The following is a 72,089-nucleotide window of genomic DNA, read 5'->3' as shown; positions in this document are numbered from 1 at the left end:
AGTCACGTGCCATACACACCACACTTGTAACACATTCTTGAGTAATGCCAGACCCGCTTTGTACAAACCACAGTAAACCACAGTCTCAGTAACCCATGTCAGGATTGCCAGAGAAAATATGGGCTATCCAGTTCAATTTGAATTCCAGATAAACAACAAGTAATTTTTCAGTATCAGTATGTCCCAAATATTGTATGGGCCATACTTACACTAAAACTAAGTAAGAACAAATACTGCATGGGAATACTTACACTAAAAAATTATTCTGGGTTTATCTGAAACTGAAATTTAACTGGGTGCCTTGTATTCTTGTTCGCTAAGTCTGGCAACCCTTATATACTTACCACCAGCTGATGTATTATATATTTATTGTAGTTTTGTTTAGTGTGTGTCTTCCCCTATTAGAATGTGCAGCGTTACCAAAGACTACAACAATGGAAGAGTGCCGGATACACAGGAGTAGCTGCTTACTGAATCTTGGTGAATGAATGAATGAACACGCACCATAAATACAAGCCACACCATGTAATGAGGAAACGTTACATGTCCCAGAATTCCTGACTTGTGAACAGAAACCATGCACACAAAGGCCACAGACACAGATAGACACGTCTGCACTGTGCTCCCCATGCCAACCCCACACTTACCACAGACTTAACTGATACACATCACTCACTCTTCCCACACACTCACAGTCACCACCGAGGCCTACATTACCAACTAGACAGTGAGAGAATAAGTATTGATTGGAATTAAATCCTGGAGGATCCACTGGGAATCACACTCTCAACTGTGTGTATTCACTGCACCTGACACGTGTCACACACTCAGTAAATATTTGTGGACAGAGGACTGATGAACCCACCCTGAGCCTTTCATTCCTCCCTCAGGAATCTCGAAGTCACAAGAGGATCCCCCTCGGCTTGGATCCACTGTGGTGGCCCAAGGCTGCAGCCCAGGGGCAGTGGAGGTCTCCTCTGCCCCTAAATACTTCTTCTGTACTTCTAGTCCGCGCAAGCTCAGCTACGCTGGTAAGGGCGCGGGGCTCCTCAGGTGAGGGGGTGCTTGGCTGTGAGGCAGGAGGCACACAGATCCCAGGGAGGCTGAGAGGAAATCCAGGGTCATCAGAGGTGATGAGGGCTCTGTGGAGGAGCCTGGGCAGGATGGCTGAGCTGTTCCGAGGGCGTGGATGCCAGCTGAGTCTGGGGGGGCGGTGTGAATACTGGTAGTACCATGGTGGGGAAGTCAAGGAGCAGGGGCCGGAAAGGTCTGGGCTTGAGGTGGAGGGAAGAGGGACCAGATTAAGCATCTTCAGAGGAAAATGTAGGCTTTGTCTTTGCCTTTGCTTCCAGAGAAGGACAGAGTTCTGCATCATACACCTCCAGCCTGAGAGCAGGACCATCCAGCTCAGGTCCACACAGCTCACACATACAACTGCCCTCCAGGCACAGCCCTTCTCACAGCACACATAAACCCCAAGCACCACAGCCCCATTCCACAAGTAATGCACCACCAATATTACCAAAATCACACTCCTTGTCATACACGCATCCAGCCGCATCCCTCACATACCACAGCCCTCACCACCATACTCCACACCCCTGTATACAGACACCGCTCCAGTATCCCCCCCACGCACATGAAAAGCCCACAGATGACAGCAGATACACCGCTCCATCCTACGGCCAACAGACACCAAGCTCACGACATAGCTACGTCATGCAAATGTCCCTCTCTCGTCTACCACACCTGCTCCCTCAGCTTCCGGCACGGCCCATGCATGTTATTATGGTTTTAATTTCCTTTTTCAGCAATGCGGAGATTTCGAGACACTGCCTGGCCTACAGCACACCTAGCCCAGGTTCAGGAAGAAGGGGAGACCGCTCCCCCATCACACTGTGTCTCCTCCTCACTCTCTTCACCCTGTAAGGACTATCTGCACCCAGACAAAGAGGAAAGGGGCATGAAAATATACTACATGCAGGTACAAGTGAACAAGGGTGTCGCTGTCTCCTGGAAGACAAATAAACACTTGGAGTTGCCTGAAAAGCAGCTGACGATAGAAGAAGTGACCCTTCCTGAGGATGCGTGCACAGTAGGCACTTGCCCCTCTGATGTGTTCACCGAAAGCCTCCTGTCTGACAGTGAGCCCACTGGGGAGGAGAAAGAGTATGATGAAAGGGCAGAGCCAGGCAGCCCATCAGGGTCACCTGCCATCGAGGAGAGACCCAGGGCCAAGACACCGGACTGGATGGTGACCATGGAGACCGGCTTCAGGTGCATGGCCTGCTGCCGGGTCTTCCCCACCTTGGAGATCCTCCAGCAGCACGTGAAGGGCGGCGTCCTGCAGGGCTTCAGCTGCCGTGTCTTTCATCTCAACATGGCCCAGTGGATGGGCAATGTGGAATCCGAGAGCACACCTTAGGAGGAGGAGGAGGAGGAGGAAGAGAAGCAAGAAGAAAAGGAGAATGAGGGAGAGCAGCCCACGGGGGAAGGCCCCAGCCCAAAGAGACCCCGCAGGCAGGGTCTTTTCTCTCCTTTGAGTTCCAAACAGCAACTGAGATTCATGGGACAGAAGATCCTGGAAGACGGTGTGGCCATCCCTTGGAAGAGGTAAGGCTTGAGGCTGGCAGTCTTCTGAGCCTATGTCACGGGGGCCCAGAGGAGTCTAAGGGAAGGGGCCGCACACATGTGCTGGTTTACCTAATGGCTCTGCAGTTGCATCAAATGGGACACACCCGGCACTAACAAAGGCATTGACCTCTGTTGACGTAAACAAGAAGGTGGAGCCTTTTCCTAGGAGTTTTCTCAGGGTCTGCACGATGGACCTCAACTCTTAGAGGACGTACTGCCAGCAGCTCCTTCTCGGCAGAGAGAGCCAGGAGTGGTCTCAAGAGAGGACAGGGGCCCTTGCAGGACCAGAACTTTGAGGTCTGAGAGCCTTGGGCCTGAGCCGAGATCTCACCCTGACCACTGGACCGAGCCTTCTGTGACAAAGGGGAATATGAAAGAGAGTCACGTGGAAATGAGGTCCCCCGAGATATGGAAATGTTCCAGAACCTTCGTTGCGTGGTAGTTGATCTGGAGCCAAGCTCACTGTGGTGTGTGTGGCTCTGAGCATTAAGGCAATGCTGGAGGGTAACCCTGACCAGCAGAGCTTGGAGTGCTTCTTGTCTCTTCCTGTCCTACCTCATTTGTTTTATCCCTTCCAGGGAGAAGAAAGGACCCTCGGGAGAGTAGCAGACAGAATGCCGTGGTCTGAAGGAGGATGAAGGGACCGGCACTCAGTCTAACATCATATGACAATAGAAGCGTCCTATGCAATAAAGGGCATTTTCCAAACCTTTCCTGGAGCTTTTATTTAAGGACATTTTTCTATCTATGCATCTATCTGTCATCTACATCTGTATCTTTCAAGGTTTGTGAACAAGCTTTCACATAAGCACTAGAGACGTCCGCCAGCATTTTCCAGAAGAGGCCTGCAAATTGCTGGGGACTCCTCACAAATAGGGAACGGCCACAACCCCTGCCACACAGACTATGCGCGTGGCCCTCCTGACGTACTCCCACTCTCTCTCTGAATTTCCCAACGTCTGAGATGAGGGTGCTGGCTGGAGGCAATGATCACGTGCAGGCTGAATCTTCTCCAGATTCTGATTCTCTTCCTGGGCATATCGTCCTCAAGCACAGTCTCCATGTCCCTGGCCACACTGATCTCTCTCCTTCAGTCCTTCCCTCCCTCCCTCTCCTGCCTCCCAGTGCAGAGAATACTTTTTTGCATTTGAGACGACATTTATTTTTGGTTCACAGAATTCTCACCTGTTCTACTGTGGCCTCCGTTGTGAACATTCCAAAGCTGAGACTTTTCTGTTTTTCTCCCTCATTTCTGCTGAGTCTTTACCTTCCTAATGCAGTGAACTCAGAGTGCCTAGCTGACTGGATGGGGAAAAAGATCCAGGGGGCAAAGAGAAATAATAAAAGAATATATCAGTTAATTTTTCATAGTGTTATCCAACTACATATTTTTAAAATTTTGGAATAATATTAGGAATCTTCTCTTTATAAAAAACTGAATTATCGGGCTTCCCTGGTGGAGCAGTGGTTAAGAATATGCCTGCGAATGCAGGGGACATGGGTTCGAGCCCTGTTCTGGGAAGATCCCACGTGCCACGGAGTAACTAAGCCCGCACGCCACAACAACTGAGCCTGCGCTCTAGAGCCCGTGCCACATCTACCGAGCCCACGTGCCACAACTACGGAAGCCTGCGTGCCTAGAGCCCATGCTCTGCAACAAGAGAAGCCACTGCAATGAGAAGCCCGTGCACCACAACCAAGAGGAGCCCCCGCTCACTGCAACTAGAGAACGCCCGCTAGCAGCAACAAAGACCCAATGCAGCCCCAAATAAATTAATTAATTTTAAAAAATTGAATTAGTTTCAAGGGTACAATGTATAAAAGTACAATAAAAGCCCCCCTTCAAACCCCCCAACCCCACTCTCAAGATGGAATCGATATGCTGTGATACAATTTATAGTCGTAGTACTACTCCTCCTCCCACCACATCCGAAATCCTCTGAGCCAGGTGCAGCAGCTTCCTTTCACAATGCTAGGACCCGCCACAAGACACATGATAATCCCTTTGGACATTTCAAGGAGCGGCACCAAGGGAACAGTACCGGGGAAATGCCACTGACAGCTCAGAATATCCATGGCATTTCTAGAGCCTCGGCACTGCTCTCGCTCTGGGAATGAAGGTCCAAAAAGCACATCGGAGAATGTTCATAGTTGTAAACAAGCTCCACCTTTGAAACACGATCTACATAGAACCACATATACAAGCCTGCACGATGGATGAAGCCAAGGTCTCCTCCATGATTTCCCTTCTGACCACCTTATTGTCTCCTCAACCATAAAAGGTGAACTTGAAACTCAGGACCTTGCCTTGTCACCAGAAACATCCAAGCTTGGATCAGTCTTTCTAAGACCAGATACTTGCTCTCTGAACTATTAGAGACTTGTCACATACACACAGGTAGAACAGGATTATTTCTATCTACCTGGGGACATGGAGTCTTTCACATTGCTCCTGTTAAAACTCTCACAACAGCAAAACTTTACCTACAAAGGGTTCAAGCTATGACACTCCCAATTTCCACAAACCTCCTCAGCTCTTGTGAGTCACATGCAGCCAATTCCAGGAATTGGAAACATGGTTGTGAGGATGAAACTGACTTTGGGGCTCCCCTTGGATATGGTCTTCCAGACTTACCAAAAGGCCATTAAGAGGAAGGTTTACCCCACCTCAGGGAAACCCGAGGCAGTACTTGCAGTCAAGGGCTGGCCATGGCTTCTGAGCTACATCCAAAAAGAATTTCATACTGTACCTGGATCTGCTGAAGCCATTTCTGACTGTCCGAGAGCCAGCATGTACCGCTCCTCAACTGCCTCCATTGTGGCCGCTCCTCAACTGCCTCCATTGTGGATCATCAGTAGGGCTGTCAGATTTAGTAAATAAAAATACAGGATACCTAGTTAACCTTGAACTTCACATGAATAATAAGTCATTATTTTTAGTATAAGTAGATCCTATGAACTATTTGGGGCATACTTATCTTCAAAATGTACTCGTTGTTTTTCAAACATTCATATTTAACTAAACAGCCTATATTTCATCTGTCAACCCTACTCAGCAGAAATGATGGAGGCTCATAGAGATCCAGGAGACGCCTCAGCGCCTCCTCAGCTTTTATTTCTACGTCCTGGACAGCGAGCACGAACCTTCCACTCCGTCATTGGCTAGAATGGAGGATATTCTCTGTTTTAGAGCTTTTTCTACTTGTCATTGTTATTATCTTCCTTATTTTAAAGAGATGTTTATTTTTCCCCAAACTTAATAGCTCATCCAAAAGTATTTCAAAGTTCATTAGACAAGGGAAAAACAACATGGTTCTGAAAAGTGAAGGAAACCGCCTGGTGTTTAGTAAAGAAGTAGTAGGGAGATTGAAAAAGCCAAACTTAATAAGCAGATCTCTCCAAGGGTATTTTCAGAGCTTGATACCCTCCCACACCCTGAAAATATTATTACATCAAGAATGTAGAACTGCTAACCAAATGTAAGGCTCCCATATGATTCTATCAAACTGAGGATGCTTCTTTACTAAGCAGTGAGCACACTTGCTGCCCCAGGGACCTTGGCAGTTGCAACGTAGGGCTCTTCCCTTTGGGATGGAAACAGCAAGTTTTCCTGTGGTCTACACGCTGGCCCCAAAAATACTACACTCCCAATACTTGTCAACTTTAAGTATTTTCCTACATATCTCCATTTTTCTGTTACTATTTGGGCTACATCCTAGACTTGACACTACATAAATTGCATTCAAGAAGATATTTTTAAAAGTTGGTAGGAAACCTTAAATCTATGGCTTGCAGTCCCTGGCTTAATTTCATCCAGGTGCATAAGGGTTTTCAAAAGTAGTCAGGTTAGTTACCCCGTATCACAGCCCCACGCTTGTGTCACAGGTATAAAAATGGAACATGATATTTAAGGTTTTAGTTGCCAAATCATCAAGCCTCCCACACAGAGGCAATAGAGCAAAATGATTACAGAGGCATGGATTTTGATTTGCTCCAGCGTCTTGGGCAAGTCACTTGGCCTCTGTATTTATTTGTACTTATCTGCACTTATCTGTCACTTGGGGGTCATAATTGTACCTGGTCCATGGGTACGCTGTACAAATGATCTGTAAAGTAGTTACAAGAAACCGACACAGAGTAAGCACTCCACAGACATTGGCTATTAACTATTGGAAATAGTTCTCCGTGAAACAGATGACTTTATCTGTGGATGACTCGGTGGGAGACAGTGAATCACAGAATCACAGCATGTTGAAAGTGACCTAGTTCACACTCTTATGTGAAAAAAAGAAAAGTGTGCATGGTTAGAAAATGTCTGAAACTTTACCTAACAAATAGTTCATCATGTTAGCATTGAGGATTAGAATAAATCAGGAAAGGAGGAAAGAAAAACTTGAGTGTAATTCAATTTCTCTATCATTTGTGTTTCTACACTGAGACTCTGAATACACTGGAAGTGCAATTTTTTTTAATGTGGCGGGATAAAGGTTTTCAAGTTTTCCTGATCCATCCATATTATTATCTCAGAATTGCTGGCAGTTCTTGCCATCTTCGGATCTACACCCATGTGAGTCAGTGGGCCATTCTGGACGGAGGAGATAATAGAGCAGAAGTGAAGTGAGAGGAAAGGAGAGACAAGATTTTCTCTTTTCTCTTCAAAGAGGAAAGGTCTTTGGAATGGGAACAACTCACAGCCAAACTTTGGGGAAAGGATGTGATGGAAAATGAGACAAACATCCTACCCCTGTGATGAGAAGGATTCCCTGGGCTGGATGGAGGGAGGTCACAGGTGGCTGGACAAGGAAAGCAACTAGGGAGAAACACACACAAGTGCAGGGCAAACACCCTGAGGCCACTCAGCCTGACTCCATGCAAACATGTGTCCAGCAGCCAGCCCTTCACCTGTGGCTCCCCAGCAAGACAGGTACCTCGGGGGTGCCAACTCATTCTGAGTCCATTATGCCTGGGCATTCATAAACCGCTGTCTAACGTGTGAGGAATAAACTCTCAATGTTTATGAGGAAACTGGGGAAGGAGATTGAAAGGTTACTTAAACGGAAAAAAAAGAAGTTCAGCAAGGCAGGATGGTAGAGAGACAAGAAAAAGACCTTAAAAGATAGAAAGGATTTGCCAAAGAAGAGAAAGAAAAAGAAATGATTCCGAATGGGTTAACCTGCAGCTAGGAAGTTAAGGAAGAATATTGATGGGTGAAGACTATGGAATAAAGCGAATAAAATTTATCCAAAATTGCTGAGAATATGGTAAGCAGCATGATTATCAAATTATGAATTGGCTGCAATGGCATTCTAGGGGGACACTAGGAAGGGGAAGCAAATGTTCCTGAGATGACAGTAGCAGGGGGAAAGTTGTTTCAGGGGAAGATCAGTCTTGCAGAGGGTGTATCAGAGGAGGGCAAGTGTGAGCAAGCAAGGAAATACTAAGTGTATACGGTTCCTTCACTGAGTGCACCCAGCCCCGCGGTCAGCCTTGAGAACAAGCAGGACTTCAGGTACTGGAGCTACATTTCAGTCATCAAGACTTGAGAAGACACCCTTAACTCAGGTCTTCTCTTCAAACTCCATCTTTCCTTCTTAACCTTCATTTGGCCTCTTCCCTTACCCTCCAGCTGTGGACTGAGGCCACAGAGCAAGATGGGTCACTAGTGTCCTCCATCCCCTGGCGACTGTGGTTCACATCACTGGAGTACCAAAGGCAATAACCAAGTAACAGACACAAGAGTGTATGAAGAAGAAGAGATTCTGATAAGGCTTTCTGTGACAGTGTGGGCCAAGTCGGCTCTATATGGCTGGTATCACGTGAATTATGAGCAGCCTTAGGGGAGAAGTTCTCAGAAGGCAGAGCCTGGCTCTCGAGAGGCTCTGCGTGCTCACAGCCCACTCCAAGACCTCAGTTACAGCTTCGGCCCCCAATATCTCTCCCTCTGCCTGCTCACAGTTTTTGAAGTCTTCTTTCCTCCACATTTCTCTTGAGAGGTGGAGGAGGAAGATGAGCTTCAGGCCAGCTCAGACTCCCCTGGGATCCCAGCAGGATGCCTATCATTAACCTCCCACCTTCTAGGAAACTCCTAAGATCTTCACATTTGGGGCAGTTCTCATTTCAGCTGTGCTTCAAATTGCTGGCTGGAGACGGCCTGTTGGAAGGTGGCTAAAAGCAAGTAGCAATCCTTCGGGCAGCCTGGCCCTTCTCGACTGTCAGACATCTTCAGGGATATTCTAGGAAATGTTGTTTGTTCTAGAGAAGGGAGGGAAACAATCCAATTGTCCAATAATGCTTGAATGGAAAATAAATGATGCTATATGCATGTGATCAAATAATATCAAACAGTCAAAAATCAAAGACCTAGATCTATATGGATTCACGTGGATAAATCTTGAAAACATAATATTGATTGAAAGAAAATAAGATAAAGAACGTTAGATTGTGATAACAGGTATGTAAGTATTTAAATATTTAAATCAATTCAACATATTGCTTCTATATATAGAGATGCAAGAAAATAAACTTTATCCAAAGAACACATTATTTACATTTAATATGCTCATTTATCTAGGAGACCCAAAAGAACCCACAGATAAACTAGCAGGAACTAATAAGACGGTTCAACAAGGCACACACATACAAGATCAATAAATTTTAAAAATCAATCAGGCTCCTCTACACTGGCGATAACAAATTAGAAACTGTAAAAGAAAATAAGAAAAAAAGAAGATCTAAATATTGTCACAAGAGCCATATAAATTATTTAGAGCTAAGCATACGTAGAAGGCAATATAACTAACAAACTGAGTACGAACAGTTAAACTCCGCCCAACCCAAGGTTAGGAAAAGACTGTTGTTACTTTATGAGAACAGACCCTCTTCTTAAGGAGCAGATCAGTAAGTGAGAGTGAATCAAAGAAACACAGCATTTGAAAAGTCAGCTAGTCCAAGCCTCTTGATCGCACATACAGAAGCTGAAGCCCAGATAGGTTGAGTTACTTGCTAAAGGGCCCAATGTCCTGACTCAAGGACTAGCATTTTTCACTCAGTCGCAAGACACAATCAAATGCAGTACCTTGGAGAGAGATGGGGAAAAAATGAAGAAATCAATTATATAGTTCCTCATCTTTAAGTACAGAAATAGCTGTGACAAAATTACACGTATTGAGGGAAAATTGAAGTGCAGAGTTTAAAATGTCAATAATCCACAGGGAAACTGGAGACCATTTAAAATATTCATATTAAATCTCTCTAGAAAAGACATTAAAAGATGTCCAATCAAAATGTGAATTTTATAATAGACATGGTATGATACAATTTATAATAGATATGGTAGGAACCTTTCCCTTTCACGGGAAAGCATCGGCTGGGAAAAAGGAATTGTTCTTGAAAATGGGGCCTGTGCTACTGCAGACACTGTGCTCACCCTAGGTCCACCGAATGCACTGATGTCAGCACTGAGGTCACAGAATTCCGCTGTGCGCCTGGCAACCTTGCAAACATAACAGCCCTGGTGAGCACTAGGCAGTACTGCTGGTTCACTAAGTGGTACAAGTTTTTCAGCCATTTAGGAGACTTGACTATTTTTGTTTGTATTGAATCATTTCAACGGATTGCCCAAGAGCCAAGAAGGGCCAACCTGTAGGGAAGAGGAGGAGTTGGACATCTCTTGAGGCATCTTCTAAGGGAGACTTCTAGTTGGTACGATGGAACGGCGACAAAAGAGGAAACATCTGGAAAATGAAGAGTCCCAGCAAACTGCCGAGAACGGAGGAGGTATGTGGGGGGAAACTTGTCTGGGGAACATGGGTTTCTGCCAAACTGAAGCTTCTCTAGGAAGCGGGGGACTGAGAACGTGTCACCTGTGAAGCAGGGAGCGAGAGACCTTGTCTCACTGATGCTGCCGTATCTATCTGGAGGGCCCCTGTGGTGTGAGACGGCACAGAACGGCCAGATGCCCCCTGGGAGATGGGAGGTCAGCTCCGCTGGTCTGAGGACTCTCTCCTGGGGCAGCCGGGCCTGGAGCTTTGTCGGACTCACAGCAGGCTGCATCCTGCTTGCACAGACCTAGAGGTGCAGCTTTTCTCAGTCCCCGATTTCTCTCTTATTCTCTTGGATCTTTCCCTGGGGTCATGAGGTGGGGGATGTGAAGGATGCAAGGATGCTGAGAGAGACCCATGAGTTGCTTGGCCTCTTTTACCAAAGTGGAAAGAGAAGCCCCATGAGTTGAAGGCCCTGTTGAAAAATATCTTGACAAGTGGAATGCACTTTGAAAGAAGATTGTTTGTCTAGGGATGGTGTCATATTGAAAGCAAGGAGGATTTATTCCTTCAACAGGAAGAATTTCCCAAAGGAGATCAAGGGAAGGGAAGGGTTTTCCAGAGACTGAGACCACGTGAGCGGGGGTGAGAAATGGCCTCAGGGTCCTGCGGGGAGCTCTGAGAGCCACGGGCCACGTGGTGCCTGCGTGCATTAAATGTAGGCGAGTAGCTTGCCCTGGGAGAGGGGTGGTCACCCCAGAGCTCCAGCTAGAGGCCTCTGCCCCAGATTAGAGCCCAGTAGCTCCTACCAGGCCCAGGGCCCTGGAGACTGTAGGATGGGCCCTGGGAATGGAGCTCTAGACAGCAGGCAGATTTCCAGGCAGTGGCTGGGACAGGCTGGGGAAGGCAATGACTGCCCCTGACCATTCAGAATATTTTGCTCTATGTTCCTGTGTGTGTGTGGGTGTGTGAGTGTGTGTGTGTGTGTGTGTGTGTGTGGTAGTGCAGAGAAGAGCGAGATGAATGGGGTTAGAGTGCTTACCAGATATAAAGTCTGCGTGGTAAAGTTCTTGTCACCCTGCCTGGACCTGGCTGACACTCGGTGTACGTAAGAGTGTATACAGAATTCTTGTTAGGGGTGTTTTATGAGACAGTAACTCATACACCCATGTACACTCTGATGCAGCAAAAATATCACACACCCCACATATAACTTCCTTATTAAACCACACACAGCACATGGAGGTATATACACGGATCCCTCCTGTACTACGTTCTCATACAACCCACCTGTATCACAATCCTCTCCTCCAACACCAAACGCTGGAGATGAGATATGTATATAGACACTCACACTATATATATAGGACACACACACACACACACACACACACTATATATATATATATATATATATATATATATATATATATATATATATCCACAACTCTCGCACAAACACAGCTAACTTCAGCCATCGCTAAATACCTCTGTAAGAACCAGTCACGTGTCATACACACCACACTTGTAACACATTCTTGAGTAATGCCAGACCCGCTTTGTACAAACCACAGTAAACCACAGTCTCAGTAACCCATGTCAGGATTGCCAGAGAAAATATGGGCTATCCAGTTCAATTTGAATTCCAGATAAACAACAAGTAATTTTTCAGTATCAGTATGTCCCAAATATTGTATGGGCCATACTTACACTAAAACTAAGTAAGAACAAATACTGCATGGGAATACTTACACTAAAAAATTATTCTGGGTTTATCTGAAACTGAAATTTAACTGGGTGCCTTGTATTCTTGTTCGCTAAGTCTGGCAACCCTTATATACTTACCACCAGCTGATGTATTATATATTTATTGTAGTTTTGTTTAGTGTGTGTCTTCCCCTACTAGAATGTGCAGCGTTACCAAAGACTACAACAATGGAAGAGTGCCGGATACACAGGAGTAGCTGCTTACTGAATCTTGGTGAATGAATGAATGAACACGCACCATAAATACAAGCCACACCATGTAATGAGGAAACGTTACATGTCCCAGAATTCCTGACTTGTGAACAGAAAAAATGCACACAAAGGCCACAGACACAGATAGACACATCTGCACTGTGCTCCCCATGCCAACCCCACACTTACCACAGACTTAACTGATACACATCACTCACTCTTCCCACACACTCACAGTCACCACCGAGGCCTACATTACCAACTAGACAGTGAGAGAATAAGTATTGATTGGAATTATATCCTGGAGGATCCACTGGGAACCACACTCTCAACTGTGTGTATTCACTGCACCTGACACGTGTCACACACTCAGTAAATATTTGTGGACAGAGGACTGATGAACCCACCCTGAGCCTTTCATTCCTCCCTCAGGAATCTCGAAGTCACAAGAGGATCCCCCTCGGCTTGGATCCACTGTGGTGGCCCAAGGCTGCAGCCCAGGGGCAGTGGAGGTCTCCTCCACCCCTAAATACTTCTTCTGTACTTCTACTCCGCGCAAGCTCAGCTACGCTGGTAAGGGCGCGGGGCTCCTCAGGTGAGGGGGTGCTTGGCTGTGAGGCAGGAGGCACACAGATCCCAGGGAGGCTGAGAGGAAATCCAGGGTCATCAGAGGTGATGAGGGCTCTGTGGAGGAGCCTGGGCAGGATGGCTGAGCTGTTCCGAGGGCGTGGATGCCAGCTGAGTATGGGGGGGCGGTGTGAATACTGGTAGTACCATGGTGGGGAAGTCAAGGAGCAGGGGCCGGAAAGGTCTGGGCTTGAGGTGGAGGGAAGAGGGACCAGATTAAGCATCTTCAGAGGAAAATGTAGGCTTTGTCTTTGCCTTTGCTTCCAGAGAAGGACAGAGTTCTGCATCATACACCTCCAGCCTGAGAGCAGGACCATCCAGCTCAGGTCCACACAGCTCACACATACATCTGCCCTCCAGGCACAGCCCTTCTCACAGCACACATAAACCCCAAGCACCACAGCCCCATTCCACAAGTAACGCACCACCGATATTACCAAAATCACACTCCTTGTCATACACGCATCCAGCCGCATCCCTCACATACCACAGCCCTCACCACCATACTCCACACCCCTGTATACAAACACCGCTCCAGTATCCCCCCCACGCACATGAAAAGCCCACAGATGACACCAGATACACCGCTCCATCCTACGGCCAACAGACACCAAGCTCACGACATAGCTACGTCATGCAAATGTCCCTCTCTCGTCTACCACACCTGCTCCCTCAGCTTCCGGCACGGCCCATGCATGTTATTATGGTTTTAATTTCCTTTTTCAGCAATGCGGAGATTTCGAGACACTGCCTGGCCTACAGCACACCTAGCCCAGGTTCAGGAAGAAGGGGAGACCGCTCCCCCATCACACTGTGTCTCCTCCTCACTCTCTTCACCCTGTAAGGACTATCTGCACCCAGACAAAGAGGAAAGGGGCATGAAAATATACTACATGCAGGTACAAGTGAACAAGGGTGTCGCTGTCTCCTGGAAGACAAAGAAACCCTTGGAGTTGCCTGAAAAGCAGCTGACGATAGAAGAAGTGACCCTTCCTGAGGATGCGTGCACAGTAGGCACTTGCCCCTCTGATGTGTTCACCGAAAGCCTCCTGTCTGACAGTGAGCCCACTGGGGAGGAGAAAGAGTATGAGGAAAGGGCAGAGCCAGGCAGCCCATCAGGGTACCTGCCGTCGAGGAGAGACCCAGGGCCAAGACACTGGACTGGATGGTGACCATGGAGACCGGCTTCAGGTGCATGGCCTGCTGCCGGGTCTTCCCCACCTTGGAGATCCTCCAGCAGCACGTGTAGGGCGGTGTCCTGCAGGGCTTCAGCTGCCGTGTCTTTCATCTCAACATGGCCCAGTGGATGGGCAATGTGGAATCCGAGAGCACCCCTGAGGAGGAGGAGGAGGAGGAGGAAGAGAAGCAAGAAGAAAAGGAGAATGAGGGAGAGCAGCCCACGGGGGAAGGCCCCAGCCCAAAGAGACCCCGCAGGCAGGGTCTTTTCTCTCCTTTGAGTTCCAAACAGCAACTGAGATTCATGGGACAGAAGATCCTGGAAGACGGTGTGGCCGTCCCTTGGAAGAGGTAAGGCTTGAGGCTGGCAGTCTTCTGAGCCTATGTCACGAGGGCCCAGAGGAGTCTAAGGGAAGGGGCCGCACACATGTGCTGGTTTACCTAATGGCTCTGCAGTTGCATCAAATGGGACACACCCAGCACTAACAAAGGCATTGACCTCTGTTGACGTAAACAAGAAGGTGGAGCCTTTTCCTAGGAGTTTTCTCAGGGTCTGCACGATGGACCTCAACTCTTAGAGGACGTACTGCCAGCAGCTCCTTCTCGGCAGAGAGAGCCAGGAGTGGTCTCAAGAGAGGACAGGGGCCCTTGCAGGACCAGAACTTTGAGGTCTGAGAGCCTTGGGCCTGAGCCGAGATCTCACCCGGACCACTGGACCGAGCCTTCTGTGACAAAGGGGAATATGAAAGAGAGTCACGTGGAAATGAGGTCCCCCGAGATATGGAAATGTTCCAGAACCTTCGTTGCGTGGTAGTTGATCTGGAGCCAAGCTCACTGTGGTGTGTGTGGCTCTGAGCATTAAGGCAATGCTGGAGGGTAACCCTGACCAGCAGAGCTTGGAGTGCTTCTTGTCTCTTCCTGTCCTACCTCATTTGTTTTATCCCTTCCAGGGAGAAGAAAGGACCCTCGGGAGAGTAGCAGACAGAATGCCGTGGTCTGAAGGAGGATGAAGGGACCGGCACTCAGTCTAACATCATATGACAATAGAAGCGTCCTATGCAATAAAGGGCATTTTCCAAACCTTTCCTGGAGCTTTTATTTAAGGACATTTTTCTATCTATGCATCTATCTGTCATCTACATCTGTATCTTTCAAGGTTTGTGAACAAGCTTTCACATAAGCACTAGAGACGTCCGCCAGCATTTTCCAGAAGAGGCCTGCAAATTGCTGGGGACTCCTCACAAATAGGGAACGGCCACAACCCCTGCCACACAGACTATGCGCGTGGCCCTCCTGACGTACTCCCACTCTCTCTCTGAATTTCCCAACGTCTGAGATGAGGGTGCTGGCTGGAGGCAATGATCACGTGCAGGCTGAATCTTCTCCAGATTCTGATTCTCTTCCTGGGCATATCGTCCTCAAGCACAGTCTCCATGTCCCTGGCCACACTGATCTCTCTCCTTCAGTCCTTCCCTCCCTCCCTCCCCTGCCTCCCAGTGCAGAGAATACATTTTTGCATTTGAGACGACATTTATTTTTGGTTCACAGAATTCTCACCTGTTCTACTGTGGCCTCCGTTGTGAACATTCCAAAGCTGAGACTTTTCTGTTTTTCTCCCTCATTTCTGCTGAGTCTTTACCTTCCTAATGCAGTGAACTCAGAGTGCCTAGCTGACTGGATGGGGAAAAAGATCCAGGGGGCAAAGAGAAATAATAAAAGAATATATCAGTTAATTTTTCATAGTGTTATCCAACTACATATTTTTAAAATTTTGGAATAATATTAGGAATCTTCTCTTTATAAAAAAACTGAATTATCGGGCTTCCCTGGTGGAGCAGTGGTTAAGAATATGCCTGCGAATGCAGGGGACATGGGTTCGAGCCCTGTTCTGGGAAGATCCCACGTGCCACGGAGTAACTAAGCCCGCGCGCCACAACTACTGAGCCTGCGCTCTAGAGCCCGTGCCACATCTACCGAGCCCACGTGCCACAACTACGGAAGCCTGCGTGCCTAGAGCCCATGCTCCGCAACAAGAGAAGCCACTGCAATGAGAAGCCCATGCACCACAGCCAAGAGGAGCCCCCGCTCACTGCAACTAGAGAATGCCCGCTAGCAGCAACAAAGACCCAATGCAGCCCCAAATAAATTAATTAATTTTAAAAAATTGAATTAGTTTCAAGGGTACAATGTATAAAAGTACAATAAAAGCCCCCCTTCAAACCCCCCAACCCCACTCTCAAGATGGAATAGATATGCTGTGATACAATTTATAGTCGTAGTACTACTCCTCCTCCCACCACATCCGAAATCCTCTGAGCCCGGTGCAGCAGCTTCCTTTCACAATGCTAGGACCCGCCACAAGACACATGATAATCCCTTTGGACATTTCAAGGAGCGGCACCAAGGGAACAGTACCGGGGAAATGCCACTGACAGCTCAGAATATCCATGGCATTTCTAGAGACTCGGCACTGCTCTCGCTCTGGGAATGAAGGTCCAAAAAGCACATCGGAGAATGTTCATAGTTGTAAACAAGCTCCACCTTTGAAACACGATCTACATAGAACCACATATACAAGCCTGCACGATGGATGAAGCCAAGGTCTCCTCCATGATTTCCCTTCTGACCACCTTATTGTCTCCTCAACCATAAAAGGTGAACTTGAAACTCAGGACCTTGCCTTGTCACCAGAAACATCCAAGCTTGGATCAGTCTTTCTAAGACCAGATACCTGCTCTCTGAACTATTAGAGACTTGTCACAAACACACAGGTAGAACAGGATTATTTCTATCTACCTGGGGACATGGAGTCTTTCACATTGCTCCTGATAAAACTCTCACAACAGCAAAACTTTACCTACAAAGGGTTCAAGCTATGACACTCCCAATTTCCACAAACCTCCTCAGCTCTTGTGAGTCACATGCAGCCAATTCCAGGAATTGGAAACATGGTTGTGAGGATGAAACTGACTTTGGGGCTCCCCTTGGATATGGTCTTCCAGACTTACCAAAAGGCCATTAAGAGGAAGGTTTACCCCACCTCAGGGAAACCCGAGGCAGTACTTGCAGTCAAGGGCTGGCCATGGCTTCTGAGCTACATCCAAAAAGAATTTCATACTGTACCTGGATCTGCTGAAGCCATTTCTGACTGTCCGAGAGCCAGCATGTACCGCTCCTCAACTGCCTCCATTGTGGATCATCAGTAGGGCTGTCAGATTTAGTAAATAAAAATACAGGATACCCAGTTAACCTTGAACTTCACATGAATAATAAGTCATTATTTTTAGTATAAGTAGATCCTATGAACTATTTGGGGCATACTTATCTTCAAAATGTACTCGTTGTTTTTCAAACATTCATATTTAACTAAACAGCCTATATTTCATCTGTCAACCCTACTCAGCAGAAATGATGGAGGCTCATAGAGATCCAGGAGACGCCTCAGCGCCTCCTCAGCTTTTATTTCTACGTTCTGGACAGCGAGCACGAACCTTCCACTCCGTCATTGGCTAGAATGGAGGATATTCTCTGTTTTAGAGCTTTTTCTACTTGTCATTGTTATTATCTTCCTTATTTTAAAGAGATGTTTATTTTTCCCCAAACTTAATAGCTCATCCAAAAGTATTTCAAAGTTCATTAGACAAGGGAAAAACAACATGGTTCTGAAAAGTGAAGGAAACCGCCTGGTGTTTAGTAAAGAAGTAGTAGGGAGATTGAAAAAGCCAAACTTAATAAGCAGATCTCTCCAAGGGTATTTTCAGAGCTTGATACCCTCCCACACCCTGAAAATATTATTACATCAAGAATGTAGAACTGCTAACCAAATGTAAGGCTCCCATATGATTCTATCAAACTGAGGATGCTTCTTTACTAAGCAGTGAGCACACTTGCTGCCCCAGGGACCTTGGCAGTTGCAACGTAGGGCTCTTCACTTTGGGATGGAAACAGCAAGTTTTCCTGTGGTCTACACGCTGGCCCCAAAAATACTACACTCCCAATACTTGTCAACTTTAAGTATTTTCCTACATATCTCCATTTCTCTCTTACTATTTGAGCTACATCCTAGACTTGACACTACATAAATTGCATTCAAGAAGCTATTTTTAAAAGTTGGTAGGAAACCTTAAATCTATGGCTTGCAGTCCCTGGCTTAATTTCATCCAGGTGCATAAGGGTTTTCAAAAGTAGTCAGGTTAGTTACCCCGTATCACAGCCCCACGCTTGTGTCACAGATATAAAAATGGAACATGATATTTAAGGTTTTAGTTGCCAAATCATCAAGCCTCCCAGACAGAGGCAATAGAGCAAAATGCTTACAGAGGCATGGATTTTGATTTGCTCCAGTGTCTTGGGCAAGTCACTTGGCCTCTGTATTTATTTGTACTTATCTGCACTTATCTGTCACTTGGAGGTCATAATTGTACCTGGTCCATGGGTACGCTGTACAAATGATCTGTAAAGTAGTTACAAGAAACCGACACAGAGTAAGCACTCCACAGACATTGGCGTTTAGCTATTGGAAATAGTTCTCCGTGAAACAGATGACTTTATCCGTGGATGACTCGCTGGGAGACAGTGAATCACAGAATCACAGCATGTTGAAAGTGACCTAGTTCACACTCTAATGTGAAAAGAAGAAAAGTGTGCATGGGTAGAAAATGTCTGAAACTTTACACAACAAAGAGTTCATCATGTTAACTTGGAGGATTAGAATAAATCAGGAAAGGAGGAAAGAAAAACTTGAGTGTAATTCAATTTCTCTATCATTTGTGTTTCTACACTGAGACTCTGAATACACTGGAAGTGCAATTTTTTTTAATGTGGCGGGATAAAGGTTTTCAAGTTTTCCTGATCCATCCATATTATTATCTCAGAATTGCTGGCAGTTCTTGCCATCTTCGGATCTACAACCATGTGAGTCAGTGGGCCATTCTGGACGGAGGAGATAATAGAGCAGAAGTGAAGTGAGAGGAAAGGAGAGACAAGATTTTCTCTTTTCTCTTCAAAGCGGAAAGGTCTTTGGAATGGGAACAACTCACAGACAAACTTTGGGGAAAGGATGTGATGGAAAATGAGACAAACATCCTACCCCTGTGATGAGAAGGATTCCCTGGGCTGGATGGAGGGAGGTCACAGGTGGCTGGACAAGGAAAGCAACTAGGGAGAAACACACACAAGTGCAGGGCAAACACCCTGAGGCCACTCAGCCTGACTCCATGCAAACATGTTTCCAGCAGCCAGCCCTTCACCTGTGGCTCCCCAGCAACACAGGTACCTCGGGGGTGCCAACTCATTCTGAGTCCATTATGCCTGGCCATTCATAAACCGCTGTCTAACGTGTGAGGAATAAACTCTCAATGTTTATGAGCAAACTGGGGAAGGAGATTGAAAGGTTACTTAAACGGAAAAAAAAGAAGTTCAGCAAGGCAAGATGGTAGAGACACAAGAAAAAGACCTTAAAAGATAGAAAGGATTTGCCAAAGAAGAGAAAGAAAAAGAAATGATTCCGATTGGGTTAACCTGCAGCTAGGAAGTTAAGAAAGATTATTGATGGGTGAAGACTATGGAATAAAGTGAATAAAATTTATCCAAAATTGCTGAGAATATGGTAAGCAGCATGATTATCAAATTATGAATTGGCTGCAATGGCATTCTAGGGGGACACTAGGAAGGGGAAGCAAATGTTCCTGAGATGACAGTAGCAGGGGGAAAGTTGTTTCAGGGGAAGATCAGTCTTGCAGAGGGTGTATCAGAGGAGGGCAAGTGTGAGCAAGCAAGGAAATACTAAGTGTATACGGTTCCTTCACTGAGTGCACCCAGCCCCGCGGTCAGCCTTGAGAACAAGCAGGACTTCAGGTACTGGAGCTACATTTCAGTCATCAAGACTTGAGAAGACACCCTTAACTCAGGTCTTCTCTTCAAACTCCATCTTTCCTTCTTGACCTTCATTTGGCCTCTTCCCTTACCCTCCAGCTGTGGACTGAGGCCACAGAGCAAGATGGGTCACTAGTGTCCTCCATCCCCTGGCGACTGTGGTTCACATCAGTGGAGTACCAAAGGCAATAACCAAGTAAAAGACACAAGAGTGTATGAAGAAGAAGAGATTCTGATAAGGCTTTCTGTGACAGTGTGGGCCAAGTCGGCTCTATATGGCTGGTATCACGTGAATTATGAGCAGCCTTAGGGGAGAAGTTCTCAGAAGGCAGAGCCTGGCTCTCTAGAGGCTCTGTGTGCTCACAGCCCACTCCAAGACCTCAGTTACAGCTTCAGCCCCCAATATCTCTCCCTCTGCCTGCTCACAGTTTTTGAAGTCTTCTTTCCTCCACATTTCTCTTGAGAGGTGGAGGAGGAAGATGAGCTTCAGGCCAGCTCAGACTCCCCTGGGATCCCAGCAGGATGCCTATCATTAACCTCCCACCTTCTAGGAAACTCCTAAGATCTTCACATTTGGGGCAGTTCTCATTTCAGCTGTGCTTCAAATTGCTGGCGGGAGGCGGCCTGTTGGAAGGTGGCTAAAAGCAAGTAGCAATCCTTCGGGCAGCCTGGCCCTTCTCGACTGTCAGACATCTTCAGGGATATTCTAGGAAATGTTGTTTGTTCTAGAGAAGGGAGGGAAACAATCCAATTGTCCAATAATGCTTGAATGGAAAATAAATGATGCTATATGCATGTGATCAAATAATATCAAACAGTCAAAAATCAAAGACCTAGATCTCTATGGATTCACGTGGATAAATCTTGAAAACATAATATTGATTGAAAAAAAATAAGATAAAGAACGTTAGATTGTGATAACAGGTATGTAAGTATTTAAATATTTAAATCAATTCAACATATTGCTTCTATATATAGAGATGCAAGAAAATAAACTTTATCCAAAGAACACATTATTTACATTTAATATTCTCATTTATCTAGGAGACCCAAAAGAACCCACAGATAAACTAGCAGGAACTAATAAGACGGTTCAACAAGGCACACACATACAAGATCAATAAATTTTAAAAATCAATCAGGCTCCTCTACACTGGCGATAACAAATTAGAAACTGTAAAAGAAAATAAGAAAAAAAGAAGATCTAAATATTGTCACAAGAGCCATATAAATTATTTAGAGCTAAGCATACGTAGAAGGCAATATAACTAACAAACTGAGTACGAACAGTTAAACTCCGCCCAACCCAAGGTTAGGAAAAGACTGTTGTTACTTTATGAGAACAGACCCTCTTCTTAAGGAGCAGATCAGTAAGTGAGAGTGAATCAAAGAAACACAGCATTTGAAAAGTCAGCTAGTCCAAGCCTCTTGATCGCACATACAGAAGCTGAAGCCCAGATAGGTTGAGTTACTTGCTAAAGGGCCCAATGTCCTGACTCAAGGACTAGCATTTTTCACTCAGTCGCAAGACACAATCAAATGCAGTACCTTGGAGAGAGATGGGGAAAAAATGAAGAAATCAATTATATAGTTCCTCATCTTTAAGTACAGAAATAGCTGTGACAAAATTACACGTATTGAGGGAAAATTGAAGTGCAGAGTTTAAAATGTCAATAATCCACAGGGAAACTGGAGACCATTTAAAATATTCATATTAAATCTCTCTAGAAAAGACATTAAAAGATGTCCAATCAAAATGTGAATTTTATAATAGACATGGTATGATACAATTTATAATAGATATGGTATGAACCTTTCCCTTTCACGGGAAAGCATCGGCTGGGAAAAAGGAATTGTTCTTGAAAATGGGGCCTGTGCTACTGCAGACACTGTGCTCACCCTAGGTCCATCGAATGCACTGATGTCAGCACTGAGGTCACAGAATTCCGCTGTGCGCCTGGCAACCCTGCAAACATAACAGCCCTGGTGAGCACTAGGCAGTACTGCTGGTTCACTAAGTGGTACAAGTTTTTCAGCCATTTAGGAGACTTGACTATTTTTGTTTGTATTGAATCATTTCACGGATTGCCCAAGAGCCAAGAAGGGCCAACCTGTAGGGAAGAGGAGGAGTTGGACATCTCTTGAGGCATCTTCTAAGGGAGACTTCTAGTTGGTACGATGGAACGGCGACAAAAGAGGAAACATCTGGAAAATGAAGAGTCCCAGGAAACTGCCGAGAACGGAGGAGGTATGTGGGGGGCAACTTGTCTGGGGCACATGGGTTTCTGCCAAACTGAAGCTTCTCTAGGAAGCGGGGGACTGAGAACGTGTCACCTGTGAAGCAGGGAGCGAGAGACCTTGTCTCACTGATGCTGCCGTATCTATCTGGAGGGCCCCTGTGGTGTGAGACGGCACAGAACGGCCAGATGACCCCTGGGAGTTGGGAGGTCAGCTCCGCTGGTCTGAGGACTCTCTCCTGGGGCAGCCGGGCCTGGAGCTTTGTCGGACTCACAGCAGGCTGCATCCTGCTTGCACAGACCTAGAGGTGCAGCTTTCCTCAGTCCCCGATTTCTCTCTTATTCTCTTGGATCTTTCCCTGGGGTCATGAGGTGGGGGATGTGAAGGATGCAAGGATGCTGAGAGAGACCCATGAGTTGCTTGGCCTCTTTTACCAAAGTGGAAAGAGAAGCCCCATGAGTTGAAGGCCCTGTTGAAAAATATCTTGACAAGTGGAATGCACTTTGAAAGAAGATTGTTTGTCTAGGGATGGTGTCATATTGAAAGCAAGGAGGATTTATTCCTTCAACAGGAAGAATTTCCCAAAGGAGATCAAGGGAAGGGAAGGGTTTTCCAGAGACTGAGACCACGTGAGCGGGGGTGAGAAATGGCCTCAGGGTCCTGCGGGGAGCTCTGAGAGCCACGGGCCACGTGGTGCCTGCGTGCATTAAATGTAGGCGAGTAGCTTGCCCTGGGAGAGGGGTGGTCACCCCAGAGCTCCAGCTAGAGGCCTCTGCCCCAGATTAGAGCCCAGTAGCTCCTACAAGGCCCAGGGCCCTGGAGACTGTAGGATGGGCCCTGGGAATGGAGCTCTAGACAGCAGGCAGATTTCCAGGCATTGGCTGGGACAGTCTGGGGAAGGCAATGACTGCCCCTGACCATTCAGAATATTTTGCTCTATGTTCCTGTGTGTGTGTGGGTGTGTGAGTGTGTGTGTGTGTGTGTGTGTGTGTGTGTGGTAGTGCAGAGAAGAGCGAGATGAATGGGGTTAGAGTGCTTACCAGATATAAAGTCTGCGTGGTAAAGTTCTTGTCACCCTGCCTGGACCTGGCTGACACTCGGTGTACGTAAGAGTGTATACAGAATTCTTGTTAGGGGTGTTTTATGAGACAGTAACTCATAGACCCATGTACACTCTGATGCAGCAAAAATATCACACACCCCACATTTAACTTCCTTAGTAAACCACACACAGCACATAGAGGTATATACACGGATCCCTCCTGTACTACGTTCTCATACAACCCACCTGTATCACAATCCTCTCCTCCAACACCAAACGCTGGAGATGAGATATGTATATAGACACTCACACTATATATATAGGACACGCACACACACTCACACTATATATATATATATATATATATATATATATATATATATATATATATATATATATATATATATATATATATGTATCTCCACAACTCTCGCACAAACACAGCTAACTTCAGCCATCGCTAAATACCTCTGTAAGAACCAGTCACGTGCCATACACACCACACTTGTAACACATTCTTGAGTAATGCCAGACCCGCTTTGTACAAACCACAGTAAACCACAGTCTCAGTAACCCATGTCAGGATTGCCAGAGAAAATATGGGCTATCCAGTTCAATTTGAATTCCAGATAAAGAACAAGTAATTTTTCAGTATCAGTATGTCCCAAATATTGTATGGGCCATACTTACACTAAAACTAAGTAAGAACAAATACTGCATGGGAATACTTACACTAAAAAATTATTCTGGGTTTATCTGAAACTGAAATTTAACTGGGTGCCTTGTATTCTTGTTCGCTAAGTCTGGCAACCCTTATATACTTACCACCAGCTGATGTATTATATATTTATTGTAGTTTTGTTTAGTGTGTGTCTTCCCCTATTAGAATGTGCAGCGTTACCAAAGACTACAACAATGGAAGAGTGCCGGATACACAGGAGTAGCTGCTTACTGAATCTTGGTGAATGAATGAATGAACACGCACCATAAATACAAGCCACACCATGTAATGAGGAAACGTTACATGTCCCAGAATTCCTGACTTGTGAACAGAAACCATGCACACAAAGGCCACAGACACAGATAGACACGTCTGCACTGTGCTCCCCATGCCAACCCCACACTTACCACAGACTTAACTGATACACATCACTCACTCTTCCCACACACTCACAGTCACCACCGAGGCCTACATTACCAACTAGACAGTGAGAGAATAAGTATTGATTGGAATTAAATCCTGGAGGATCCACTGGGAATCACACTCTCAACTGTGTGTATTCACTGCACCTGACACGTGTCACACACTCAGTAAATATTTGTGGACAGAGGACTGATGAACCCACCCTGAGCCTTTCATTCCTCCCTCAGGAATCTCGAAGTCACAAGAGGATCCCCCTCGGCTTGGATCCACTGTGGTGGCCCAAGGCTGCAGCCCAGGGGCAGTGGAGGTCTCCTCTGCCCCTAAATACTTCTTCTGTACTTCTAGTCCGCGCAAGCTCAGCTACGCTGGTAAGGGCGCGGGGCTCCTCAGGTGAGGGGGTGCTTGGCTGTGAGGCAGGAGGCACACAGATCCCAGGGAGGCTGAGAGGAAATCCAGGGTCATCAGAGGTGATGAGGGCTCTGTGGAGGAGCCTGGGCAGGATGGCTGAGCTGTTCCGAGGGCGTGGATGCCAGCTGAGTCTGGGGGGGCGGTGTGAATACTGGTAGTACCATGGTGGGGAAGTCAAGGAGCAGGGGCCGGAAAGGTCTGGGCTTGAGGTGGAGGGAAGAGGGACCAGATTAAGCATCTTCAGAGGAAAATGTAGGCTTTGTCTTTGCCTTTGCTTCCAGAGAAGGACAGAGTTCTGCATCATACACCTCCAGCCTGAGAGCAGGACCATCCAGCTCAGGTCCACACAGCTCACACATACAACTGCCCTCCAGGCACAGCCCTTCTCACAGCACACATAAACCCCAAGCACCACAGCCCCATTCCACAAGTAATGCACCACCAATATTACCAAAATCACACTCCTTGTCATACACGCATCCAGCCGCATCCCTCACATACCACAGCCCTCACCACCATACTCCACACCCCTGTATACAGACACCGCTCCAGTATCCCCCCCACGCACATGAAAAGCCCACAGATGACAGCAGATACACCGCTCCATCCTACGGCCAACAGACACCAAGCTCACGACATAGCTACGTCATGCAAATGTCCCTCTCTCGTCTACCACACCTGCTCCCTCAGCTTCCGGCACGGCCCATGCATGTTATTATGGTTTTAATTTCCTTTTTCAGCAATGCGGAGATTTCGAGACACTGCCTGGCCTACAGCACCCCTAGCCCAGGTTCAGGAAGAAGGGGAGACCGCTCCCCCATCACACTGTGTCTCCTCCTCACTCTCTTCACCCTGTAAGGACTATCTGCACCCAGACAAAGAGGAAAGGGGCATGAAAATATACTACATGCAGGTACAAGTGAACAAGGGTGTCGCTGTCTCCTGGAAGACAAATAAACACTTGGAGTTGCCTGAAAAGCAGCTGACGATAGAAGAAGTGACCCTTCCTGAGGATGCGTGCACAGTAGGCACTTGCCCCTCTGATGTGTTCACCGAAAGCCTCCTGTCTGACAGTGAGCCCACTGGGGAGGAGAAAGAGTATGATGAAAGGGCAGAGCCAGGCAGCCCATCAGGGTCACCTGCCATCGAGGAGAGACCCAGGGCCAAGACACCGGACTGGATGGTGACCATGGAGACCGGCTTCAGGTGCATGGCCTGCTGCCGGGTCTTCCCCACCTTGGAGATCCTCCAGCAGCACGTGAAGGGCGGCGTCCTGCAGGGCTTCAGCTGCCGTGTCTTTCATCTCAACATGGCCCAGTGGATGGGCAATGTGGAATCCGAGAGCACACCTTAGGAGGAGGAGGAGGAGGAGGAAGAGAAGCAAGAAGAAAAGGAGAATGAGGGAGAGCAGCCCACGGGGGAAGGCCCCAGCCCAAAGAGACCCCGCAGGCAGGGTCTTTTCTCTCCTTTGAGTTCCAAACAGCAACTGAGATTCATGGGACAGAAGATCCTGGAAGACGGTGTGGCCATCCCTTGGAAGAGGTAAGGCTTGAGGCTGGCAGTCTTCTGAGCCTATGTCACGGGGGCCCAGAGGAGTCTAAGGGAAGGGGCCGCACACATGTGCTGGTTTACCTAATGGCTCTGCAGTTGCATCAAATGGGACACACCCGGCACTAACAAAGGCATTGACCTCTGTTGACGTAAACAAGAAGGTGGAGCCTTTTCCTAGGAGTTTTCTCAGGGTCTGCACGATGGACCTCAACTCTTAGAGGACGTACTGCCAGCAGCTCCTTCTCGGCAGAGAGAGCCAGGAGTGGTCTCAAGAGAGGACAGGGGCCCTTGCAGGACCAGAACTTTGAGGTCTGAGAGCCTTGGGCCTGAGCCGAGATCTCACCCTGACCACTGGACCGAGCCTTCTGTGACAAAGGGGAATATGAAAGAGAGTCACGTGGAAATGAGGTCCCCCGAGATATGGAAATGTTCCAGAACCTTCGTTGCGTGGTAGTTGATCTGGAGCCAAGCTCACTGTGGTGTGTGTGGCTCTGAGCATTAAGGCAATGCTGGAGGGTAACCCTGACCAGCAGAGCTTGGAGTGCTTCTTGTCTCTTCCTGTCCTACCTCATTTGTTTTATCCCTTCCAGGGAGAAGAAAGGACCCTCGGGAGAGTAGCAGACAGAATGCCGTGGTCTGAAGGAGGATGAAGGGACCGGCACTCAGTCTAACATCATATGACAATAGAAGCGTCCTATGCAATAAAGGGCATTTTCCAAACCTTTCCTGGAGCTTTTATTTAAGGACATTTTTCTATCTATGCATCTATCTGTCATCTACATCTGTATCTTTCAAGGTTTGTGAACAAGCTTTCACATAAGCACTAGAGACGTCCGCCAGCATTTTCCAGAAGAGGCCTGCAAATTGCTGGGGACTCCTCACAAATAGGGAACGGCCACAACCCCTGCCACACAGACTATGCGTGTGGCCCTCCTGACGTACTCCCACTCTCTCTCTGAATTTCCCAACGTCTGAGATGAGGGTGCTGGCTGGAGGCAATGATCACGTGCAGGCTGAATCTTCTCCAGATTCTGATTCTCTTCCTGGGCATATCGTCCTCAAGCACAGTCTCCATGTCCCTGGCCACACTGATCTCTCTCCTTCAGTCCTTCCCTCCCTCCCTCTCCTGCCTCCCAGTGCAGAGAATACTTTTTTGCATTTGAGACGACATTTATTTTTGGTTCACAGAATTCTCACCTGTTCTACTGTGGCCTCCGTTGTGAACATTCCAAAGCTGAGACTTTTCTGTTTTTCTCCCTCATTTCTGCTGAGTCTTTACCTTCCTAATGCAGTGAACTCAGAGTGCCTAGCTGACTGGATGGGGAAAAATATCCAGGGGGCAAAGAGAAATAATAAAAGAATATATCAGTTAATTTTTCATAGTGTTATCCAACTACATATTTTTAAAATTTTGGAATAATATTAGGAATCTTCTCTTTATAAAAAACTGAATTATCGGGCTTCCCTGGTGGAGCAGTGGTTAAGAATATGCCTGCGAATGCAGGGGACATGGGTTCGAGCCCTGTTCTGGGAAGATCCCACGTGCCACGGAGTAACTAAGCCCGCACGCCACAACAACTGAGCCTGCGCTCTAGAGCCCGTGCCACATCTACCGAGCCCACGTGCCACAACTACGGAAGCCTGCGTGCCTAGAGCCCATGCTCTGCAACAAGAGAAGCCACTGCAATGAGAAGCCCGTGCACCACAACCAAGAGGAGCCCCCGCTCACTGCAACTAGAGAACGCCCGCTAGCAGCAACAAAGACCCAATGCAGCCCCAAATAAATTAATTAATTTTAAAAAATTGAATTAGTTTCAAGGGTACAATGTATAAAAGTACAATAAAAGCCCCCCTTCAAACCCCCCAACCCCACTCTCAAGATGGAATCGATATGCTGTGATACAATTTATAGTCGTAGTACTACTCCTCCTCCCACCACATCCGAAATCCTCTGAGCCAGGTGCAGCAGCTTCCTTTCACAATGCTAGGACCCGCCACAAGACACATGATAATCCCTTTGGACATTTCAAGGAGCGGCACCAAGGGAACAGTACCGGGGAAATGCCACTGACAGCTCAGAATATCCATGGCATTTCTAGAGACTCGGCACTGCTCTCGCTCTGGGAATGAAGGTCCAAAAAGCACATCGGAGAATGTTCATAGTTGTAAACAAGCTCCACCTTTGAAACACGATCTACATAGAACCACATATACAAGCCTGCACGATGGATGAAGCCAAGGTCTCCTCCATGATTTCCCTTCTGACCACCTTATTGTCTCCTCAACCATAAAAGGTGAACTTGAAACTCAGGACCTTGCCTTGTCACCAGAAACATCCAAGCTTGGATCAGTCTTTCTAAGACCAGATACTTGCTCTCTGAACTATTAGAGACTTGTCACATACACACAGGTAGAACAGGATTATTTCTATCTACCTGGGGACATGGAGTCTTTCACATTGCTCCTGTTAAAACTCTCACAACAGCAAAACTTTACCTACAAAGGGTTCAAGCTATGACACTCCCAATTTCCACAAACCTCCTCAGCTCTTGTGAGTCACATGCAGCCAATTCCAGGAATTGGAAACATGGTTGTGAGGATGAAACTGACTTTGGGGCTCCCCTTGGATATGGTCTTCCAGACTTACCAAAAGGCCATTAAGAGGAAGGTTTACCCCACCTCAGGGAAACCCGAGGCAGTACTTGCAGTCAAGGGCTGGCCATGGCTTCTGAGCTACATCCAAAAAGAATTTCATACTGTACCTGGATCTGCTGAAGCCATTTCTGACTGTCCGAGAGCCAGCATGTACCGCTCCTCAACTGCCTCCATTGTGGCCGCTCCTCAACTGCCTCCATTGTGGATCATCAGTAGGGCTGTCAGATTTAGTAAATAAAAATACAGGATACCCAGTTAACCTTGAACTTCACATGAATAATAAGTCATTATTTTTAGTATAAGTAGATCCTATGAACTATTTGGGGCATACTTATCTTCAAAATGTACTCGTTGTTTTTCAAACATTCATATTTAACTAAACAGCCTATATTTCATCTGTCAACCCTACTCAGCAGAAATGATGGAGGCTCATAGAGATCCAGGAGACGCCTCAGCGCCTCCTCAGCTTTTATTTCTACGTCCTGGACAGCGAGCACGAACCTTCCACTCCGTCATTGGCTAGAATGGAGGATATTCTCTGTTTTAGAGCTTTTTCTACTTGTCATTGTTATTATCTTCCTTATTTTAAAGAGATGTTTATTTTTCCCCAAACTTAATAGCTCATCCAAAAGTATTTCAAAGTTCATTAGACAAGGGAAAAACAACATGGTTCTGAAAAGTGAAGGAAACCGCCTGGTGTTTAGTAAAGAAGTAGTAGGGAGATTGAAAAAGCCAAACTTAATAAGCAGATCTCTCCAAGGGTATTTTCAGAGCTTGATACCCTCCCACACCCTGAAAATATTATTACATCAAGAATGTAGAACTGCTAACCAAATGTAAGGCTCCCATATGATTCTATCAAACTGAGGATGCTTCTTTACTAAGCAGTGAGCACACTTGCTGCCCCAGGGACCTTGGCAGTTGCAACGTAGGGCTCTTCCCTTTGGGATGGAAACAGCAAGTTTTCCTGTGGTCTACACGCTGGCCCCAAAAATACTACACTCCCAATACTTGTCAACTTTAAGTATTTTCCTACATATCTCCATTTTTCTGTTACTATTTGGGCTACATCCTAGACTTGACACTACATAAATTGCATTCAAGAAGATATTTTTAAAAGTTGGTAGGAAACCTTAAATCTATGGCTTGCAGTCCCTGGCTTAATTTCATCCAGGTGCATAAGGGTTTTCAAAAGTAGTCAGGTTAGTTACCCCGTATCACAGCCCCACGCTTGTGTCACAGGTATAAAAATGGAACATGATATTTAAGGTTTTAGTTGCCAAATCATCAAGCCTCCCACACAGAGGCAATAGAGCAAAATGATTACAGAGGCATGGATTTTGATTTGCTCCAGCGTCTTGGGCAAGTCACTTGGCCTCTGTATTTATTTGTACTTATCTGCACTTATCTGTCACTTGGGGGTCATAATTGTACCTGGTCCATGGGTACGCTGTACAAATGATCTGTAAAGTAGTTACAAGAAACCGACACAGAGTAAGCACTCCACAGACATTGGCTATTAACTATTGGAAATAGTTCTCCGTGAAACAGATGACTTTATCTGTGGATGACTCGGTGGGAGACAGTGAATCACAGAATCACAGCATGTTGAAAGTGACCTAGTTCACACTCTTATGTGAAAAAAAGAAAAGTGTGCATGGTTAGAAAATGTCTGAAACTTTACCTAACAAATAGTTCATCATGTTAGCATTGAGGATTAGAATAAATCAGGAAAGGAGGAAAGAAAAACTTGAGTGTAATTCAATTTCTCTATCATTTGTGTTTCTACACTGAGACTCTGAATACACTGGAAGTGCAATTTTTTTTAATGTGGCGGGATAAAGGTTTTCAAGTTTTCCTGATCCATCCATATTATTATCTCAGAATTGCTGGCAGTTCTTGCCATCTTCGGATCTACACCCATGTGAGTCAGTGGGCCATTCTGGACGGAGGAGATAATAGAGCAGAAGTGAAGTGAGAGGAAAGGAGAGACAAGATTTTCTCTTTTCTCTTCAAAGAGGAAAGGTCTTTGGAATGGGAACAACTCACAGCCAAACTTTGGGGAAAGGATGTGATGGAAAATGAGACAAACATCCTACCCCTGTGATGAGAAGGATTCCCTGGGCTGGATGGAGGGAGGTCACAGGTGGCTGGACAAGGAAAGCAACTAGGGAGAAACACACACAAGTGCAGGGCAAACACCCTGAGGCCACTCAGCCTGACTCCATGCAAACATGTGTCCAGCAGCCAGCCCTTCACCTGTGGCTCCCCAGCAAGACAGGTACCTCGGGGGTGCCAACTCATTCTGAGTCCATTATGCCTGGGCATTCATAAACCGCTGTCTAACGTGTGAGGAATAAACTCTCAATGTTTATGAGGAAACTGGGGAAGGAGATTGAAAGGTTACTTAAACGGAAAAAAAAAGAAGTTCAGCAAGGCAGGATGGTAGAGAGACAAGAAAAAGACCTTAAAAGATAGAAAGGATTTGCCAAAGAAGAGAAAGAAAAAGAAATGATTCCGAATGGGTTAACCTGCAGCTAGGAAGTTAAGGAAGAATATTGATGGGTGAAGACTATGGAATAAAGCGAATAAAATTTATCCAAAATTGCTGAGAATATGGTAAGCAGCATGATTATCAAATTATGAATTGGCTGCAATGGCATTCTAGGGGGACACTAGGAAGGGGAAGCAAATGTTCCTGAGATGACAGTAGCAGGGGGAAAGTTGTTTCAGGGGAAGATCAGTCTTGCAGAGGGTGTATCAGAGGAGGGCAAGTGTGAGCAAGCAAGGAAATACTAAGTGTATACGGTTCCTTCACTGAGTGCACCCAGCCCCGCGGTCAGCCTTGAGAACAAGCAGGACTTCAGGTACTGGAGCTACATTTCAGTCATCAAGACTTGAGAAGACACCCTTAACTCAGGTCTTCTCTTCAAACTCCATCTTTCCTTCTTGACCTTCATTTGGCCTCTTCCCTTACCCTCCAGCTGTGGACTGAGGCCACAGAGCAAGATGGGTCACTAGTGTCCTCCATCCCCTGGCGACTGTGGTTCACATCACTGGAGTACCAAAGGCAATAACCAAGTAACAGACACAAGAGTGTATGAAGAAGAAGAGATTCTGATAAGGCTTTCTGTGACAGTGTGGGCCAAGTCGGCTCTATATGGCTGGTATCACGTGAATTATGAGCAGCCTTAGGGGAGAAGTTCTCAGAAGGCAGAGCCTGGCTCTCGAGAGGCTCTGCGTGCTCACAGCCCACTCCAAGACCTCAGTTACAGCTTCGGCCCCCAATATCTCTCCCTCTGCCTGCTCACAGTTTTTGAAGTCTTCTTTCCTCCACATTTCTCTTGAGAGGTGGAGGAGGAAGATGAGCTTCAGGCCAGCTCAGACTCCCCTGGGATCCCAGCAGGATGCCTATCATTAACCTCCCACCTTCTAGGAAACTCCTAAGATCTTCACATTTGGGGCAGTTCTCATTTCAGCTGTGCTTCAAATTGCTGGCTGGAGACGGCCTGTTGGAAGGTGGCTAAAAGCAAGTAGCAATCCTTCGGGCAGCCTGGCCCTTCTCGACTGTCAGACATCTTCAGGGATATTCTAGGAAATGTTGTTTGTTCTAGAGAAGGGAGGGAAACAATCCAATTGTCCAATAATGCTTGAATGGAAAATAAATGATGCTATATGCATGTGATCAAATAATATCAAACAGTCAAAAATCAAAGACCTAGATCTATATGGATTCACGTGGATAAATCTTGAAAACATAATATTGATTGAAAGAAAATAAGATAAAGAACGTTAGATTGTGATAACAGGTATGTAAGTATTTAAATATTTAAATCAATTCAACATATTGCTTCTATATATAGAGATGCAAGAAAATAAACTTTATCCAAAGAACACATTATTTACATTTAATATGCTCATTTATCTAGGAGACCCAAAAGAACCCACAGATAAACTAGCAGGAACTAATAAGACGGTTCAACAAGGCACACACATACAAGATCAATAAATTTTAAAAATCAATCAGGCTCCTCTACACTGGCGATAACAAATTAGAAACTGTAAAAGAAAATAAGAAAAAAAGAAGATCTAAATATTGTCACAAGAGCCATATAAATTATTTAGAGCTAAGCATACGTAGAAGGCAATATAACTAACAAACTGAGTACGAACAGTTAAACTCCGCCCAACCCAAGGTTAGGAAAAGACTGTTGTTACTTTATGAGAACAGACCCTCTTCTTAAGGAGCAGATCAGTAAGTGAGAGTGAATCAAAGAAACACAGCATTTGAAAAGTCAGCTAGTCCAAGCCTCTTGATCGCACATACAGAAGCTGAAGCCCAGATAGGTTGAGTTACTTGCTAAAGGGCCCAATGTCCTGACTCAAGGACTAGCATTTTTCACTCAGTCGCAAGACACAATCAAATGCAGTACCTTGGAGAGAGATGGGGAAAAAATGAAGAAATCAATTATATAGTTCCTCATCTTTAAGTACAGAAATAGCTGTGACAAAATTACACGTATTGAGGGAAAATTGAAGTGCAGAGTTTAAAATGTCAATAATCCACAGGGAAACTGGAGACCATTTAAAATATTCATATTAAATCTCTCTAGAAAAGACATTAAAAGATGTCCAATCAAAATGTGAATTTTATAATAGACATGGTATGATACAATTTATAATAGATATGGTAGGAACCTTTCCCTTTCACGGGAAAGCATCGGCTGGGAAAAAGGAATTGTTCTTGAAAATGGGGCCTGTGCTACTGCAGACACTGTGCTCACCCTAGGTCCACCGAATGCACTGATGTCAGCACTGAGGTCACAGAATTCCGCTGTGCGCCTGGCAACCTTGCAAACATAACAGCCCTGGTGAGCACTAGGCAGTACTGCTGGTTCACTAAGTGGTACAAGTTTTTCAGCCATTTAGGAGACTTGACTATTTTTGTTTGTATTGAATCATTTCAACGGATTGCCCAAGAGCCAAGAAAGGCCAACCTGTAGGGAAGAGGAGGAGTTGGACATCTCTTGAGGCATCTTCTAAGGGAGACTTCTAGTTGGTACGATGGAACGGCGACAAAAGAGGAAACATCTGGAAAATGAAGAGTCCCAGCAAACTGCCGAGAACGGAGGAGGTATGTGGGGGGAAACTTGTCTGGGGAACATGGGTTTCTGCCAAACTGAAGCTTCTCTAGGAAGCGGGGGACTGAGAACGTGTCACCTGTGAAGCAGGGAGCGAGAGACCTTGTCTCACTGATGCTGCCGTATCTATCTGGAGGGCCCCTGTGGTGTGAGACGGCACAGAACGGCCAGATGCCCCCTGGGAGATGGGAGGTCAGCTCCGCTGGTCTGAGGACTCTCTCCTGGGGCAGCCGGGCCTGGAGCTTTGTCGGACTCACAGCAGGCTGCATCCTGCTTGCACAGACCTAGAGGTGCAGCTTTTCTCAGTCCCCGATTTCTCTCTTATTCTCTTGGATCTTTCCCTGGGGTCATGAGGTGGGGGATGTGAAGGATGCAAGGATGCTGAGAGAGACCCATGAGTTGCTTGGCCTCTTTTACCAAAGTGGAAAGAGAAGCCCCATGAGTTGAAGGCCCTGTTGAAAAATATCTTGACAAGTGGAATGCACTTTGAAAGAAGATTGTTTGTCTAGGGATGGTGTCATATTGAAAGCAAGGAGGATTTATTCCTTCAACAGGAAGAATTTCCCAAAGGAGATCAAGGGAAGGGAAGGGTTTTCCAGAGACTGAGACCACGTGAGCGGGGGTGAGAAATGGCCTCAGGGTCCTGCGGGGAGCTCTGAGAGCCACGGGCCACGTGGTGCCTGCGTGCATTAAATGTAGGCGAGTAGCTTGCCCTGGGAGAGGGGTGGTCACCCCAGAGCTCCAGCTAGAGGCCTCTGCCCCAGATTAGAGCCCAGTAGCTCCTACCAGGCCCAGGGCCCTGGAGACTGTAGGATGGGCCCTGGGAATGGAGCTCTAGACAGCAGGCAGATTTCCAGGCAGTGGCTGGGACAGGCTGGGGAAGGCAATGACTGCCCCTGACCATTCAGAATATTTTGCTCTATGTTCCTGTGTGTGTGTGGGTGTGTGAGTGTGTGTGTGTGTGTGTGTGTGTGTGTGTGTGTGTGTGTGGTAGTGCAGAGAAGAGCGAGATGAATGGGGTTAGAGTGCTTACCAGATATAAAGTCTGCGTGGTAAAGTTCTTGTCACCCTGCCTGGACCTGGCTGACACTCGGTGTACGTAAGAGTGTATACAGAATTCTTGTTAGGGGTGTTTTATGAGACAGTAACTCATACACCCATGTACACTCTGATGCAGCAAAAATATCACACACCCCACATATAACTTCCTTATTAAACCACACACAGCACATGGAGGTATATACACGGATCCCTCCTGTACTACGTTCTCATACAACCCACCTGTATCACAATCCTCTCCTCCAACACCAAACGCTGGAGATGAGATATGTATATAGACACTCACACTATATATATAGGACACACACACACACACACACACACTATATATATATATATATATATATATATATATATATATATATATATATATATATATATCCACAACTCTCGCACAAACACAGCTAACTTCAGCCATCGCTAAATACCTCTGTAAGAACCAGTCACGTGTCATACACACCACACTTATAACACATTCTTGAGTAATGCCAGACCCGCTTTGTACAAACCACAGTAAGCCACAGTCTCAGTAACCCATGTCAGGATTGCCAGAGAAAATATGGGCTATCCAGTTCAATTTGAATTCCAGATAAACAACAAGTAATTTTTCAGTATCAGTATGTCCCAAATATTGTATGGGCCATACTTACACTAAAACTAAGTAAGAACAAATACTGCATGGGAATACTTACACTAAAAAATTATTCTGGGTTTATCTGAAACTGAAATTTAACTGGGTGCCTTGTATTCTTGTTCGCTAAGTCTGGCAACCCTTATATACTTACCACCAGCTGATGTATTATATATTTATTGTAGTTTTGTTTAGTGTGTGTCTTCCCCTACTAGAATGTGCAGCGTTACCAAAGACTACAACAATGGAAGAGTGCCGGATACACAGGAGTAGCTGCTTACTGAATCTTGGTGAATGAATGAATGAACACGCACCATAAATACAAGCCACACCATGTAATGAGGAAACGTTACATGTCCCAGAATTCCTGACTTGTGAACAGAAAAAATGCACACAAAGGCCACAGACACAGATAGACACATCTGCACTGTGCTCCCCATGCCAACCCCACACTTACCACAGACTTAACTGATACACATCACTCACTCTTCCCACACACTCACAGTCACCACCGAGGCCTACATTACCAACTAGACAGTGAGAGAATAAGTATTGATTGGAATTATATCCTGGAGGATCCACTGGGAACCACACTCTCAACTGTGTGTATTCACTGCACCTGACACGTGTCACACACTCAGTAAATATTTGTGGACAGAGGACTGATGAACCCACCCTGAGCCTTTCATTCCTCCCTCAGGAATCTCGAAGTCACAAGAGGATCCCCCTCGGCTTGGATCCACTGTGGTGGCCCAAGGCTGCAGCCCAGGGGCAGTGGAGGTCTCCTCCGCCCCTAAATACTTCTTCTGTACTTCTACTCCGCGCAAGCTCAGCTACGCTGGTAAGGGCGCGGGGCTCCTCAGGTGAGGGGGTGCTTGGCTGTGAGGCAGGAGGCACACAGATCCCAGGGAGGCTGAGAGGAAATCCAGGGTCATCAGAGGTGATGAGGGCTCTGTGGAGGAGCCTGGGCAGGATGGCTGAGCTGTTCCGAGGGCGTGGATGCCAGCTGAGTCTGGGGGGGCGGTGTGAATACTGGTAGTACCATGGTGGGGAAGTCAAGGAGCAGGGGCCGGAAAGGTCTGGGCTTGAGGTGGAGGGAAGAGGGACCAGATTAAGCATCTTCAGAGGAAAATGTAGGCTTTGTCTTTGCCTTTGCTTCCAGAGAAGGACAGAGTTCTGCATCATACACCTCCAGCCTGAGAGCAGGACCATCCAGCTCAGGTCCACACAGCTCACACATACATCTGCCCTCCAGGCACAGCCCTTCTCACAGCACACATAAACCCCAAGCACCACAGCCCCATTCCACAAGTAACGCACCACCGATATTACCAAAATCACACTCCTTGTCATACACGCATCCAGCCGCATCCCTCACATACCACAGCCCTCACCACCATACTCCACACCCCTGTATACAAACACCGCTCCAGTATCCCCCCCACGCACATGAAAAGCCCACAGATGACACCAGATACACCGCTCCATCCTACGGCCAACAGACACCAAGCTCACGACATAGCTACGTCATGCAAATGTCCCTCTCTCGTCTACCACACCTGCTCCCTCAGCTTCCGGCACGGCCCATGCATGTTATTATGGTTTTAATTTCCTTTTTCAGCAATGCGGAGATTTCGAGACACTGCCTGGCCTACAGCACACCTAGCCCAGGTTCAGGAAGAAGGGGAGACCGCTCCCCCATCACACTGTGTCTCCTCCTCACTCTCTTCACCCTGTAAGGACTATCTGCACCCAGACAAAGAGGAAAGGGGCATGAAAATATACTACATGCAGGTACAAGTGAACAAGGGTGTCGCTGTCTCCTGGAAGACAAAGAAACCCTTGGAGTTGCCTGAAAAGCAGCTGACGATAGAAGAAGTGACCCTTCCTGAGGATGCGTGCACAGTAGGCACTTGCCCCTCTGATGTGTTCACCGAAAGCCTCCTGTCTGACAGTGAGCCCACTGGGGAGGAGAAAGAGTATGAGGAAAGGGCAGAGCCAGGCAGCCCATCAGGGTACCTGCCGTCGAGGAGAGACCCAGGGCCAAGACACTGGACTGGATGGTGACCATGGAGACCGGCTTCAGGTGCATGGCCTGCTGCCGGGTCTTCCCCACCTTGGAGATCCTCCAGCAGCACGTGTAGGGCGGTGTCCTGCAGGGCTTCAGCTGCCGTGTCTTTCATCTCAACATGGCCCAGTGGATGGGCAATGTGGAATCCGAGAGCACCCCTGAGGAGGAGGAGGAGGAGGAGGAAGAGAAGCAAGAAGAAAAGGAGAATGAGGGAGAGCAGCCCACGGGGGAAGGCCCCAGCCCAAAGAGACCCCGCAGGCAGGGTCTTTTCTCTCCTTTGAGTTCCAAACAGCAACTGAGATTCATGGGACAGAAGATCCTGGAAGACGGTGTGGCCGTCCCTTGGAAGAGGTAAGGCTTGAGGCTGGCAGTCTTCTGAGCCTATGTCACGAGGGCCCAGAGGAGTCTAAGGGAAGGGGCCGCACACATGTGCTGGTTTACCTAATGGCTCTGCAGTTGCATCAAATGGGACACACCCAGCACTAACAAAGGCATTGACCTCTGTTGACGTAAACAAGAAGGTGGAGCCTTTTCCTAGGAGTTTTCTCAGGGTCTGCACGATGGACCTCAACTCTTAGAGGACGTACTGCCAGCAGCTCCTTCTCGGCAGAGAGAGCCAGGAGTGGTCTCAAGAGAGGACAGGGGCCCTTGCAGGACCAGAACTTTGAGGTCTGAGAGCCTTGGGCCTGAGCCGAGATCTCACCCGGACCACTGGACCGAGCCTTCTGTGACAAAGGGGAATATGAAAGAGAGTCACGTGGAAATGAGGTCCCCCGAGATATGGAAATGTTCCAGAACCTTCGTTGCGTGGTAGTTGATCTGGAGCCAAGCTCACTGTGGTGTGTGTGGCTCTGAGCATTAAGGCAATGCTGGAGGGTAACCCTGACCAGCAGAGCTTGGAGTGCTTCTTGTCTCTTCCTGTCCTACCTCATTTGTTTTATCCCTTCCAGGGAGAAGAAAGGACCCTCGGGAGAGTAGCAGACAGAATGCCGTGGTCTGAAGGAGGATGAAGGGACCGGCACTCAGTCTAACATCATATGACAATAGAAGCGTCCTATGCAATAAAGGGCATTTTCCAAACCTTTCCTGGAGCTTTTATTTAAGGACATTTTTCTATCTATGCATCTATCTGTCATCTACATCTGTATCTTTCAAGGTTTGTGAACAAGCTTTCACATAAGCACTAGAGACGTCCGCCAGCATTTTCCAGAAGAGGCCTGCAAATTGCTGGGGACTCCTCACAAATAGGGAACGGCCACAACCCCTGCCACACAGACTATGCGCGTGGCCCTCCTGACGTACTCCCACTCTCTCTCTGAATTTCCCAACGTCTGAGATGAGGGTGCTGGCTGGAGGCAATGATCACGTGCAGGCTGAATCTTCTCCAGATTCTGATTCTCTTCCTGGGCATATCGTCCTCAAGCACAGTCTCCATGTCCCTGGCCACACTGATCTCTCTCCTTCAGTCCTTCCCTCCCTCCCTCCCCTGCCTCCCAGTGCAGAGAATACATTTTTGCATTTGAGACGACATTTATTTTTGGTTCACAGAATTCTCACCTGTTCTACTGTGGCCTCCGTTGTGAACATTCCAAAGCTGAGACTTTTCTGTTTTTCTCCCTCATTTCTGCTGAGTCTTTACCTTCCTAATGCAGTGAACTCAGAGTGCCTAGCTGACTGGATGGGGAAAAAGATCCAGGGGGCAAAGAGAAATAATAAAAGAATATATCAGTTAATTTTTCATAGTGTTATCCAACTACATATTTTTAAAATTTTGGAATAATATTAGGAATCTTCTCTTTATAAAAAAACTGAATTATCGGGCTTCCCTGGTGGAGCAGTGGTTAAGAATATGCCTGCGAATGCAGGGGACATGGGTTCGAGCCCTGTTCTGGGAAGATCCCACGTGCCACGGAGTAACTAAGCCCGCGCGCCACAACTACTGAGCCTGCGCTCTAGAGCCCGTGCCACATCTACCGAGCCCACGTGCCACAACTACGGAAGCCTGCGTGCCTAGAGCCCATGCTCCGCAACAAGAGAAGCCACTGCAATGAGAAGCCCATGCACCACAGCCAAGAGGAGCCCCCGCTCACTGCAACTAGAGAATGCCCGCTAGCAGCAACAAAGACCCAATGCAGCCCCAAATAAATTAATTAATTTTAAAAAATTGAATTAGTTTCAAGGGTACAATGTATAAAAGTACAATAAAAGCCCCCCTTCAAACCCCCCAACCCCACTCTCAAGATGGAATAGATATGCTGTGATACAATTTATAGTCGTAGTACTACTCCTCCTCCCACCACATCCGAAATCCTCTGAGCCCGGTGCAGCAGCTTCCTTTCACAATGCTAGGACCCGCCACAAGACACATGATAATCCCTTTGGACATTTCAAGGAGCGGCACCAAGGGAACAGTACCGGGGAAATGCCACTGACAGCTCAGAATATCCATGGCATTTCTAGAGCCTCGGCACTGCTCTCGCTCTGGGAATGAAGGTCCAAAAAGCACATCGGAGAATGTTCATAGTTGTAAACAAGCTCCACCTTTGAAACACAATCTACATAGAACCACATATACAAGCCTGCACGATGGATGAAGCCAAGGTCTCCTCCATGATTTCCCTTCTGACCACCTTATTGTCTCCTCAACCATAAAAGGTGAACTTGAAACTCAGGACCTTGCCTTGTCACCAGAAACATCCAAGCTTGGATCAGTCTTTCTAAGACCAGATACTTGCTCTCTGAACTATTAGAGACTTGTCACATACACACAGGTAGAACAGGATTATTTCTATCTACCTGGGGACATGGAGTCTTTCACATTGCTCCTGTTAAAACTCTCACAACAGCAAAACTTTACCTACAAAGGGTTCAAGCTATGACACTCCCAATTTCCACAAACCTCCTCAGCTCTTGTGAGTCACATGCAGCCAATTCCAGGAATTGGAAACATGGTTGTGAGGATGAAACTGACTTTGGGGCTCCCCTTGGATATGGTCTTCCAGACTTACCAAAAGGCCATTAAGAGGAAGGTTTACCCCACCTCAGGGAAACCCGAGGCAGTACTTGCAGTCAAGGGCTGGCCATGGCTTCTGAGCTACATCCAAAAAGAATTTCATACTGTACCTGGATCTGCTGAAGCCATTTCTGACTGTCCGAGAGCCAGCATGTACCGCTCCTCAACTGCCTCCATTGTGGCCGCTCCTCAACTGCCTCCATTGTGGATCATCAGTAGGGCTGTCAGATTTAGTAAATAAAAATACAGGATACCCAGTTAACCTTGAACTTCACATGAATAATAAGTCATTATTTTTAGTATAAGTAGATCCTATGAACTATTTGGGGCATACTTATCTTCAAAATGTACTCGTTGTTTTTCAAACATTCATATTTAACTAAACAGCCTATATTTCATCTGTCAACCCTACTCAGCAGAAATGATGGAGGCTCATAGAGATCCAGGAGACGCCTCAGCGCCTCCTCAGCTTTTATTTCTACGTCCTGGACAGCGAGCACGAACCTTCCACTCCGTCATTGGCTAGAATGGAGGATACTCTCTGTTTTAGAGCTTTTTCTACTTGTCATTGTTATTATCTTCCTTATTTTAAAGAGATGTTTATTTTTCCCCAAACTTAATAGCTCATCCAAAAGTATTTCAAAGTTCATTAGACAAGGGAAAAACAACATGGTTCTGAAAAGTGAAGGAAACCGCCTGGTGTTTAGTAAAGAAGTAGTAGGGAGATTGAAAAAGCCAAACTTAATAAGCAGATCTCTCCAAGGGTATTTTCAGAGCTTGATACCCTCCCACACCCTGAAAATATTATTACATCAAGAATGTAGAACTGCTAACCAAATGTAAGGCTCCCATATGATTCTATCAAACTGAGGATGCTTCTTTACTAAGCAGTGAGCACACTTGCTGCCCCAGGGACCTTGGCAGTTGCAACGTAGGGCTCTTCCCTTTGGGATGGAAACAGCAAGTTTTCCTGTGGTCTACACGCTGGCCCCAAAAATACTACACTCCCAATACTTGTCTACTTTAAGTATTTTCCTACATATCTCCATTTTTCTGTTACTATTTGGACTACATCCTAGACTTGACACTACATAAATTGCATTCAAGAAGCTATTTTTAAAAGTTGGTAGGAAACCTTAAATCTATGGCTTGCAGTCCCTGGCTTAATTTCATCCAGGTGCATAAGGGTTTTCAAAAGTAGTCAGGTTAGTTACCCCGTATCACAGCCCCACGCTTGTGTCACAGGTATAAAAATGGAACATGATATTTAAGGTTTTAGTTGCCAAATCATCAAGCCTCCCAGACAGAGGCAATAGAGCAAAATGATTACAGAGGCATGGATTTTGATTTGCTCCAGTGTCTTGGGCAAGTCACTTGGCCTCTGTATTTATTTGTACTTATCTGCACTTATCTGTCACTTGGGGGTCATAATTGTACCTGGTCCGTGGGTACGCTGTACAAATGATCTGTAAAGTAGTTACAAGAAACCGACACAGAGTAAGCACTCCACAGACATTGGTTATTAGCTATTGGAAATATTTCTCCGTGAAACAGATGACTTTATCCGTGGATGACTCGGTGGGAGACAGTGAATCACAGAATCACAGCATGTTGAAAGTGACCTAGTTCACACTCTTATGTGAAAAAAAGAAAAGTGTGCATGGGTAGAAAATGTCTGAAACTTTACCTAACAAATAGTTCATCATGTTAGCATTGAGGATTAGAATAAATCAGGAAAGGAGGAAAGAAAAACTTGAGTGTAATTCAACTTCTCTATCATTTGTGTTTCTACACAGAGACTCTGAATACACTGGAAGTGCAATTTTTTTTAATGTGGCGGGATAAAGGTTTTCAAGTTTTCCTGATCCATCCATATTATTATCTCAGAATTGCTGGCAGTTCTTGCCATCTTCGGATCTACACCCATGTGAGTCAGTGGGCCATTCTGGACGGAGGAGATAATAGAGCAGAAGTGAAGTGAGAGGAAAGGAGAGAAAAGATTTTCTCTTTTCTCTTCAAAGAGGAAAGGTCTTTGGAATGGGAACAACTCGCAGCCAAACTTTGGGGAAAGGATGTGATGGAAAATGAGACAAACATCCTACCCCTGTGATGAGAAGGATTCCCTGGGCTGGATGGAGGGAGGTCACAGGTGGCTGGACAAGGAAACCAACTAGGGAGAAACACACACAAGTGCAGGGCAAACACCCTGAGGCCACTCAGCCTGACTCCATGCAAACATGTTTCCAGCAGCCAGCCCTTCACCTGTGGCTCCCCAGCAACACAGGTACCTCGGGGGTGCCAACTCATTCTGAGTCCATTATGCCTGGCCATTCATAAACCGCTGTCTAACGTGTGAGGAATAAACTCTCAATGTTTATGAGCAAACTGGGGAAGGAGATTGAAAGGTTACTTAAACGGAAAAAAAAGAAGTTCAGCAAGGCAAGATGGTAGAGACACAAGAAAAAGACCTTAAAAGATAGAAAGGATTTGCCAAAGAAGAGAAAGAAAAAGAAATGATTCCGATTGGGTTAACCTGCAGCTAGGAAGTTAAGAAAGATTATTGATGGGTGAAGACTATGGAATAAAGTGAATAAAATTTCTCAGAAGTTGCTGAGAATATGGTAAGCAGCATGATTATCAAATTATGAATTGGCTGCAATGGCATTCTAGGGGGACACTAGGAAGGGGAAGCAAATGTTCCTGAGATGACAGTAGCAGGTGGAAAGTTGTTTCAGGGGAAGATCAGTCTTGCAGAGGGTGTATCAGAGGAGGGCAAGTGTGAGCAAGCAAGGAAATACTAAGTGTATACGGTTCCTTCACTGAGTGCACCCAGCCCCGCGGTCAGCCTTGAGAACAAGCAGGACTTCAGGTACTGGAGCTACATTTCAGTCATCAAGACTTGAGAAGACACCCTTAACTCAGGTCTTCTCTTCAAACTCCATCTTTCCTTCTTGACCTTCATTTGGCCTCTTCCCTTACCCTCCAGCTGTGGACTGAGGCCACAGAGCAAGATGGGTCACTAGTGTCCTCCATCCCCTGGCGACTGTGGTTCACATCAGTGGAGTACCAAAGGCAATAACCAAGTAACAGACACAAGAGTGTATGAAGAAGAAGAGATTCTGATAAGGCTTTCTGTGACAGTGTGGGCCAAGTCGGCTCTATATGGCTGGTATCACGTGAATTATGAGCAGCCTTAGGGGAGAAGTTCTCAGAAGGCAGAGCCTGGCTCTCGAGAGGCTCTGCGTGCTCACAGCCCACTCCAAGACCTCAGTTACAGCTTCGGCCCCCAATATCTCTCCCTCTGCCTGCTCACAGTTTTTGAAGTCTTCTTTCCTCCACATTTCTCTTGAGAGGTGGAGGAGGAAGATGAGCTTCAGGCCAGCTCAGACTCCCCTGGGATCCCAGCAGGATGCCTATCATTAACCTCCCACCTTCTAGGAAGCTCCTAAGATCTTCACATTTGGGGCAGTTCTCATTTCAGCTGTGCTTCAAATTGCTGGCTGGAGACGGCCTGTTGGAAGGTGGCTAAAAGCAAGTAGCAATCCTTCGGGCAGCCTGGCCCTTCTCAACTGTCAGACATCTTCAGGGATATTCTAGGAAATATTGTTTGTTCTAGAGAAGGGAGGGAAACAATCCAATTGTCCAATAATGCTTGAATGGAAAATAAATGATGCTATATGCATGTGATCACATAATATCAAACAGTCAAAAATCAAAGACCTAGATCTATATGGATTCACGTGGATAAATCTTGAAAACATAATATTGATTGAAAGAAAATAAGATAAAGAACGTTAGATTGTGATAACAGGTGTGTAAGTATTTAAATATTTAAATCAATTCAACATATTGCTTCTATATATATAGATGTAAGAAAATAAACTTTATCCAAAGAACACATTATTTACATTTAATATGCTCATTTATCTAGGAGACCCAAAAGAACCCACAGATAAACTAGCAGGAACTAATAAGACGGTTCAACAAGGCACACACATACAAGATCAATAAATTTTAAAAATCAATCAGGCTCCTCTACACTGGCGATAACAAATTAGAAACTGTAAAAGAAAATAAGAAAAAAAGAAGATCTAAAAATTGTCACAAGAGCCATATAAATTATTTAGAGCTAAGCATACGTAGAAGGCAATATAACTAACAAACTGAGTACGAACAGTTAAACTCCGCCCAACCCAAGGTTAGGAAAAGACTGTTGTTACTTTATGAGAACAGACCCTCTTCTTAAGGAGCAGATCAGTAAGTGAGAGTGAATCAAAGAAACACAGCATTTGAAAAGTCAGCTAGTCCAAGCCTCTTGATCGCACATACAGAAGCTGAAGCCCAGATAGGTTGAGTTACTTGCTAAAGGGCCCAATGTCCTGACTCAAGGACTAGCATTTTTCACTCAGTCGCAAGACACAATCAAATGCAGTACCTTGGAGAGAGATGGGGAAAAAATGAAGAAATCAATTATATAGTTCCTCATCTTTAAGTACAGAAATAGCTGTGACAAAATTACACGTATTGAGGGAAAATTGAAGTGCAGAGATTAAAATGTCAATAATCCACAGGGAAACTGGAGACCATTTAAAATATTCATATTAAATCTCTCTAGAAAAGACATTAAAAGATGTCCAATCAAAATGTGAATTTTATAATAGACATGGTATGATACAATTTATAATAGATATGGTATGAACCTTTCCCTTTCACGGGAAAGCATCGGCTGGGAAAAAGGAATTGTTCTTGAAAATGGGGCCTGTGCTACTGCAGACACTGTGCTCACCCTAGGTCCATCGAATGCACTGATGTCAGCACTGAGGTCACATAATTCCGCTGTGCGCCTGGCAACCCTGCAAACATAACAGCCCTGGTGAGCACTAGGCAGTACTGCTGGTTCACTAAGTGGTACAAGTTTTTCAGCCATTTAGGAGACTTTACTATTTTTGTTTGTATTGAATCATTTCACGGATTGCCCAAGAGCCAAGAAGGGCCAACCTGTAGGGAAGAGGAGGAGTTGGACATCTCTTGAGGCATCTTCTAAGGGAGACTTCTAGTTGGTACGATGGAACGGCGACAAAAGAGGAAACATCTGGAAAATGAAGAGTCCCAGGAAACTGCCGAGAACGGAGGAGGTATGTGGGGGGCAACTTGTCTGGGGCACATGGGTTTCTGCCAAACTGAAGCTTCTCTAGGAAGCGGGGGACTGAGAACGTGTCACCTGTGAAGCAGGGAGCGAGAGACCTTGTCTCACTGATGCTGCCGTATCTATCTGGAGGGACCCTGTGGTGTGAGACAGCACAGAACGGCCAGATGACCCCTGGGAGTTGGGAGGTCAGCTCCGCTGGTCTGAGGACTCTCTCCTGGGGCAGCCGGGCCTGGAGCTTTGTCGGACTCACAGCAGGCTGCATCCTGCTTGCACAGACCTAGAGGTGCAGCTTTCCTCAGTCCCCGATTTCTCTCTTATTCTCTTGGATCTTTCCCTGGGGTCATGAGGTGGGGGATGTGAAGGATGCAAGGATGCTGAGAGAGACCCATGAGTTGCTTGGCCTCTTTTACCAAAGTGGAAAGAGAAGCCCCATGAGTTGAAGGCCCTGTTGAAAAATATCTTGACAAGTGGAATGCACTTTGAAAGAAGATTGTTTGTCTAGGGATGGTGTCATATTGAAAGCAAGGAGGATTTATTCCTTCAACAGGAAGAATTTCCCAAAGGAGATCAAGGGAAGGGAAGGGTTTTCCAGAGACTGAGACCACGTGAGCGGGGGTGAGAAATGGCCTCAGGGTCCTGCGGGGAGCTCTGAGAGCCACGGGCCACGTGGTGCCTGCGTGCATTAAATGTAGGCGAGTAGCTTGCCCTGGGAGAGGGGTGGTCACCCCAGAGCTCCAGCTAGAGGCCTCTGCCCCAGATTAGAGCCCAGTAGCTCCTACAAGGCCCAGGGCCCTGGAGACTGTAGGATGGGCCCTGGGAATGGAGCTCTAGACAGCAGGCAGATTTCCAGGCAGTGGCTGGGACAGGCTGGGGAAGGCAATGACTGCCCCTGACCATTCAGAATATTTTGCTCTATGTTCCTGTGTGTGTGTGTGTGTGTGAGTGTGTGTGTGTGTGTGTGTGTGTGTGTGTGTGTGGTAGTGCAGAGAAGAGCGAGATGAATGGGGTTAGAGTGCTTACCAGATATAAAGTCTGCGTGGTAAAGTTCTTGTCACCCTGCCTGGACCTGGCTGACACTCGGTGTACGTAAGAGTGTATACAGAATTCTTGTTAGGGGTGTTTTATGAGACAGTAACTCATAGACCCATGTACACTCTGATGCAGCAAAAATATTACACACCCCACATTTAACTTCCTTAGTAAACCACACACAGCACATGGAGGTATATACACGGATCCCTCCTGTACTACGTTCTCATACAACCCACCTGTATCACAATCCTCTCCTCCAACACCAAACGCTGGAGATGAGATATGTATATAGACACTCACACTATATATATAGGACACGCACACACACTCACACTATATATATATATATATATATATATATATATATATATATATATATATATATATATATATATATATATGTATCTCCACAACTCTCGCACAAACACAGCTAACTTCAGCCATCGCTAAATACCTCTGTAAGAACCAGTCACGTGTCATACACACCACACTTGTAACACATTATTGAGTAATGCCAGACCCGCTTTGTACAAACCACAGTAAACCACAGTCTCAGTAACCCATGTCAGGATTGCCGGAGAAAATATGGGCTATCCAGTTCAATTTGAATTCCAGATAAAGAACAAGTAATTTTTCAGTATCAGTATGTCCCAAATATTGTATGGGCCATACTTACACTAAAACTAAGTAAGAACAAATACTGCATGGGAATACTTACACTAAAAAATTATTCTGGGTTTATCTGAAACTGAAATTTAACTGGGTGCCTTGTATTCTTGTTCGCTAAGTCTGGCAACCCTTATATACTTACCACCAGCTGATGTATTATATATTTACTGTAGTTTTGTTTAGTGTGTGTCTTCCCCTACTAGAATGTTCAGCGTTACCAAAGACTACAACAATGGAAGAGTGCCGGATACACAGGAGTAGCTGCTTACTGAATCTTGGTGAATGAATGAATGAACACGCACCATAAATACAAGCCACACCATGTAATGAGGAAACGTTACATGTCCCAGAATTCCTGACTTGTGAACAGAAACCATGCACACAAAGGCCACAGACACAGATAGACACGTCTGCACTGTGCTCCCCATGCCAACCCCACACTTACCACAGACTTAACTGATACACATCACTCACTCTTCCCACACACTCACAGTCACCACCGAGGCCTACATTACCAACTAGACAGTGAGAGAATAAGTATTGATTGGAATTAAATCCTGGAGGATCCACTGGGAATCACACTCTCAACTGTGTGTATTCACTGCACCTGACACGTGTCACACACTCAGTAAATATTTGTGGACAGAGGACTGATGAACCCACCCTGAGCCTTTCATTCCTCCCTCAGGAATCTCGAAGTCACAAGAGGATCCCCCTCGGCTTGGATCCACTGTGGTGGCCCAAGGCTGCAGCCCAGGGGCAGTGGAGGTCTCCTCTGCCCCTAAATACTTCTTCTGTACTTCTAGTCCGCGCAAGCTCAGCTACGCTGGTAAGGGCGCGGGGCTCCTCAGGTGAGGGGGTGCTTGGCTGTGAGGCAGGAGGCACACAGATCCCAGGGAGGCTGAGAGGAAATCCAGGGTCATCAGAGGTGATGAGGGCTCTGTGGAGGAGCCTGGGCAGGATGGCTGAGCTGTTCCGAGGGCGTGGATGCCAGCTGAGTCTGGGGGGGCGGTGTGAATACTGGTAGTACCATGGTGGGGAAGTCAAGGAGCAGGGGCCGGAAAGGTCTGGGCTTGAGGTGGAGGGAAGAGGGACCAGATTAAGCATCTTCAGAGGAAAATGTAGGCTTTGTCTTTGCCTTTGCTTCCAGAGAAGGACAGAGTTCTGCATCATACACCTCCAGCCTGAGAGCAGGACCATCCAGCTCAGGTCCACACAGCTCACACATACAACTGCCCTCCAGGCACAGCCCTTCTCACAGCACACATAAACCCCAAGCACCACAGCCCCATTCCACAAGTAATGCACCACCAATATTACCAAAATCACACTCCTTGTCATACACGCATCCAGCCGCATCCCTCACATACCACAGCCCTCACCACCATACTCCACACCCCTGTATACAGACACCGCTCCAGTATCCCCCCCACGCACATGAAAAGCCCACAGATGACACCAGATACACCGCTCCATCCTACGGCCAACAGACACCAAGCTCACGACATAGCTACGTCATGCAAATGTCCCTCTCTCGTCTACCACACCTGCTCCCTCAGCTTCCGGCACGGCCCATGCATGTTATTATGGTTTTAATTTCCTTTTTCAGCAATGCGGAGATTTCGAGACACTGCCTGGCCTACAGCACACCTAGCCCAGGTTCAGGAAGAAGGGGAGACCGCTCCCCCATCACACTGTGTCTCCTCCTCACTCTCTTCACCCTGTAAGGACTATCTGCACCCAGACAAAGAGGAAAGGGGCATGAAAATATACTACATGCAGGTACAAGTGAACAAGGGTGTTGCTGTCTCCTGGAAGACAAAGAAACCCTTGGAGTTGCCTGAAAAGCAGCTGACGATAGAAGAAGTGACCCTTCCTGAGGATGCGTGCACAGTAGGCACTTGCCCCTCTGATGTGTTCACCGAAAGCCTCCTGTCTGACAGTGAGCCCACTGGGGAGGAGAAAGAGTATGAGGAAAGGGCAGAGCCAGGCAGCCCATCAGGGTCACCTGCCGTCGAGGAGAGACCCAGTGCCAAGACACCGGACTGGATGGTGACCATGGAGACCGGCTTCAGGTGCATGGCCTGCTGCCGGGTCTTCCCCACCTTGGAGATCCTCCAGCAGCACGTGAAGGGCGGCGTCCTGCAGGGCTTCAGCTGCCGTGTCTTTCATCTCAACATGGCCCAGTGGATGGGCAATGTGGAATCCGAGAGCACACCTGAGGAGGAGGAGGAGGAGGAGGAAGAGAAGCAAGAAGAAAAGGAGAATGAGGGAGAGCAGCCCACGGGGGAAGGCCCCAGCCCAAAGAGACCCCGCAGGCAGGGTCTTTTCTCTCCTTTGAGTTCCAAACAGCAACTGAGATTCATGGGACAGAAGATCCTGGAGGACGGTGTGGCCGTCCCTTGGAAGAGGTAAGGCTTGAGGCTGGCAGTCTTCTGAGCCTATGTCACGGGGGCCCAGAGGAGTCTAAGGGAAGGGGCCGCACACATGTGCTGGTTTACCTAATGGCTCTGCAGTTGCATCAAATGGGACACACCCGGCACTAACAAAGGCATTGACCTCTGTTGACGTAAACAAGAAGGTGGAGCCTTTTCCTAGGAGTTTTCTCAGGGTCTGCACGATGGACCTCAACTCTTAGAGGACGTACTGCCAGCAGCTCCTTCTCGGCAGAGAGAGCCAGGAGTGGTCTCAAGAGAGGACAGGGGCCCTTGCAGGACCAGAACTTTGAGGTCTGAGAGCCTTGGGCCTGAGCCGAGATCTCACCCTGACCACTGGACCGAGCCTTCTGTGACAAAGGGGAATATGAAAGAGAGTCACGTGGAAATGAGGTCCCCCGAGATATGGAAATGTTCCAGAACCTTCGTTGCGTGGTAGTTGATCTGGAGCCAAGCTCACTGTGGTGTGTGTGGCTCTGAGCATTAAGGCAATGCTGGAGGGTAACCCTGACCAGCAGAGCTTGGAGTGCTTCTTGTCTCTTCCTGTCCTACCTCATTTGTTTTATCCCTTCCAGGGAGAAGAAAGGACCCTCGGGAGAGTAGCAGACAGAATGCCGTGGTCTGAAGGAGGATGAAGGGACCGGCACTCAGTCTAACATCATATGACAATAGAAGCGTCCTATGCAATAAAGGGCATTTTCCAAACCTTTCCTGGAGCTTTTATTTAAGGACATTTTTCTATCTATGCATCTATCTGTCATCTACATCTGTATCTTTCAAGGTTTGTGAACAAGCTTTCACATAAGCACTAGAGACGTCCGCCAGCATTTTCCAGAAGAGGCCTGCAAATTGCTGGGGACTCCTCACAAATAGGGAACGGCCACAACCCCTGCCACACAGACTATGCGCGTGGCCCTCCTGACGTACTCCCACTCTCTCTCTGAATTTCCCAACGTCTGAGATGAGGGTGCTGGCTGGAGGCAATGATCACGTGCAGGCTGAATCTTCTCCAGATTCTGATTCTCTTCCTGGGCATATCGTCCTCAAGCACAGTCTCCATGTCCCTGGCCACACTGATCTCTCTCCTTCAGTCCTTCCCTCCCTCCCTCTCCTGCCTCCCAGTGCAGAGAATACTTTTTTGCATTTGAGACGACATTTATTTTTGGTTCACAGAATTCTCACCTGTTCTACTGTGGCCTCCGTTGTGAACATTCCAAAGCTGAGACTTTTCTGTTTTTCTCCCTCATTTCTGCTGAGTCTTTACCTTCCTAATGCAGTGAACTCAGAGTGCCTAGCTGACTGGATGGGGAAAAAGATCCAGGGGGCAAAGAGAAATAATAAAAGAATATATCAGTTAATTTTTCATAGTGTTATCCAACTACATATTTTTAAAATTTTGGAATAATATTAGGAATCTTCTCTTTATAAAAAACTGAATTATCGGGCTTCCCTGGTGGAGCAGTGGTTAAGAATATGCCTGCGAATGCAGGGGACATGGGTTCGAGCCCTGTTCTGGGAAGATCCCACGTGCCACGGAGTAACTAAGCCCGCGCGCCACAACAACTGAGCCTGCGCTCTAGAGCCCGTGCCACATCTACCGAGCCCACCTGCCACAACTACGGAAGCCTGCGTGCCTAGAGCCCATGCTCCGCAACAAGAGAAGCCACTGCAATGAGAAGCCCGTGCACCACAGCCAAGAGGAGCCCCCGCTCACTGCAACTAGAGAACGCCCGCTAGCAGCAACAAAGACCCAATGCAGCCCCAAATAAATTAATTAATTTTAAAAAATTGAATTAGTTTCAAGGGTACAATGTATAAAAGTACAATAAAAGCCCCCCTTCAAACCCCCCAACCCCACTCTCAAGATGGAATCGATATGCTGTGATACAATTTATAGTCGTAGTACTACTCCTCCTCCCACCACATCCGAAATCCTCTGAGCCAGGTGCAGCAGCTTCCTTTCACAATGCTAGGACCCGCCACAAGACACATGATAATCCCTTTGGACATTTCAAGGAGCGGCACCAAGGGAACAGTACCGGGGAAATGCCACTGACAGCTCAGAATATCCATGGCATTTCTAGAGACTCGGCACTGCTCTCGCTCTGGGAATGAAGGTCCAAAAAGCACATCGGAGAATGTTCATAGTTGTAAACAAGCTCCACCTTTGAAACACGATCTACATAGAACCACATATACAAGCCTGCACGATGGATGAAGCCAAGGTCTCCTCCATGATTTCCCTTCTGACCACCTTATTGTCTCCTCAACCATAAAAGGTGAACTTGAAACTCAGGACCTTGCCTTGTCACCAGAAACATCCAAGCTTGGATCAGTCTTTCTAAGACCAGATACTTGCTCTCTGAACTATTAGAGACTTGTCACATACACACAGGTAGAACAGGATTATTTCTATCTACCTGGGGACATGGAGTCTTTCACATTGCTCCTGTTAAAACTCTCACAACAGCAAAACTTTACCTACAAAGGGTTCAAGCTATGACACTCCCAATTTCCACAAACCTCCTCAGCTCTTGTGAGTCACATGCAGCCAATTCAAGGAATTGGAAACATGGTTGTGAGGATGAAACTGACTTTGGGGCTCCCCTTGGATATGGTCTTCCAGACTTACCAAAAGGCCATTAAGAGGAAGGTTTACCCCACCTCAGGGAAACCCGAGGCAGTACTTGCAGTCAAGGGCTGGCCATGGCTTCTGAGCTACATCCAAAAAGAATTTCATACTGTACCTGGATCTGCTGAAGCCATTTCTGACTGTCCGAGAGCCAGCATGTACCGCTCCTCAACTGCCTCCATTGTGGCCGCTCCTCAACTGCCTCCATTGTGGATCATCAGTAGGGCTGTCAGATTTAGTAAATAAAAATACAGGATACCCAGTTAACCTTGAACTTCACATGAATAATAAGTCATTATTTTTAGTATAAGTAGATCCTATGAACTATTTGGGGCATACTTATCTTCAAAATGTACTCGTTGTTTTTCAAACATTCATATTTAACTAAACAGCCTATATTTCATCTGTCAACCCTACTCAGCAGAAATGATGGAGGCTCATAGAGATCCAGGAGACGCCTCAGCGCCTCCTCAGCTTTTATTTCTACGTCCTGGACAGCGAGCACGAACCTTCCACTCCATCATTGGCTAGAATGGAGGATATTCTCTGTTTTAGAGCTTTTTCTACTTGTCATTGTTATTATCTTCCTTATTTTAAAGAGATGTTTATTTTTCCCCAAACTTAATAGCTCATCCAAAAGTATTTCAAAGTTCATTAGACAAGGGAAAAACAACATGGTTCTGAAAAGTGAAGGAAACCGCCTGGTGTTTAGTAAAGAAGTAGTAGGGAGATTGAAAAAGCCAAACTTAATAAGCAGATCTCTCCAAGGGTATTTTCAGAGCTTGATACCCTCCCACACCCTGAAAATATTATTACATCAAGAATGTAGAACTGCTAACCAAATGTAAGGCTCCCATATGATTCTATCAAACTGAGGATGCTTCTTTACTAAGCAGTGAGCACACTTGCTGCCCCAGGGACCTTGGCAGTTGCAACGTAGGGCTCTTCCCTTTGGGATGGAAACAGCAAGTTTTCCTGTGGTCTACACGCTGGCCCCAAAAATACTACACTCCCAATACTTGTCAACTTTAAGTATTTTCCTACATATCTCCATTTTTCTGTTACTATTTGGGCTACATCCTAGACTTGACACTACATAAATTGCATTCAAGAAGATATTTTTAAAAGTTGGTAGGAAACCTTAAATCTATGGCTTGCAGTCCCTGGCTTAATTTCATCCAGGTGCATAAGGGTTTTCAAAAGTAGTCAGGTTAGTTACCCCGTATCACAGCCCCACGCTTGTGTCACAGATATAAAAATGGAACATGATATTTAAGGTTTTAGTTGCCAAATCATCAAGCCTCCCACACAGAGGCAATAGAGCAAAATGATTACAGAGGCATGGATTTTGATTTGCTCCAGCGTCTTGGGCAAGTCACTTGGCCTCTGTATTTATTTGTACTTATCTGCACTTATCTGTCACTTGGGGGTCATAATTGTACCTGGTCCATGGGTACGCTGTACAAATGATCTGTAAAGTAGTTACAAGAAACCGACACAGAGTAAGCACTCCACAGACATTGGCGTTTAGCTATTGGAAATAGTTCTCCGTGAAACAGATGACTTTATCAGTGGATGACTCGGTGGGAGACAGTGAATCACAGAATCACAGCATGTTGAAAGTGACCTAGTTCACACTCTTATGTGAAAAAAAGAAAAGTGTGCATGGGTAGAAAATGTCTGAAACTTTACCTAACAAAGAGTTCATCATGTTAGCATTGAGGATTAGAATAAATCAGGAAAGGAGGAAAGAAAAACTTGAGTGTAATTCCATTTCTCTATCATTTGTGTTTCTACACTGAGACTCTGAATACACTGGAAGTGCAATTTTTTTTAATGTGGCGGGATAAAGGTTTTCAAGTTTTCCTGATCCATCCATATTATTATCTCAGAATTGCTGGCAGTTCTTGCCATCTTCGGATCTACAACCATGTGAGTCAGTGGGCCATTCTGGATGGAGGAGATAATAGAGCAGAAGTGAAGAGAGAGGAAAGGAGAGACAAGATTTTCTCTTTTCTCTTCAAAGAGGAAAGGTCTTTGGAATGGGAACAACTCACAGCCAAACTTTGGGGAAAGGATGTGATGGAAAATGAGACAAACATCCTACCCCTGTGATGAGAAGGATTCCCTGGGCTGGATGGAGGGAGGTCACAGGTGGCTGGACAAGGAAAGCAACTAGGGAGAAACACACACAAGTGCAGGGCAAACACCCTGAGGCCACTCAGCCTGACTCCATGCAAACATGTGTCCAGCAGCCAGCCCTTCACCTGTGGCTCCCCAGCAAGACAGGTACCTCGGGGGTGCCAACTCATTCTGAGTCCATTATGCCTGGCCATTCATAAACCGCTGTCTAACGTGTGAGGAATAAACTCTCAATGTTTATGAGGAAACTGGGGAAGGAGATTGAAAGGTTACTTAAACGGAAAAAAAAGAAGTTCAGCAAGGCAGGATGGTAGAGAGACAAGAAAAAGACCTTAAAAGATAGAAAGGATTTGCCAAAGAAGAGAAAGAAAAAGAAATGATTCCGAATGGGTTAACCTGCAGCTAGGAAGTTAAGGAAGAATATTGATGGGTGAAGACTATGGAATAAAGCGAATAAAATTTATCCAAAATTGCTGAGAATATGGTAAGCAGCATGATTATCAAATTATGAATTGGCTGCAATGGCATTCTAGGGGGACACTAGGAAGGGGAAGCAAATGTTCCTGAGATGACAGTAGCAGGGGGAAAGTTGTTTCAGGGGAAGATCAGTCTTGCAGAGGGTGTATCAGAGGAGGGCAAGTGTGAGCAAGCAAGGAAATACTAAGTGTATACGGTTCCTTCACTGAGTGCACCCAGCCCCGCGGTCAGCCTTGAGAACAAGCAGGACTTCAGGTACTGGAGCTACATTTCAGTCATCAAGACTTGAGAAGACACCCTTAACTCAGGTCTTCTCTTCAAACTCCATCTTTCCTTCTTGACCTTCATTTGGCCTCTTCCCTTACCCTCCAGCTGTGGACTGAGGCCACAGAGCAAGATGGGTCACTAGTGTCCTCCATCCCCTGGCGACTGTGGTTCACATCACTGGAGTACCAAAGGCAATAACCAAGTAACAGACACAAGAGTGTATGAAGAAGAAGAGATTCTGATAAGGCTTTCTGTGACAGTGTGGGCCAAGTCGGCTCTATATGGCTGGTATCACGTGAATTATGAGCAGCCTTAGGGGAGAAGTTCTCAGAAGGCAGAGCCTGGCTCTCGAGAGGCTCTGTGTGCTCACAGCCCACTCCAAGACCTCAGTTACAGCTTCGGCCCCCAATATCTCTCCCTCTGCCTGCTCACAGTTTTTGAAGTCTTCTTTCCTCCACATTTCTCTTGAGAGGTGGAGGAGGAAGATGAGCTTCAGGCCAGCTCAGACTCCCCTGGGATCCCAGCAGGATGCCTATCATTAACCTCCCACCTTCTAGGAAACTCCTAAGATCTTCACATTTGGGGCAGTTCTCATTTCAGCTGTGCTTCAAATTGCTGGCTGGAGACGGCCTGTTGGAAGGTGGCTAAAAGCAAGTAGCAATCCTTCGGGCAGCCTGGCCCTTCTCGACTGTCAGACATCTTCAGGGATATTCTAGGAAATGTTGTTTGTTCTAGAGAAGGGAGGGAAACAATCCAATTGTCCAATAATGCTTGAATGGAAAATAAATGATGCTATATGCATGTGATCAAATAATATCAAACAGTCAAAAATCAAAGACCTAGATCTATATGGATTCACGTGGATAAATCTTGAAAACATAATATTGATTGAAAGAAAATAAGATAAAGATCGTTAGATTGTGATAACAGGTATGTAAGTATTTAAATATTTAAATCAATTCAACATATTGCTTCTATATATAGAGATGCAAGAAAATAAACTTTATCCAAAGAACACATTATTTACATTTAATATGCTCATTTATCTAGGAGACCCAAAAGAACTCACAGATAAACTAGCAGGAACTAATAAGACGGTTCAACAAGGCACACACATACAAGATCAATAAATTTTAAAAATCAATCAGGCTCCTCTACACTGGCGATAACAAATTAGAAACTGTAAAAGAAAATAAGAAAAAAAGAAGATCTAAAAATTGTCACAAGAGCCATATAAATTATTTAGAGCTAAGCATACGTAGAAGGCAATATAACTAACAAACTGAGTACGAACAGTTAAACTCCGCCCAACCCAAGGTTAGGAAAAGACTGTTGTTACTTTATGAGAACAGACCCTCTTCTTAAGGAGCAGATCAGTAAGTGAGAGTGAATCAAAGAAACACAGCATTTGAAAAGTCAGCTAGTCCAAGCCTCTTGATCGCACATACAGAAGCTGAAGCCCAGATAGGTTGAGTTACTTGCTAAAGGGCCCAATGTCCTGACTCAAGGACTAGCATTTTTCACTCAGTCGCAAGACACAATCAAATGCAGTACCTTGGAGAGAGATGGGGAAAAAATGAAGAAATCAATTATATAGTTCCTCATCTTTAAGTACAGAAATAGCTGTGACAAAATTACACGTATTGAGGGAAAATTGAAGTGCAGAGTTTAAAATGTCAATAATCCACAGGGAAACTGGAGACCATTTAAAATATTCATATTAAATCTCTCTAGAAAAGACATTAAAAGATGTCCAATCAAAATGTGAATTTTATAATAGACATGGTATGATACAATTTATAATAGATATGGTAGGAACCTTTCCCTTTCACGGGAAAGCATCGGCTGGGAAAAAGGAATTGTTCTTGAAAATGGGGCCTGTGCTACTGCAGACACTGTGCTCACCCTAGGTCCACCGAATGCACTGATGTCAGCACTGAGGTCACAGAATTCCGCTGTGCGCCTGGCAACCTTGCAAACATAACAGCCCTGGTGAGCACTAGGCAGTACTGCTGGTTCACTAAGTGGTACAAGTTTTTCAGCCATTTAGGAGACTTGACTATTTTTGTTTGTATTGAATCATTTCAACGGATTGCCCAAGAGCCAAGAAGGGCCAACCTGTAGGGAAGAGGAGGAGTTGGACATCTCTTGAGGCATCTTCTAAGGGAGACTTCTAGTTGGTACGATGGAACGGCGACAAAAGAGGAAACATCTGGAAAATGAAGAGTCCCAGGAAACTGCCGAGAACGGAGGAGGTATGTGGGGGGAAACTTGTCTGGGGCACATGGGTTTCTGCCAAACTGAAGCTTCTCTAGGAAGCGGGGGACTGAGAACGTGTCACCTGTGAAGCAGGGAGCGAGAGACCTTGTCTCACTGATGCTGCCGTATCTATCTGGAGGGCCCCTGTGGTGTGAGACGGCACAGAACGGCCAGATGCCCCCTGGGAGATGGGAGGTCAGCTCCGCTGGTCTGAGGACTCTCTCCTGGGGCAGCCGGGCCTGGAGCTTTGTCGGACTCACAGCAGGCTGCATCCTGCTTGCACAGACCTAGAGGTGCAGCTTTTCTCAGTCCCCGATTTCTCTCTTATTCTCTTGGATCTTTCCCTGGGGTCATGAGGTGGGGGATGTGAAGGATGCAAGGATGCTGAGAGAGACCCATGAGTTGCTTGGCCTCTTTTACCAAAGTGGAAAGAGAAGCCCCATGAGTTGAAGGCCCTGTTGAAAAATATCTTGACAAGTGGAATGCACTTTGAAAGAAGATTGTTTGTCTAGGGATGGTGTCATATTGAAAGCAAGGAGGATTTATTCCTTCAACAGGAAGAATTTCCCAAAGGAGATCAAGGGAAGGGAAGGGTTTTCCAGAGACTGAGACCACGTGAGCGGGGGTGAGAAATGGCCTCAGGGTCCTGCGGGGAGCTCTGAGAGCCACGGGCCACGTGGTGCCTGCGTGCATTAAATGTAGGCGAGTAGCTTGCCCTGGGAGAGGTGTGGTCACCCCAGAGCTCAAGCTAGAGGCCTCTGCCCCAGATTAGAGCCCAGTAGCTCCTAACAGGCCCAGGGCCCTGGAGACTGTAGGATGGGCCCTGGGAATGGAGCTCTAGACAGCAGGCAGATTTCCAGGCAGTGGCTGGGACAGGCTGGGGAAGGCAATGACTGCCCCTGACCATTCAGAATATTTTGCTCTATGTTCCTGTGTGTGTGTGGGTGTGTGAGTGTGTGTGTGTGTGTGTGTGTGTGTGTGTGTGTGTGTGTGTGTGGTAGTGCAGAGAAGAGCGAGATGAATGGGGTTAGAGTGCTTACCAGATATAAAGTCTGCGTGGTAAAGTTCTTGTCACCCTGCCTGGACCTGGCTGACACTCGGTGTACGTAAGAGTGTATACAGAATTCTTGTTAGGGGTGTTTTATGAGACAGTAACTCATACACCCATGTACACTCTGATGCAGCAAAAATATCACACACCCCACATATAACTTCCTTATTAAACCACACACAGCACATGGAGGTATATACACGGATCCCTCCTGTACTACGTTCTCATACAACCCACCTGTATCACAATCCTCTCCTCCAACACCAAACGCTGGAGATGAGATATGTATATAGACACTCACACTATATATATAGGACACACACACACACACACACTATATATATATATATATATATATATATATATATATATATATATATATATATATATATATATATGTATCTCCACAACTCTCGCACAAACACAGCTAACTTCAGCCATCGCTAAATACCTCTGTAAGAACCAGTCACGTGTCATACACACCACACTTGTAACACATTCTTGAGTAATGCCAGACCCGCTTTGTACAAACCACAGTAAACCACAGTCTCAGTAACCCATGTCAGGATTGCCAGAGAAAATATGGGCTATCCAGTTCAATTTGAATTCCAGATAAACAACAAGTAATTTTTCAGTATCAGTATGTCCCAAATATTGTATGGGCCATACTTACACTAAAACTAAGTAAGAACAAATACTGCATGGGAATACTTACACTAAAAAATTATTCTGGGTTTATCTGAAACTGAAATTTAACTGGGTGCCTTGTATTCTTGTTCGCTAAGTCTGGCAACCCTTATATACTTACCACCAGCTGATGTATTATATATTTATTGTAGTTTTGTTTAGTGTGTGTCTTCCCATACTAGAATGTGCAGCGTTACCAAAGACTACAACAATGGAAGAGTGCCGGATACAAAGGAGTAGCTGCTTACTGAATCTTGGTGAATGAATGAATGAACACGCACCATAAATACAAGCCACACCATGTAATGAGGAAACGTTACATGTCCCAGAATTCCTGACTTCTGAACAGAAAAAATGCACACAAAGGCCACAGACACAGATAGACACATCTGCACTGTGCTCCCCATGCCAACCCCACACTTACCACAGACTTAACTGATACACATCACTCACTCTTCCCACACACTCACAGTCACCACCGAGGCCTACATTACCAACTAGACAGTGAGAGAATAAGTATTGATTGGAATTAAATCCTGGAGGATCCACTGGGAACCACACTCTCAACTGTGTGTATTCACTGCACCTGACACGTGTCACACACTCAGTAAATATTTGTGGACAGAGGACTGATGAACCCACCCTGAGCCTTTCATTCCTCCCTCAGGAATCTCGAAGTCACAAGAGGATCCCCCTCGGCTTGGATCCACTGTGGTGGCCCAAGGCTGCAGCCCAGGGGCAGTGGAGGTCTCCTCCGCCCCTAAATACTTCTTCTGTACTTCTACTCCGCGCAAGCTCAGCTACGCTGGTAAGGGCGCGGGGCTCCTCAGGTGAGGGGGTGCTTGGCTGTGAGGCAGGAGGCACACAGATCCCAGGGAGGCTGAGAGGAAATCCAGGGTCATCAGAGGTGATGAGGGCTCTGTGGAGGAGCCTGGGCAGGATGGCTGAGCTGTTCCGAGGGCGTGGATGCCAGCTGAGTCTGGGGGGGCGGTGTGAATACTGGTAGTACCATGGTGGGGAAGTCAAGGAGCAGGGGCCGGAAAGGTCTGGGCTTGAGGTGGAGGGAAGAGGGACCAGATTAAGCATCTTCAGAGGAAAATGTAGGCTTTGTCTTTGCCTTTGCTTCCAGAGAAGGACAGAGTTCTGCATCATACACCTCCAGCCTGAGAGCAGGACCATCCAGCTCAGGTCCACACAGCTCACACATACATCTGCCCTCCAGGCACAGCCCTTCTCACAGCACACATAAACCCCAAGCACCACAGCCCCTTTCCACAAGTAACGCACCACCGATATTACCAAAATCACACTCCTTGTCATACACGCATCCAGCCGCATCCCTCACATACCACAGCCCTCACCACCATACTCCACACCCCTGTATACAGACACCGCTCCAGTATCCCCCCCACGCACATGAAAAGCCCACAGATGACACCAGATACACCGCTCCATCCTACGGCCAACAGACACCAAGCTCACGACATAGCTACGTCATGCAAATGTCCCTCTCTCGTCTACCACACCTGCTCCCTCAGCTTCCGGCACGGCCCATGCATGTTATTATGGTTTTAATTTCCTTTTTCAGCAATGCGGAGATTTCGAGACACTGCCTGGCCTACAGCACACCTAGCCCAGGTTCAGGAAGAAGGGGAGACCGCTCCCCCATCACACTGTGTCTCCTCCTCACTCTCTTCACCCTGTAAGGACTATCTGCACCCAGACAAAGAGGAAAGGGGCATGAAAATATACTACATGCAGGTACAAGTGAACAAGGGTGTCGCTGTCTCCTGGAAGACAAAGAAACCCTTGGAGTTGCCTGAAAAGCAGCTGACGATAGAAGAAGTGACCCTTCCTGAGGATGCGTGCACAGTAGGCACTTGCCCCTCTGATGTGTTCACCGAAAGCCTCCTGTCTGACAGTGAGCCCACTGGGGAGGAGAAAGAGTATGAGGAAAGGGCAGAGCCAGGCAGCCCATCAGGGTCACCTGCCGTCGAGGAGAGACCCAGGGCCAAGACACTGGACTGGATGGTGACCATGGAGACCGGCTTCAGGTGCATGGCCTGCTGCCGGGTCTTCCCCACCTTGGAGATCCTCCAGCAGCACGTGTAGGGCGGTGTCCTGCAGGGCTTCAGCTGCCGTGTCTTTCATCTCAACATGGCCCAGTGGATGGGCAATGTGGAATCCGAGAGCACCCCTGAGGAGGAGGAGGAGGAGGAGGAGGAGGAGGAGGAAGAGAAGCAAGAAGAAAAGGAGAATGAGGGAGAGCAGCCCACGGGGGAAGGCCCCAGCCCAAAGAGACCCCGCAGGCAGGGTCTTTTCTCTCCTTTGAGTTCCAAACAGCAACTGAGATTCATGGGACAGAAGATCCTGGAAGACGGTGTGGCCGTCCCTTGGAAGAGGTAAGGCTTGAGGCTGGCAGTCTTCTGAGCCTATGTCACGAGGGCCCAGAGGAGTCTAAGGGAAGGGGCCGCACACATGTGCTGGTTTACCTAATGGCTCTGCAGTTGCATCAAATGGGACACACCCAGCACTAACAAAGGCATTGACCTCTGTTGACGTAAACAAGAAGGTGGAGCCTTTTCCTAGGAGTTTTCTCAGGGTCTGCACGATGGACCTCAACTCTTAGAGGACGTACTGCCAGCAGCTCCTTCTCGGCAGAGAGAGCCAGGAGTGGTCTCAAGAGAGGACAGGGGCCCTTGCAGGACCAGAACTTTGAGGTCTGAGAGCCTTGGGCCTGAGCCGAGATCTCACCCTGACCACTGGACCGAGCCTTCTGTGACAAAGGGGAATATGAAAGAGAGTCACGTGGAAATGAGGTCCCCCGAGATATGGAAATGTTCCAGAACCTTCGTTGCGTGGTAGTTGATCTGGAGCCAAGCTCACTGTGGTGTGTGTGGCTCTGAGCATTAAGGCAATGCTGGAGGGTAACCCTGACCAGCAGAGCTTGGAGTGCTTCTTGTCTCTTCCTGTCCTACCTCATTTGTTTTATCCCTTCCAGGGAGAAGAAAGGACCCTCGGGAGAGTAGCAGACAGAATGCCGTGGTCTGAAGGAGGATGAAGGGACCGGCACTCAGTCTAACATCATATGACAATAGAAGCGTCCTATGCAATAAAGGGCATTTTCCAAACCTTTCCTGGAGCTTTTATTTAAGGACATTTTTCTATCTATGCATCTATCTGTCATCTACATCTGTATCTTTCAAGGTTTGTGAACAAGCTTTCACATAAGCACTAGAGACGTCCGCCAGCATTTTCCAGAAGAGGCCTGCAAATTGCTGGGGACTCCTCACAAATAGGGAACGGCCACAACCCCTGCCACACAGACTATGCGCGTGGCCCTCCTGACGTACTCCCACTCTCTCTCTGAATTTCCCAACGTCTGAGATGAGGGTGCTGGCTGGAGGCAATGATCACGTGCAGGCTGAATCTTCTCCAGATTCTGATTCTCTTCCTGGGCATATCGTCCTCAAGCACAGTCTCCATGTCCCTGGCCACACTGATCTCTCTCCTTCAGTCCTTCCCTCCCTCCCTCCCCTGCCTCCCAGTGCAGAGAATACATTTTTGCATTTGAGACGACATTTATTTTTGGTTCACAGAATTCTCACCTGTTCTACTGTGGCCTCCGTTGTGAACATTCCAAAGCTGAGACTTTTCTGTTTTTCTCCCTCATTTCTGCTGAGTCTTTACCTTCCTAATGCAGTGAACTCAGAGTGCCTAGCTGACTGGATGGGGAAAAAGATCCAGGGGGCAAAGAGAAATAATAAAAGAATATATCAGTTAATTTTTCATAGTGTTATCCAACTACATATTTTTAAAATTTTGGAATAATATTAGGAATCTTCTCTTTATAAAAAAACTGAATTATCGGGCTTCCCTGGTGGAGCAGTGGTTAAGAATATGCCTGCGAATGCAGGGGACATGGGTTCGAGCCCTGTTCTGGGAAGATCCCACGTGCCACGGAGTAACTAAGCCCGCGCGCCACAACTACTGAGCCTGCGCTCTAGAGCCCGTGCCACATCTACCGAGCCCACGTGCCACAACTACGGAAGCCTGCGTGCCTAGAGCCCATGCTCCGCAACAAGAGAAGCCACTGCAATGAGAAGCCCATGCACCACAGCCAAGAGGAGCCCCCGCTCACTGCAACTAGAGAACGCCCGCTAGCAGCAACAAAGACCCAATGCAGCCCCAAATAAATTAATTAATTTTAAAAAATTGAATTAGTTTCAAGGGTACAATGTATAAAAGTACAATAAAAGCCCCCCTTCAAACCCCCCAACCCCACTCTCAAGATGGAATAGATAAGCTGTGATACAATTTATAGTCGTAGTACTCCTCCTCCTCCCACCACATCCGAAATCCTCTGAGCCAGGTGCAGCAGCTTCCTTTCACAATGCTAGGACCCGCCACAAGACACATGATAATCCCTTTGGACATTTCAAGGAGCGGCACCAAGGGAACAGTCCCGGGGAAATGCCACTGACAGCTCAGAATATCCACGGCATTTCTAGAGCCTCGGCACTGCTCTCGCTCTGGGAATGAAGGTCCAAAAAGCACATCGGAGAATGTTCATAGTTGTAAACAAGCTCCACCTTTGAAACACAATCTACATAGAACCACATATACAAGCCTGCACGATGGATGAAGCCAAGGTCTCCTCCATGATTTCCCTTCTGACCACCTTATTGTCTCCTCAACCATAAAAGGTGAACTTGATACTCAGGGCCTTGCCTTGACACCAGAAACATCCAAGCTTGGATCAGCCTTTCTAAGACCAGATACTTGCTCTCTGAACTATTAGAGACTTGTCACATACACACAGGTAGAACAGGGTTATTTCTATCTACCTGGGGACCTGGAGTCTTTCACATTGCTCCTGTTAAAACTCTCACAACAGGAAAACTTTACCTACAAAGGGTTCAAGCTATGACACTCCCAACTTCCACAAACCTCCTCAGCTCTTGTGAGTCACATGCAGCCAATTCCAGGAATTGGAAACATGGTTGTGAGGATGAAACTGACTTTGGGGCTCCCTTTGGATATGGTCTTCCAGACTTACCAAAAGGCCATTAAGAGGACGGTTTACCCCACCTCAGGGAAACCCGAGGCAGTACTTGCAGTCAAGGGCTGGCCATGGCTTCTGAGCTACATCCAAAAAGAATTTCATACTGTACCTGGATCTGCTGAAGCCATTTCTGACTGTCCGAGAGCCAGCATGTACCCCTCCTCAACTGCCTCCGTTGTGGGTCATCAGTAGGGCTGTCAGATTTAGTAAATAAAAATACAGGATACCCAGTTAAAGTTGAACTTCACATGAAAAATAAGTCTTTATTTTTAGTATAAGTAGATCCTATGAAGTATTTGGGGCATACTTATCTTCAAAATGTACTTGTTGTTTTTCAAACATTCATATTTAACTAAACAGCCTATATTTTATCTGTCAACCCTACTCAGCAGAAATGATAGAGGCTCATAGAGATCCAGGAGACACCTCAGCGCCTCCTCACCTTTTATTTCTACGTCCTAGACAGCGAGCACGAACCTTCCACTCCCAGTCATTGGCTAGAATGGAGGATATTCTCTGTTTTAGAGCTTTTTCTACTTGTCATTGATATTATCTTCCTTATTTTAAAGAGATGTTTATTTTTCCCCAAACTTAATAGCTCATCGAAAAGTATTTCAAAGTTCATTAGACAAGGGAAAAACAACATGGTTCTGAAAAGTGAAGGAAACCGCCTGGTGTTTAGTAAAGAAGTAGTAGGGAGATTGAAAAAGCCAAACTTAATAAGCAGATCTCTCCAAGGGTATTTTCAGAGCTTGATACCCTCCCACACCCTGAAAATATTATTACATCAAGACTGTAGAACTGCTAACCAAATGTAAGGCTCCCATATGATTCTATCAAACTGAGGATGCTTCTTTACTAAGCAGTGAGCACACTTGCTGCCCCAGGGACCTTGGCAGTTGCAACGTAGGGCTCTTCCCTTTGGGATGGAAACAGCAAGTTTTCCTGTGGTCTACACGCTGGCCCCAAAAATACTACACTCCCAATACTTGTCAACTTTAAGTATTTTCCTACATATCTCCATTTTTCTGTTACTATTTGGACTACATCCTAGACTTGACATTACATAAATTGCATTCAAGAAGCTATTTTTAAAAGTTGGTAGGAAACCTTAAATCTATGGCTTGCAGTCCCTGGCTTACTTTCATCCAGGTGCATAAGGGTTTTCAAAAGTAGTCAGGTTAGTTACCCCATATCACAGCCCCACGCTTGTGTCACAGATATAAAAATGGAACATGATATTTAAGGTTTTAGTTGCCAAATCATCAAGCCTCCCAGACAGAGGCAATAGAGCAAAATGATTACAGAGGCATGGATTTTGATTTGCTCCAGTGTCTTGGGCAAGTCACTTGGCCTCTGTATTTATTTGTACTTATCTGCACTTATCTGTCACTTGGGGGTCATAATTGTACCTGGTCCATGAGTACGTTGTACAAATGATCTGTAAAGTAGTTACAAGAAACCGACACAGAGTAAGCACTCCACAGACATTGGCTATTAGCTATTGAAAATATTTCTCCGTGAAACAGATGACTTTATCCGTGGATGACTCGGTGGGAGACAGTGAATCATAGAATCACAGCATGTTGAAAGTGACCTAGTTCACACTCTTATGTGAAAAGAAGAAAAGTGTGCATGGGTAGAAAATGTCTGAAACTTTACACAACAAAGAGTTCATCATGTTAACTTGGAGGATTAGAATAAATCAGGAAAGGAGGAAAGAAAAACTTGAGTGTAATTCAATTTCTCTATCATTTGTGTTTCTACACTGAGACTCTGAATACACTGGAAGTGCAATTTTTTTTAATGTGGCGGGATAAAGGTTTTCAAGTTTTCCTGATCCATCCGTATTATTATCTCAGAATTGCTGGCATTTCCTGCCATCTTTGTATCTACACCCATGTGAGTCAGTGGGCCATTCTGGACGGAGGAGATAATAGAGCAGAAGTGAAGTGAGAGAAAAGGAGAGACAAGATTTTCTCTTTTCTCTTCAAAGAGGAAAGGTCTTTGGAATGGGAACAACTCACAACCAAACTTTGGGGAAAGGATGTGATGGAAAATGAGACAAACATCCTACCCCTGTGATGAGAAGGATTCCCTGGGCTGGATGGAGGGAGGTCACAGGTGGCTGGACAAGGAAACCAACTAGGGAGAAACACACACAAGTGCAGAGCAAACACCCTGAGGCCACTCAGCCTGACTCCATGCAAACATGTGTCCAGCAGACAGCCCTTCACCTGTGGCTCCCCAGCAAGACAGGTACCTCGGGGGTGCCAACTCATTCTGAGTCCATTATGCCTGGCCATTCATAAACCGCTGTCTAACGTGTGAGGAATAAACTCTCAATGTGTATGAGGAAATTGGGGAAGGAGATTGAAAGGTTACTTAAACGGAAAAAAAAGAAGTTCAGGAAGGCAAGATGGTAGAGAGACAAGAAAAAGACCTTAAAAGATAGAAAGGATTTGCCAAAGAAGAGAAAGAAAAAGAAATGATTCCGAATGGGTTAACCTGCAGCTAGGAAGTTAAGGAAGATTATTGATGGGTGAAGACTATGGAATAAAGCGAATAAAATTTCTCAGAAGTTGCTGAGAATATGGTAAGCAGCATGATTATCAAATTATGAATTGGCTGCAATGGCATTCTAGGGGGACACTAGGAAGGGGAAGCAAACGTTCATGAGATGACAGTGGCAGGTGGAAAGTTGTTTCAGGGGAAGATCAGTCTTGCAGAGGGTGTATCAGAGGAGGGCAAGTGTGAGAAAGCAAGCAAGGAAATACTAAGTGTATACGGTTCCTTCACTGAGTGCACCCAGCCCCGCGGTCAGCCTTGAGAACAAGCAGGACTTCAGGTACTGGAGCTACATTTCAGTCATCAAGACTTGAGAAGACACCCTTAACTCAGGTCTTCTCTTCAAACTCCATCTTTCCTTCTTGACCTTCATTTGGTCTCTTCCCTTACCCTCCAGCTGTGGACTGAGGCCACAGAGCAAGATGGGTCACTAGTGTCCTCCATCCCCTGGCGACTGTGGTTCACATCACTGGAGTACCAAAGGCAATAACCAAGTAACAGACACAAGAGTGTATGAAGAAGAAGAGATTCTGATAAGGCTTTCTGTGACAGTGTGGGCCAAGTCGGCTCTATATGGCTGGTATCACGTGAATTATGAGCAGCCTTAGGGGAGAAGTTCTCAGAAGGCAGAGCCTGGCTCTCTAGAGGCTCTGCGTGCTCACAGCCCTCTCCAAGACCTCAGTTACAGCTTCGGCCCCCAATATCTCTCCCTCTGCCTGCTCACAGTTTTTGAAGTCTTCTTTCCTCCACATTTCTCTTGAGAGGTGGAGGAGGAAGATGAGCTTCAGGCCAGCTCAGACTCCCCTGGGATCCCAGCAGGATGCCTATCATTAACCTCCCACCTTCTAGGAAGCTCCTAAGATCTTCACATTTGGGGCAGTTCTCATTTCAGCTGTGCTTCAAATTGCTGGCTGGAGACGGCCTGTTGGAAGGTGGCTAAAAGCAAGTAGCAATCCTTCGGGCAGCCTGGCCCTTCTCGACTGTCAGACATCTTCAGGGATATTCTAGGAAATGTTGTTTGTTCTAGAGAAGGGAGGGAAACAATCCAATTGTCCAATAATGCTTGAATGGAAAATAAATGATGCTATATGCATGTGATGAAATAATATCAAACAGTCAAAAATCAAAGACCTAGATCTATATGATTTCACGTGGATAAATCTTGAAAACATAATATTGATTGAAAGAAAATAAGATAAAGAATGTTAGAATGTGATAACAGGTATGTAAGTATTTAAATATTTAAATCAATTCAACATATTGCTTCTATATAGAGAGATGCAAGAAGATAAACTTTATCCAATGAACACATTATTTACATTTAATATGTTCATTTATCTAGGAAACCCAAAAGAACCCACAGATAAACTAGCAGGAACTAATAAGACGGTTCAACAAGGCACACACATACAAGATCAATAAATTTTAAAAGTCAATCACGCTCCTCTATACAGGCGATAGCAAATTAGAAACTGTAAAAAAAAAATAAGAAAAAAATAAGATCTGAAAATTGTCACAAGAGCCATATAAATTACTTAAAGTAAGCATATGTACAAGTAAATAAAACTGACAAACTGAGTACGACCACTTAAACTCCGCCCAAACAAAGGATTAAAAAACGACTGTTCTTACTTTATGAGAACACGCCCTTTTTCTAAGTAGCAGATCAGTACGTGAGAGTGAATCAAAGAAACACAGCATTTGAAAAGTCAACTAGGCCAAGCCTCTCGATCGCACAGACAGAAGCTGAAGCCCAGACAGGTTGAGTTACTTGGTAAAGGGCCCAATGTCCTGACTCACGGACTCGCATTTTTCACTCATTCGTAAGACACAATCAAATTCAGTACCTTGGAAAGAGATGGGAAAAAAATGAAGAAATCAATTATATAGTTCCTCATCTTTAAGTACAGAAATAGCTGTGACAAAATTACACGTATTGAGGGAAAATTGAAGTGCAGAGTTTAAAATGTCAATAATCCACAGGGAAACTGGAGACCATTTAAAATATTCATATTAAATCTCTCTAGAAAAGATATTAAAAGATCTCCAATCAAAATGTTCATTTTATAATAGATATGGTATGATACAACTTATAATAGATATGGTATGAACCTTTCCCTTTCAAGGGAAAGCTTCGGCTGGGAAACAGGAATTGTTCTTGAAAACGGGGCCTGTGCTATTGCAGTGACTGTGCTGAACCTAGGTCCACAGAATGCTCTGATGTCATCATTGAGGTCACAGAATCCTGCTGTGCGCCTGGCAACCTTGGAAACTGAACAGCCCTGGTGAGCACTAGGCAGTACTCCTGGTTCACTAAGTGGTACAAGTTTTTCAGCAATTTACGAGACTTGACTATTTTTGTTTGTATTGAATCATTTCAACGGATTGCCCAAGAGCCAAGAAGGGCCAACCTGTAGGGAAGAGGAGGAGTTGGACATCTCTTGAGGCATCTTCTAAGGGAGACTTCTAGTTAGTACCTTGAAACGGCGACAAAAGAGGAAACATCTGGAAAATGAAGAGTCCCAGGAAACTGCCGAGAACGGAGGAGGTATGTGGGGGGCAACTTGCTGGGGCACATGGGTTTCTGCCAAACTGAAGCTTCTCTAGGAAGCGGGGGACTGAGAACGTGTCACCTGTGAAGCAGGGAGCGAGAGACCTCGTCTCACTGATGCTGCCGTATCCATCCGGAGGGTCCCTGTGGTGTGAGATGGCACAGCACGGCCAGATGCCCCCTGGGAGATGGGAGGTCAGCTCCGCTGGTCTGGGGACTCTCTCCTGGGGCTGCCGGGCCTGGAGCTTTGTCGGACTCACAGCAGGCTGCATCCTGCTTGCACAGACCTAGAGGTGCAGCTTTTCTCAGTCCCCGATTTCTCTCTTATGCTCTTGGATCTTTCCCTGTGGACATGAGGTGGGGGATGTGAAGGATGCAAGGATGCTGAGAGAGACCCATGGGTTGCTTGGCCTCTTTTACCAAAGTGGAAAGAGAAGCCCCATGAGTTGAAGGCCCTGTTGAAAAGTATCTTGACAAGTGGAATGCAGTTCGAAAGAAGATTGTTTGTCTAGGGTTGGTGTCATATTGAAAGCAAGGAGGTTTTATTCCTTCAACAGGAAGAATTGCCCAAAGGAGATCAAGGGAAAGGAAGGGATTTCCAGAGACTGAGACCACGTGGGCGGGGGTGAGAAATGTCCTCAGGGTCCTGCGGGGAGCTCTGAGAGCCACGGGCCACGGGGTGCCGGCGTGCATTAAATGTAGGCGAGTAGCTTGCCCTGGGCGGGTGTGGTCACCCCAGAGTTCCAGCGAGATGTCTCTGCCCCAGATTAGAGCCCAGTAGCTCCTTCCAGGCCCAGGACACTGGAGACTGTAGGGTTGGCCCTGGCAATGGAGGTCTAGACAGCAGGCAGATTTTCAGGCAGTGGCTGGGACAGGCTGGGGAAGGCAAGGACTGCCCCTAACCATTCAGAATATTTTTCTCTATGTTCCTGTGTGTGTGTGTGTGTGTGACTGTGTCTCTGTGTGTGTGTGTGTCGTAGTGCAGAGATGAGCAGGATGAACCACACTCTCAACTGTGTGTATTCACTGCACCTGAGACGTGTCACTCTCAGTAAATATTTGTGGACAGAGGACTGATGAACCCACCCTGAGCCTTTCATTCCTCCCTCAGGAATCTCGAAGTCACAAGAGGATCCCCCTCGGCTTGGATCCACTGTGGTGGCCCAAGGCTGCAGCCCAGGGGCAGGGGAGGTCTCCTCTGCCCCTAAACACTTCTCCTGTGCTTCTTCTCCACGCAAGCTCATCTACGCCGGTAAGGGCGCGGGGCTCCTCAGGTGAGGGGGTGCTTGGCTGTGAGGCAGGAGGCACACAGATCCCAGGGAGGCTGAGAGGAAACCCAGGGTCATCAGAGGTGATGAGGGCTCTGTGGAGGAGCCTGGGCCGGATGGCTGAGCTGTTACGAGGGTGTGGATCCCAGCTGAGTCAGGGGTGGGGGGCGGGTGTGAATCCTGGTACTACCATGGTGGGGAAGTCAAGGAGCAGGGGCCGGAAAGGTCTGGACTTGAGGTTCAGGGAAGAGGGACCAGATTAAGCATCTTCAGAGGAAAATGTAGGGTTTCTCTTTGCCTTTGCTTCCAGAGAAAGACATAGTTCTGCATCACAAACCTCCAGCCTGAGAGCAGCACCATCCAGCTCAGGTCCACCCAGCTAACACACACATGCGCCCTCCAGGCACAGCCCTTCTCAGTGCACACAAGAACCCCAAGCACGTGATCCACAGTACTCTCCTCCTGCACCACCGCCCCATTCCACAAGGAATGCACCACCGGTATTCCCAAACTCACACTCCTCGTCATACACGCATCCATCCGCATCCCTGACATACCACAGTCCTCACCACTGTACTCCACACCCGTGTATACAGACACCGCTCCAGTATCCCCCAACACGCAGAAAAAAGCCCACAGATGACACCAGATACACCACTGCCTCCTACGGCCAACAGACACCAAGCTCACGACATAGCTACCTCATGCAAATGTCCCTCTCTCGTCTACCACACTTGCTCCCTCAGCTTCTGGCATGGCCCATGCATGTTATTATGTTTTTAATTTCCTTTTTCAGGAATCCGGCGATCACATCGAGACACTGCCCAGCCTACCGCACCCCTAGCCCAGGTTCA

At 46.5% G+C, this 72,089-nt stretch overlaps 1 pseudogene across 1 annotated transcript; it reads left to right on the top strand.

Annotated features, from left to right (window-relative positions):
* The first annotated feature begins 22,208 nt into the window (after positions 1-22,208).
* Positions 22,209-66,754, top strand: LOC309816135 (protein FAM170A-like; annotated as a pseudogene). Its single transcript has 4 exons — positions 22,209-22,278; positions 24,682-24,822; positions 25,603-26,286; positions 66,711-66,754. The product of its transcript is annotated as a protein FAM170A-like (transcript).
* The last annotated feature ends 5,335 nt before the right edge of the window (positions 66,755-72,089 follow it).

Source organism: Mesoplodon mirus (genome assembly GCF_964341445.2).
Source record: "Mesoplodon mirus genome assembly, contig: SUPER_14_unloc_2, whole genome shotgun sequence".
NCBI lineage: Eukaryota > Metazoa > Chordata > Mammalia > Artiodactyla > Ziphiidae > Mesoplodon > Mesoplodon mirus.
This window is presented reverse-complemented; position numbering and strand designations above follow the sequence as displayed.